Source organism: Hemitrygon akajei, unplaced genomic scaffold, assembly GCF_048418815.1.
Source record: "Hemitrygon akajei unplaced genomic scaffold, sHemAka1.3 Scf000171, whole genome shotgun sequence".
Classification (NCBI taxonomy): domain Eukaryota; kingdom Metazoa; phylum Chordata; class Chondrichthyes; order Myliobatiformes; family Dasyatidae; genus Hemitrygon; species Hemitrygon akajei.
The window spans coordinates 613,057-685,145 of record NW_027332057.1 but is presented as its reverse complement, the minus strand read 5'-3'; the positions used below and the strand labels follow the sequence as shown (position 1 = coordinate 685,145).

The following is a 72,089-nucleotide window of genomic DNA, read 5'->3' as shown; positions in this document are numbered from 1 at the left end:
ATTGCTAAGGAGCTGAAATTTACTGACGTAAAACGGTCCATGAAAAAGGTACACATTCAGAGGATAATTGCTGAGCACTACATACACAAGGAGGGAGATGTTTTAGAGAGGTTTCCTGAAAGTTAACTTGAGACCCTGTTACCACTGGATCAAATGAAGTTAGATAGATTTGAAATAGAGGCGGTGGAAAGAGAAAGAGACAAGCAAAGGCAGTTTGAGATAGAGAGAGAGAGGGTTAGTCTCGGGAGGCAAACTCCTGGCTCTAGGGAGATAGTTATACAGTTTGTGGCTAGTCAGAAAGTTAAACTTGTTCCTCCATTTGATGGAGGCTGAGGTTGATAAGTCCTTTCAGCACTTTGAGAAGGTGGCTAAGGCTCTACAGTGGCCGGACGAATGCTGGACACTCCGTTTACAGAGTGTAATGAAGGGTGAGGCTCAGCAGGCTTATTCGGCCCTATCAATTGAAGAGGCAGCTAATTATGAGACAGCGAAACAGGTTTTTCTTAAAACCCATGAACTGGTTCCAGAAGCTCATAGACAAAGAGTCAGAAAGATGAACTAAACTGTGAATCAGAATTCTGTGGAATTTGCTTATGAAAAGTGTGCATGTTTCGAGCGATGGTGTACATCTAAAAGTCTGAATGTTAATTTTAACAACTTGAAAGCGTTGGTTCTAATTGAAATATTTGGAAGGTGCGTCCCTAATGACATAAAGAGATATCTGGATGAGAAGGACGCTGCCACGTTGCATGAGTCTGCTAACTTAACGGTGAGTTTGCCTTAACGCACAAATTTAAGTTTACCTCGAGTAAGACCTTTCAAAAGAACAGCATGGACAGTCAGGGTAAACCAAAAAATACGTTTAGGTCTGATGACAAAAGTAAGGATGAAGAAAAGCAATTGAAGGAGAAATATTCTGGTCTTACTTGTCACTATTGTAGTAGAGCTGGTCATGTTATGGCTAAATGTTTCCTTTTGAAGAAAAAGAAGGAAAATGAGGCAGTTCGAGATGTTTATGTTAACGTGTTGAAAAACCCAGACACTCATGGGGTTCTGAACATTTTGAAGAAACAATATCGGGGAGTAAGAGGTCTGACAGAGCTATGAAGGGATTCAATCATTTTATGTCAGATATGTTTGTGTCAGTGAATGAAGTGACAACCCCAGTACCAGTGAAAATTATTCGGAACACTGGGTTTTCTCAGTCATTTATATTAGTCAGTGTTCTAAAGTTTAGTGATGAGGCTGCCACTGGTGAGGGAAACCTGATTAAAGTCATCGGGGTCGGCGTTGTTCCTGCACCCCCGCACAAAGTAATTCTGCTGTCAGTGTTAGTTAAAGGACCTGTTAAAAATAAGACTACGACTCAGCTTACCGGTGGATGGTGTTTCTTTGTTGTTAGGGAACGACCTAGCAGATGGTGAAGTTTTTCTTGCAGTGCAGCTGACAGCTAAGCCAATCATTGATGATTCGAAGATGGATTCTGACATTTATCCCTCCTGCGCATTAACTCGAGGTATGACTAAGATGTCGGTCAGTGCAGACAGATCAGTGCAGCATGGCTCTGCTACCCCTGATAGCCAAAATCTGGACTCAGGTTTTGATGACTTGTCAGGGACTTTTCTGCCTTCATTGTGTCACCAGGATCCAGGTATTAAATCTGATGTTAAAGATTTGTCTCTGTCTAGGAAGGAGTGTATATCAGAACAGAAGAGAGATCCTGAGATTGAAGCTCTAAAAGAAAAAAAACTCTCTCAAATGATGATATTAGGAAGATGCGAGAAGGATAATATTTCAAGGCTGAAGTGTTAATGAGGAAGTGGAGATCACCTGCCATTTCTGCAGGTGGTAAGTGGACAATTATTCACTAAGTTGTAGTTCCCAATATCTATAGGAATGAGGTTTTAAATTTAGCCCGTAGCGGGCCCTTGGGTGCCCATCTAGGTGTGAATAAAACTGTGAACAGTTTCGAAACAATTCTTCTGGCCCAGTTTGCGGAAAGATGTCGCAATATTTTGCAGGAATTACCACACTGGTCAGGTTGTGGGTAAACCTAATCAGGTCCCCACAGTCGCCCCATTGCAACCTTTTCCGGTAATTGGTGAACCCTTTTCTAAGATTATTGTGGATTGTGTTTGCACCTTGCCAAAGACTAAAGCTTCTCATCAATATTTGCGAACCATCATGTGTAGAGTATCCAGATTTCCGAGGCAATACCTCTCAGAAATATAAAAGCCAAAACTGTGTCGAAATTTCTTATAAAGTTGTTGTTTTACTTTATTTAGTTTGCTTAAAGAACTTCAGTCCGATCAATGAAGCAATTTGACGTCCGGATTATTCCAGCAGGTAGTTTATGAACTGGGAGCTAAGCAGATTATGTCGCCTGCGTACCATCCGGAATCACAACGGGCTTTGGAAAGATTCCATTCTACCCTCAAAACAATGATTATGCCATACTGTGTTCAAAATGAAAAGGATTGGGATGGGAGAGGTCATTTACTTTTATTCGCAGTGACAGAATCAGTACAGGAATCACTAGGCTTTAGTCAATTTGAGCCCGTATTTGGTCTTAGGGTTCGAGGACATTTGACCCTGTTAAAAGAATCATAACAATTTGCTGGACTATGTTTTGAAATTCAAAGATAGATTACACAAAGCCTGTAGCCTCGCGAACGAAAACCTAAAAGTCTCTCAGAACAGGATGAAAACATACTTTGATAAACAAGCCAGGATGAGATCATTCCAAAAGTGTGACAAAGTATTAATATTTTTACCGACTTTAACGAACCCACTGCAGGCTTGATACTGCAGGCCCTTATGAAGTTTCGGCTGGGATCAATGATGTTAATTGTTCAGTCAAAGCGCAAGACCGACGGAAGCCAACACAGCTGGTAAACGTAAACATGGTAAAACCATATTTTGATCAACAATGCGCAGCTGTAACCAGGGTGGAATATAACAATGAGTCTGGCAACCCGGGAAACGAATTGATTGACTCATCTGAGGCTAATCATAAACCGAACATTGTTTCAGCTAAATTAACGAACTCGAGTACTTTGAATTCGATTGACGAGAAATTGGCCTATTTACAGGGCAGCAGTCACTGGAGATGAAACAGTTAATTATGACATTTAAGAATTTATTTCCCAATGTCCCGAAACGAACGACAATAGCTTGCCTTGACGTCGATGTCGGTCTTGCTAAACAGATTAAACGTCATCCTTATCGCATGACATGGAAAAATGTAAACTTGTTGAACAAGAAATTGAGTATATGCTGGAAAGTGGTATCATTAGGCCTTCTAACTCAGACTGGAGTTCGCCTTATGTTATTGTGCCTAAACCAGATACTGTGGAAGGAAGCCGGTAGCTTCAGCTTGTCGCAGCTGAGGTTCGGACCTCTCCTATGCCACAAGGGTGGGTTGATCATCTTTACATAACGGAAAAGTGACTGTCACTTCCCAGAATCCATAAGAGAGAAATTTTGGATATCCTGTGGGACGACTTGTGTGTTGACCCTTGGCTGGGTATGTAGTGTGTTAACCCCTCGAAGACGATATTCCTGTGACATGACTTTGACTCGACAGACATGATCTTTGGTGTCTGCTATCTCGTTTAACCAGCGTGGAACCTGTGGAATTCGACGTGAATCGATCTCTCACTACATTCCAGTGAATTACAAAATCTCTCTCAAATCATCAGTTATTCTGTGGATTACTGAACCTTACTAATTTACCGTTTGAATCTTAAGACTTTAAAAACTGTTCTTAAGCTTGATAGTTACACACTAATACACGTAACACTGTTAACTTCTGTTTATCTCGTTAAGCTACTATATTATGAGTAGATACTAATAAATATAGTAGTTTTGACATTGAAACCTGACTGAGTGTATAATCGATAGCTGCTGATTCGTTTCTAAACCCTTAGGATTCGAAACAGTAACTACATTGCCCTGTGCAGCACTGAGAGAGTTTGTGAGTAGGAATTCGAGGGTAGCTCAACTCTGACGTTTGGGATCATCTAAAGGTCCACATTGCAGCAGGCGGTTGACTGATGAACTCTGGGAAATTGCTGTCACTGCTGCGTCACTGCACAGCCAGGAACGTCCCGCTCGTCAGGGACATGGCCGGCGGGAGAGCTTGTTCCGGTGTTGAAAAACACCGTGTCCTATATTACATCCGTTAGTACAGAAGAACAAGATGAACTGAGGTGAATGGACAGCAGATGGTGAATGGATTGATATTACAATGTGAACACATCACCTGGACATGTTGGGATCATGGAACAGCAGATAACATGAACAAGCCCTGTGACTCACTGCTCCTGCGCTGAAAAAGATAGATAGATAGATAGATAGATAGATAGATAGATAGATAGATAGATAGATAGATAGATAGATAGATAGATAGATAGATAAATAGATAGATAGATAGATAGATAGATAGATAGATAGATAGATAGATAGATGGATAGATAGATAGATAGATAGATAGATAGATAGATAGATAGATAGATAGATAGATAGATAGATAGATAGATAGATAGATAGATAGATAGATAGATACGTTATTCATCCCCATGGGGAAATACAACATTTTTTTCCAATGTCCCATACACTTGTTGTAGCAAAACTAATACTTAACTCAGTAAAAATATGATATGCATCTAAATCACTCTCTCAAAAAGCATTAATAATAGCTTTTAAAAAGTTCTTAAGTCCTGGCGGTTGAATTGTAAAGCCTAATGGCATTGGGGAGTATTGACCTCTTCATCCTGTCTGAGGAGCATTGCATCGATAGTAACCTGTCGCTGAAACTGCTTCTCTGTCTCTGGATGGTGCTATGTAGAGGATGTTCAGATACCGAATGAGACTAACCTCTGTTGTCAGTACATGACCCATCTCCCTTCATTCACTGGATGCTCATGTGCTTTGACTGAATATTTACCGTTATGGGAATCTGGAGGTTATATCCCAATAGAAGGCAAACCTTTATCATCAACTCCCTTGATGAAGTAAATATTTGAGAAGGCAAGAGAAAACACTGATGGATTAAAAAGGTGGAGGCTCACTTAAAGATATCCCCAGAAAGGAGCAGGAAGGCTGATGAGTTATTCACAGCTGGAATCAGGTTGGGTGCTGAAAGGGAATCCAGATATAGACGTAGGGATGACAGAGAAACCAGCAAACTGTACCAATATAGACTTAGTCATCACAAAGCAACAAGACCAGGAGTTAGCAAAGGTACAAACAGGAGAGGACTCTGAAGATTATTGGAAATATCGTTGGATACAGGCACGGATTTGAATTACACTTGATAGTGGTAAATTTGAGGTGCGGCATTGTGAAAGAAACCAGCTGATGTACTTGCACCGTGACATTTGTGGGCATGAAGGAGCAGATAGAACTATGGAACAGTTGAAGAAGCTGCGTTGGTGGCCGAACCTGCGAGGAGATGTACATTATTGTAAGAATTGATTGATTTGTAAACAGTAATAACTCAGATAAATCGGTATTAGAAGCACTCTTAAGACTCGTCCCGTAGAAGGATCATGTGTTAACTTGTAGAATTATTCTGTTGGATCTTCACTTCCATGCCCTGGAGGACTCAACTATATCCTCAAGATGGTGGATACGTTCACCAAGTGGATAGAGGCTTTCCCAACTAGAAAAAAAAACGCTCACGTCGCAGCCAGGATTTTGTTTGGAGAGAGTTTTTACCCGCTGGGCATTGCCAAAGACTCTGGAATCAGATCATGGACCCCGCTGCACCGCACAGGTGATACAAAATATGATGAAACTGTTTGGGGTAAAGCACAGGTTAGTATCCCTTATCAACCACAACAGAGTACAATTGCTGAACGGATCAACGGGACTTTAATGCCAATGGTCGCGAAAATAAAATGGTTTGAATCCTTGTTTGGGCTGGATTTACCGTCAACCGAGTTTGGTGGCATTTGGAAAGGACAAATGCAAGCAGCAATTAATTGACTCTATTAAGTAGGTCTATTACGTCGTCGCCCATAAGAGGAAACGGAAGAAACAGCAGAGCAAAGCTTATTTCAAGGTGCGAACAGAACCGCGGGAGTTGGAAATCGGACAGAAGGTTATAATGTCTTTCCATCAGCCGAGCCCCTTTACAGCTTCGCGATTTGTAGGGACAAGTGATATCGCTGACAGAACCGATCCGTCAGTATATTGAATTCAGACTGTTCCAAACAAGTTGGACTCGTATCATATTAACCAATTCAAACCCCTTGGAGATAGTCAATGTCATCTAGTAGCTCAGTTCTAGACAGCATCTTGTCAAAGGGATGCTCTGGACCGAGATGAGATCATACTCTTAGATTCACGTTTCAGGCAATGAATGGTAATGCGGATGAAGAGCAGTTGTCCATTCAGAGAGTTGGGCAGCCACTTCCGGTTTGTACCCGGAGGAGAAGGATAGTTCACATGTTTGCACTCGGCCGAGTCAAAGCGGGGAAAATGGAAGAGAGAAACAGATGGGAGAACGTGTTTATTACGTGGTCTTCTGCAAATAAAGTGGGAGTTAATGGATGTGGTGTAAATGCATTTTAATAACCCTAACCCTAACCCTAACCCTGACCCTAACCCTAGCCATGGTAGGACCATTCATGATGTCAGAAGGTTTGGTATCCACGGAACGTTGGCTGGTATATTCAGAAATGACGCCCGCGGAAGCAGAGGATAGTTGTGGATGGAGATTAAGGGAGCTTGGGCTTTACTCTCTGGAGAGAAGGAGGATGAGCGGGGACATGAAAGAGGTATACAAGATATTAAGAGGAATAGCTAGAGTGGGCATCCAGCGCTTCTTCCCCAGGGCACCTCTGCTCAATACAAGAGGACATGGCTTTCAGGTAAGGGGTGGGAAGTTCAAGGGAGATATTAGAGGAATTTTGTTTTTACTCAGAGAGTGGTTGATGCGCGTACTGCACTGTCTGAGTCAGTGGTGGAGGCAGATACACTCGTGAAATTTAATAGACTACCAGGCAGGTATGTGGAGGGATTTAAGGAGAGATGTCATATGTGAGGCAGGGTTTAAGGGTCGACACAATATTGTGGGCCGTAGAGTCTGCACTGTGCAGTACTATTCTATGTTCTATGTTCCTGCTATGGGGTTAAATACCATCACAATGGAATAATAATTAGCAGGTACATTCATATTCACGAGAACAATTGCTGTGCCTGCTGCGCTGCCGAATCAGTGTTTGTGACACCCGGTCTAGGGCTCCACAGCACTCTGTGCTAGAGCATTACGCAGGTTCATTACTCTCTGGATAAAACAAGAAATAAACTCTTTACTCTGCTCTAAAACGTTGCCCTCCAATTTTGAGGCTGCGCACATCCCCCTTACACGGTCTTCTCAGCATCCAGTAGGTTTCTGTGAGATCCCCCCGCTTTCTTCTAAATCGCAGTGAGAACAGGCTCAAAGCTGCCAAATGCTCCTCATATGCTAACCCATTAATTCCCGGAATCATCATCGCCAACTTCCATTGGACTCACTCCAATGACAAAACATCCTTTCAGAGATATGGTGTCTAAAATTTTTGACATTATTCCAAGTTCAGCCTCGCCAATGTCTTATAAAACCTCGGCATTATGTCCTTGTTTTTAAATTCTATTCCCCTTGAAATAAATGGAAACATTGCATTTGCCTTCTTTCCTACAGACTTAACCTGCAAATTAACCTACCAGGACTCCTTCACGAGGATTCAAGTCTCTTTGCACCTCTGATGTGTAAATTGTCTTCCCATTTATATAATAGAATGTACTTTTGTTCCCTTTACCAGAATGTATGCCGATACATTTTCCGTCACTGTATTCCATCTGCCATTCGCATGCCCATTCTTCCAGTGTTTCTGACCTTCTTGCACTTTTTCCCTTTGTAATAACAATGGCACCCATTCCTGCTTCCTGACAGTCACGGGCGTCTGGCACACTGCTAGGATATTCCACAGTGAAGACTGATACAAATGACCCATTAATTTATAAGTCATTTCGTTGTTCCCAATTAGTATTTCAGCTGCATCATTTTTCAGAGGCCGAATATCAACTCTCATGTCCCTTTTATTTTAAAAAAAACTTTCAACCACCCGCTTTAAATTATTGGCGAGTTTAACCTCATATTTCATGTTTTCCCATCTTATGGCTTTTAGTTGTCGATTTGTTGAATTTTAAAAACTTCCCCATCATCCAACTTCCCACTCACTTCTGCTAAGTTATATGTTCTTTCCTTTTTTTATGTCCTACTTAACTTCCGTTAGCCTCGGTTGCCCACACCTGCCATTTGAGAACAACTTCTGCAGTGGAGCATATTTATTCTCGGTATTGTGAGATTTTTCTAGAAACGTCAGCCATATCTGCTCTGGCGTAATGCCAGCCTGTATCCCCAGACCCCTCCATTCTACACTGGCACCTCATCTTTCATGCTTGTGTAATTCTCCTGTCGAATTGACGAAAAAGCTTTTCTTTGATCTCTAACCGGGTAAAGGCATTGATTTTAATCGACGTTTCGCTGACAAACTCTGTCATCTACGTTAATAATTATGTCTGGACAGGCCTCCTCCGGTGGTATTCATATCCCCGGCGTCCGTCCTTGTGTATTTGTGTGTGTGTGTGTACATGTACCTTGGAGGAAGGATTACAGAAAGATGCACAGAAATATAGAGAGCCACATAGATGGATAGATGCAAGAGAGAGAGGGAGATGCCAATGGACAGAAAGTATTCATAATCAAGTACATACTCCCATTGTCTTATAACCTTTCTTTTCAGTATGATAATACAGAGCACCCTAACAGAACCTGTCACCTCGATAGGTAGCGCAGAAATATCTGATATATGTCTTTTTCAGGATTGAAAAATGCTGAGGGTTTCATCTTGAATGATTGGAAAATTATAAGAGACAAACGATAGTCTGAATGTTTCCCAGTCGTAGGGGCATAACAGGAATAAATGTATTGCTGTAATTTGAGAGAGAATTAAACAGTCCTACGTGGAAACCTGTTTATTCAGGGACTGTTTGATATTTGGAACAGTGGATGATGAGATCAGATATAATCAGGGACAGATTGATGTTGGAACAGGGTGTGAGAGAGAAACGCCAGGCGATAGGTAAAACGGAGGGAAAGGATGAAGCAAAGAGCTAAGAAGTTGGTTGGTGAAAGAGACAGAAGGCCATGGAAGAAAGGGGAGGGTGAAGCACCAGAGGAATAACACCTGGAAATTTTGCTTGCAACATTTCCTGATTGAATTCCATTCTCTTGGAGATCCACGTTGTAGACTGCAATATATTTAGAGCAATAAGCTTCAACGTCCCTGGGAGCATACGATCATCAAGGACAGGGCCCACTATACCATAAGGTATTCTTACATTTGAAGAAAAGGTTTTAGCAGGTTATTGCAGCGACTTGGAGAATCACGTTCTGGAAATGTGAACGCTTCAAAAACATGAACTGATTTGCTCATTCGGAATTGTAACTCTGAGAAACTGACAGCACATTTTACACCACTACGACCATATATACTAGTGGACATTTTGGTATCAGATTCCAAATAAGATGATGTTTTCCTGAAAAAAAAAATAGATTTTGTGCCTAACTTGTTACATGGGTTTTGAAAGAAAGCTTGAACTCTGAAAATTGAAAGGTGAGTGGAGTGACGGAAGAAAGTAGAGAACTTGATCCGGGTAGATAACTTTATTCCGTGAATCCAAAATACATTTATTATGGATTGGAAAGCTTGGATTGAACTGGGTTTTATCTCCTTGGTGGATGAGAGCTGACGATAGAATTGGACAAGATGGTAAGAGGCACACAGTGTCCGTGCAGTTGGCATTTGTATCCTCTCAGGTTTCCTCCAGGCACTCCAGGTCTACAAAACTGCGAGCATCAGCCGCTGCAAATAAGCAGTAGATCTCTACTGTGCTGGGAGATAGTGGCTCGGGGTTAAAATGGAAGCAATCAACTCCCGAGAGATGGTGGGCCTGGACTAAGAGAGGCCAGGAGCCAGTTTCGGTGTGATATCTCCTTGTGACTTTAATCCCGCCTACTCTCTCCTCTGAATTGGTTTAAACAGATCAGCGGCCAGTGTTCGTGCATCTGAGTTGTGTACACTTCGGCCCGTCTTCGGACTGCGCGGTTTTTTAATGTTTATTAATATATTGAATAAGTGAGTTCAACGGATATTTCGCTGCCTTCATTAACTGCTGTCTGAACTTGGACTGAGTCACGCCGTAAATAAATGTGTTTGTGCAACAACTTAAAGAGGTCATCATGATTCCGAAGTGTGCAAACAGATACTGGTAATCGTTATAGTTACTGGGATTCACTCCGCTAATTGTGTAATAAAGGAAATTGGCCACATTCACTGACCACAGGAGTACGAAATTGCCTGATATGGTGAAGAGTAAGATAGCGGACCTTCTCCTGCTCTCCATCTCGGGGTCACTGCTGTTCTCCGCCCTGCTCTGACCCCTCAGACCCTTACGAACACGACTGGTTACTAAAATGTGTCTGACTGTTATGGCGTTCAGCAACAGTATTAATACAAACGGGAGCAATGGCGTCAGAATTGTATCCAGCCAATCAAATGCCACCCACCCTGGATCCGTTACCAGGTCCGCCTTCCGAAAACAGCCCCAGGGCACGTTGCCGATCACTGCTCCGGGTTGCAATATAAAGTAGATGGGGACATTCATTGAAACGAACAGAAATCCTGTTGCCGTGAGAACCACAGCCGCAGTTCTCCCAGTGCAGTATTTTGCTTTCAGTTTCTGGCAGCAGATGGCGACAAACCTATCAAAGGTGAAAGCGATGGTAAACCAGACAGAACTGTCTATGGCTGCAGATACCAAGGCAGAGATGACACTGCACACAGGGGTGATATCCAAGAACGTCCCAGGGAAATAATAGTAACTGATTCGCCAGAGTATACCGTCAGTGATGATGTAAAGTAGATCCGCCGTTGCCATGGCCACCAGGTAGCGAGTGGTGCAGGTGGAGAGGCCGCACTTTCCCCGGGACAGGATCAGCATCGCCACTAAGTTCACTGGGGAAGAAAAGTACAAATGTCTGAAGTTACTGGCTACTCACTCAGTACCTCTAAAACAGAGAGTCTCAGACTGAATCCGACAACAATCAGACTTTGATCCTGAGTTCATTCCGGACAAAAACGATTTTAAACGGCTGTGTTTCTCGGCTTTCTCCTGTAATGTTCGGAATGAAAGCACGTACCGGGTATTAAGCGGAAAGGTGATAAAGGGAGTTGTTACGTTATGAGTTGATTACAGAGAGAGCTTTGCTAGTACCAGTCCATATCAAGCTCATGTTACCTACTGTTCGGTTACGATGAACCCGGACGTTACTTCACCTGACTCGCTGGAATCTAAAGTCGTCAGTCGTTTCCACTCATAGAGTATGTACCCGCGCGCTAAGTAAAATAACCGACTTTCATTTCCCCGCGCTCCCTTCCAACTCAAATGTATCCACTTACAATGCTCCTTTCAACATCACAGGCGGCTTGATTCCCTCACTGAATTAAACGTACCGGAATGAACGTAAAGAGATATATGCTAATGCGTAATTCCATGAAATATAAACGAAACAGAGTTAGATTACTGAGACAGAATCATTCTGTTTTCTGTAATTTCTGATCATCACCCTCCCCAAACACCGAAGCGCGGTGAAATATCTGCCTTTATTACATGGCGGGTATGATATATCTTTCAGCTCGGCTTCTTATGCACGATGAGAGAAACTCCCACCGCTGGTGAGAGTCTTGAGAATGAAGTGATGACGCTGTACTGAAAGAATTGATAGAGCTATGGTAATTTCATTCGGACTATTCCGAAAAACAAATGAAACGGTACTTGTCTTCATAAACAGTGGGGGTATCCACAACGATTTGCGCAATGGAACCCCAGTTTTCCAGCTTCGCTCCACCTGCAAGGCCTCGGTACTCGCGCCCAGCACGCATTCCGTGGGGCCGTCGCTCCAGTGGATCCACCTTGTCCTTTTGCCCGGACTTCTTCAAACACATCTCGCTCTGCTTCTCGCGCCTCCTTTATACTCACGCTAATAATTGGAACCAGACTTTATTTCATTACGAAATATTTTGAAACTAATTCAAATCATTTTTGAAGCATTAATATCTGAGGTCAAACATTTTAAATAGCCTGTTAGTTCCTCGCCACCAGCGCCGGGAAAGTGCCGGACAAATGATGATTTACCCTCGGGTGAATTTTGAGCCGTGGCTTAGGTTTAGCTTTCATCAATACTATGGATCGTATTCTGCCAAGTCCAGCAGTGTTTTACAATCGGATTAGCAGCTTTCATTCAGCGCAGTCTCACAGTGAAAGATAGCATGTATCAAACTTCACTAACAAATGGTTAGCTGAACCGTGGAGCGGATGCAAGGCCGAGTTCGAGGCTTCCCCTTTGATGTTTGACCACGGACACATCTACAAGTCTCATAAATGGAAGACCCAAGGGACTACAGATGGTAGAATCTGCGGCGACAGAAAACCTGCTGGGGAAACTTACCGCATCGACCCGAAGGGCGGCGAGGAATTGTCAGCGTCCCGCGGCGACTCCTGGGCCACAACTGAGAGCGCAGGGGAGAGATGACGAGCATAAAGAGGAGTGAGGACAGTGACCGGTGCCGGAGGAGATTGTTTGATTAAGGCGAGATGAACGATGTTCACACCAGGAAAGCAATGATGCATAGAGACATATAAGGAGGTAAATGGAGGGATGTGGGCGGAAGATAGTGTAAAGTTTGGCGACATCTGATGGGTGTCGATGCGAAGGAACACAGGGTGTATTTCCTGAGCTGGAATACAGAGGTCAAGTATTAAGATACGGTTCTGAAATATTTCCAGTAGTTGGTAAATCCGCCGAGCTGTTCTAATTGTATTCAGGTTTCTTCAAGTTGAAATTAACTACAAGTTATTAAATGAATTCGGTCCTTTAATAATAGTGCAAACAGGTGTTGTTTGATAATAGTGCAAACAGCTCATTGTCGAAAATGATAACCAACTACCAACACACACACACACACACACGCACACACACACACACACACACACACACACACACTCACGCACGCACACACACACACACACACACACTCACATTCACACACACAATGGTGACAGAATTCAGGTGGGGCGGAGTCCCTTGGCAACATCAATGGACATGAAGAAACAGTCGACATTTCGGTCATCCGGATGGAAAGTCTCGGTCTGAAATGTCGACTGTTCATTCGTTTCCATAGACGCTGCCTGATCTGCTGAGTTGCTCGAGCGTTTCCTGCCGGATATCCAGTATCAGCATCGTGTGCTCACTGCGTATTGCCTGATGCATTACATTCCACACAGCAGAGACCACCTTCAGTTCCAATGTCAGACCTATCACAGACCCGCAGCCGGGAACTGCACTTTCATATATTGTTTAAGTTCTGGGCTGATTACACGTGGTAATAAAATTTGGTGCAGCAAAACGCCGATAATCTATCATCTGAAAATTCATATAGCCCGGCGTTTGAGCATCGAGCCAACAAGTGATTTTCTTTCCCCCCCGATTCTCACAGATCCTACCTTGCACTGGGGGTCACCGGCAGGTTTCCCAGAAGACATCGGGCGTAAAGTGTTAAAGAAAAAGATTTATCCTCTGCACAAGCGACCGGCCCGGCAGTGTTCAGCCACTCTGCACTTCCTCTGTCGCTGCCGCACTTAACTTGGCATTGAAATTGATAAACATTGCTGGACCACAATACACTGTGCACTCATTTCATGTGCATTAACAGTATGCAGGACAAGCAATTCACTGCATCTTGCTACACGTGACATTAAAAAAAATACAATTCCAATTCCAGATCCATTTTAACTGACAGGAGCATCGACATGACGAAATTACCCCTGCGCACTGGTGTCCGGTAGTACTAGACCGTCTCTAACATCGTTCTCATGGCGTCTGTGTCAACAGTGGCTACACAGCAATGGAGAAATTCGGAATATTCGGAGAGCTCCCTCTTCCCGATGTCTTCTCAGGGGTGAATGATACATCTGCATCACAGTATTTCCGGGGACAGAGTGATCTTACGCACAAAATTGCAGAGGTTACTTTGGCAGTGTCCTTACCAGGAATCCCGATCACGACAATGAGAACGAAGTATATTTTTCTGACAGAGTGAAGTATCGCACGCATGATGATTGAATCAATCTGCCTTCGTTCTGCCCGCGATCTCTCTGAAGGAGATGCTCCGACGATGAATCTCCACGGCCGCTAATTTATACCCTGCTGCTTTCTCCTCCCAGTCACGGTAATGAATGTCAGTTTACCTTGGGGATTAGACAAAACAACATTACGATACTCCAAGTAAATCCCAATTGCGATGAGTAATGTGGAGTTCCGTGCCCCGATTGCAATATCCCAGAAGCAAGGGAATCGTCATCTCAGAAATCAGACAAGGTTCTTCATTTTACCTTTCGGATTCATCTTTCGATTTCGCCGCTTGTGATTTTCTGATCGATGATCATCAGAAATCTCCAGTCTTACATTGTCTTCAAAGGCTGATTGATTCTGCACTAGAATTGGTCTCAAATTGAGGGTATTCACACAGAACAACACAGCTTCGACTGCCTGCCTCTGTAAATTCCACAACTAATTCACGGACTAACTGAAAGACATCCAAGACTCAGACCATGCAAACTAAAGCAAATCTTCAAAGTATTTGTGATATAAGGATTTAGGAATCTAATAGATGCGAACAGATCTAAAACGAGACATCACCGACAGGAAAGTAACGCAAAAACTAACATTTACCCCCTCTATGTGCTAAAAATGCTTACAGTAATACAGCATATCAGGGGTCGAAATCTTCGTTGTCATCTGCCAATCATGCACGCGGGGTCTCGTTTTAGCTCTGACCATTTTCATTATGTCTGCCAATCCTACATTTCAAGTGTCTTGTTGATTCCGAGGCCTTCCGCTGGTCGGGGCCGACATGGATATTCCGTCCTCGCTCTCTGCGTGATACACAAGCCGGGACCGTACTGGAGAACCAGCAGTTGACAAAGAGCCTCCACTACCTCTTCTCCATGCAGCTGATGAACCCAGAGGAACGGCGGGGACTAATGGAGTTTGGCACACCCGTCGCAGGAACTGCTAGATAACATTAAACACAAGATATGACTGCTATATGGAATCGAGTTCCGGTTTGCACCCAGTGTCTTTCCAATGAGTGGGTTTAGCCGGAAGACGGCGGAGGTTTAAGATTAGTGTTTTCCATCTCAGAGATGAGTTGTCAGCCACGGCTGACGAGCCCCATCTGTCCGTTGCGACTAGTTTTAAGGCACAGTAACTGGACCTTGCCCGTCTTCTGTCAGTAGAAACAGTTCCGCCGAGCTTATTACCTAAGACACAGGTAATACTGTTCAGACACTGGAGTTGTTTTGTGTTTTCTGGGAAGAGGTCTCCACCTGTGAGCGACGAGCGCAGAAAGCATTTAACTATTAACACGCTGGCATTTCTTTTCCCCTTAGGCCTCGAGCCACCATCAATATTAGAGACCCCTAATCTGATCTTCAGAAATGACCAAACTACTTCCGAACTCCCTTTGCCCGAGTCATGACCTCCCTAATCACATTGCAATTGGATTAGCTTATTTGCCCAAATTTCATTCCAGCGCTTGTCTTTGTACAGACGGTGCCTGACTTCCTTAGCGCCTATGATATTCACTGTACCTGTTGTAAATTCTCAATGGCTTTCTCAGGATGCGCGGACAATCCAAATCTCTCTGTGGGCATACAACTTCCTAAATATGTGTCTGAAATTCACTTCGCAGTAAATAGCAAAATAACAATTTTCCTGATTTATTAATTTATTTGGAGACGCAGGGCCGAACGGACCGCTCCGGCAACCCTCCTATTTACCTATTTTACAGTGACCAGTAGTGTGTCAATACAACTTTGATCCGTAGCAGGACATCGGAGCACCCAGGGAAAGCCACCTGCTCTGGGGAAGGACGTACAACATTCTAACGGAGGACGCCGGAATGGAACTCCGAACCCTGACACCCCAAGCTGTAACGGAGTCGCGCTTCCCGCTAAGCTGCTGTGGCGCCTAATTATAGTCCTACCCAAGTTACAGAACTTTTATTGTAGGCTCTGTTCCAAATTCGAACAGTTTTACGTCTGAAATACAGCTGCACAGCCAATTTACAGTGGGTAAAGCATGCTTCCATCTACGCAGCCGCCGGGAAAAAAAATCTGTCTGTTTCTGAAGCGCTCGTTTACGTCCCCGTGCTGTACCTTAAAGAATCTTTCCTATCATCGGCGGACACGATTTGCTACAATTGATTCCCAGCTATCTGAGAGTTCTGAAATATCATTCTATACACACAATTACAAACAAGAGCAAAGCTGCCGATGCTGTTGCTATGCAGACAATTCACTTCTTTACTTGTGTAACCCTCAGGCTTGCCCATCTCGTGTTCGTCTAGGGAAGCAGCCTTCGGCCCCGTCAAACTGGGAAATCACGTTTGTGTGGCTGCTGTGTAATGTACCCCCAGTTACAAACCCACAACGCAAAATATCAGACAGTCCACCATATGCAATTAAATGATTGAACTTTATGAATCTTAATACGAATATAGGGTTAACAATGAAAATTAAAAAGGGGCCCAAGTCAAGTCAGAGTCACGTTGGAGCTCACTCAGTAGTCCTTCTTCCACCAACGGTCTCCTCTGAGCGTCCCCGACATTCGGACCCTCAGATCTCAGACCACAAGTACCAAGTGGGAGATCTGTGGGGACGGACGTGTGGACCAGGCCGTCACCACAACAGGGTCTCTGTTCCCCTTGTCCTCACCTACCACCTAATCAGCCTCCGGATCCAGCAAGTTATCCTTTGCAACTTCCGCCACCTTCACCAGGACGCCACCACTAAGCACATCTTTCCCTCTCTACCCCTCTCTGCTTTTCGCAGGGATCGTTCCCTCTGCGACTGCCTGGTCCACAAGTCCCTCCCCACAGATCTCCTACCTGGTACTTATCCCTGCAAGCGTAAGTGCTAAACCTGACCCTACGCCTCCTCTCTTACCACCATTCAGGGCTCCAAACAGTCCTTCCAGGTGAGGCAACACTTCACATGTGAGTCTGTTGGGGTCATCGATGGCATCCGGTGCTCGCAGTGTGGCCTCCTCTACATCGGCGAGACCTGACGCAGACTGCGGGAGCGCTTCGTCGAGCACCTCCGCTCCGTCCGCCACAACAGATAGGATCTCCCGGTTACCTCCCGCTTCAGCTCTGCTTCACATTCCCATTTGGATATGTCCATACATGGCCTCCTCTACTGCCATGATGAGGCTAAACTCAGGTTGGACGAGCAACACCTCATATACCGTCTGGGTAGCCTCCAGCCCCTTGGTATGAACATCGAATTCTCCAACTTCCGGTAATTCCCTCCCTCTCCCTTCCCCCATCCCACTTTCACTCTGCTGTCTATCAGCTCTCTCATGATTATGCCTTCTTCTACTACCCATAGTGCTTTTCCCTTACATTACTTCTTCAACTCCACTGCCTATCCCCTCCCTGCTTCCCCTCCCCCACCTCTTGATTTTTCCTCTGATTGGTTTTCCACCCTCCCCCCCACCTTCTTTATAGGACCCCTGCCCCCCCCTTCTTCAATCCTGACGAAGGGTCTCGGCCCGAAACGTTGACTGCTCGTTTCAGCGGATGATGCCCGACCTGCTGAGTTTATCCAGCGTGTTTGTACGGGCTCAAAGATAATACCTGTCCCTGAACCAGGAGGTATGGGGATGAAGGCTCCTGTGGCTCCTTCCTGAGGGTGGGAGTCCTGGGTAAAGGTAGCTGCTTTCTCGTGGCGGCACTTTTTCCAGAAGTGTTCAAAAGTGAGGATAGCTTTTCTCCGAGGAACTCTGTTTTATTCACCAGTTTTTATGAACTTTCCGTTTCCTGAGTCTGGTGTTTCCATTCCAGGCTACGGTACAATCAGACAGAATACTCTGCACTCTGCATCTATAGAAGTTGATCAAAAGTTTTAGATGCCATGTTGAATCTTTGACAAATTTTAATAATTTGGAGGCTCGGCCTTTCCTTCTCTAAGATGAATTTATCTATCGGTCCCAACACAAAGGAATTTGAAGTTACTCACGGCTGCCAAACCAATAATGAGCCGTGGGATATTACCCCCGATCTCTTCCTCCTGCAGCCAATAATTAGCTCTCTGATTTTGCTGACGTTCAGTGAGTATTGTTATAGTGGCACCATTCAACTAAATTTTTAATTCCCTTCTTATATACCGATTCATCACTACCGATTCGGCCAACAGCAATGATGTCATCAGCAAACTTAAATATTTCACTGAAACTGTACTTAGCCTCACAGTCACTGGCAGAAATGAGGTTGAGCAGGAGGATAAGCACATAGCCTTGTGGTGCACTTGTGTTGATAGTGATTATGCAGGTCATTTTCCCAAACATCAGAGAAAATGAAAATATCCGTTAAAATGAAAATATGAAAGTAAATTTATTATCGAAGTACCTATATAACCCTAAGATTTGTTTCTTATCGGAATACACGGAAATCCAGAAGCACAATAGAATCATTGAAAGGCCACATCTAAAAGGACAAACCAACAACAAATGTACAAAAGACAACAAACTGTGCAAATACAGAAAATTAATAATAATTATTATAATAAATAGTTCAGAAATGTATATCGAGAATTTGAGCGTGTCCATAGTTTGAGGAAACATTTCAATTATGGAGCAAGTGAAGTTGAGTGATGTTATCCTCTTTGGTTCAAGAGCCTGATGTTTCAGAGTACTGACTGTTCCTGAACCTGGGGTGCGTCCTGCTGTTGCTCTCCCTTCTTCCTGATGGTAGCAGCAAGAAGTGAGCATGACCTGGATGATAAGATCCATGATGATGGAGACTGCTTTCCTGCGAAAACGTTTTGTGTAGACGTATTCAATTGTGGAGAGGGCCTTACCCATGATGAGCTGGACCATATTAACCATATTACGTGTGCATTTCGGTGCAAGGGCATTGGTCCATCCGTACCAGGATCTGACGCAGCCAGTCAATGCACTCTCCACTACACATCTGTAGAAGCTTCTCAACATTTCAGATGTCTTGCTCAATTTTTGCAAACTCCGAAGGAAGTAGAGGTGCTGCCTTGCTTTCTTTGGAATTGCACTTACTTGCTAGGCCCAGAACAGGTTCTCCAAAATGTTAACACCGAGGAGTTTAAAGTTGCTGACTGTTTCTACCTCTGTTCCGCCAATGTAACTGGTTTATGAGCCTCTGGATTCCTCCTCCTGAAGTCAATAATCATCTTCTCAGCATTCCTGAAATGGAGTAAGAGATTGTTATTTTGGCATCACAATCAGATTTTCAATCTACTTCCCATATGCTGATTCGTCACCATCTCTGATTAGGGCAATGAAAGAGATGTCATCTTCAAATGTGAATATGCCATTGCAACTCAGCTTAGTCACTTAGGGATAATTGCAAAGTGAGTGGCTGAGGAAGGTGAACACACATCATAGTGGTGCACCTGTGCCGATGGAGATTGTGGTTATGTTGTTGACAACAAATTGGCCTCTGCAAAAGGGGATATAGCGGATCGAATTGTATAAGGAGAGATTGAGGCCAGGGTCTTCATGCTTATTGAGGGGATGTTAGTATTCTATATTTACTAGAATGTTAACTGGGTTTCAGCACCTAAGTTACAGAGAAAGGTTGAACAAGTTAGGTCTTTATTCTTTGGAGCGTAGAAGGTTGAGGGGGACTTGATAGAGGTATTTAAAATTACGAGGGGGATAGACAGAGTTGAGATTGATAGGCTTTTTCCACTGAGAGTAGGGGAGATTCAAACAAGGGGACATGATTTGAGAGTTAGGGGGCAAACGTTTAAGGGTAACACGAGGGGGAACTTCTTTACTCAGAGAGTGGTAGCTGTGTGGAACGAGCTTCCAGTAGAAGTGGTGGTGGCAGGTTCGATTTTGTCATTGAAAGAAAAATTGGATAGGTATATGGGCAGCAAAGGAATGGAGGGTTGTGGGCTGAGTGCAGGTCGGTGGGACTAGGCTGTGGACCTGTTGCTCCGGTAGGCAAATTTGAGTGGATCCAAGTTGCTTTTCAGGTAGGAGTTGATATGTTTCATTTCTGACCTTTCAGAACACCTGGTCACTGTGGATGTAACTGCTACTAGATAACGATTGAGATAGGTTACCACACTTTTCTAAGGCACTAGTATAAGTAAAGTTGACTTGTACCATCTGAGTACCTCAGACTGATGAAGTGGGAGGTCAAAGACCTCCGTTATCACCCCAGTCAACTGATCAGTATAGATCTTCAGTACTTGGCTAGTTACACCAACTGGTCTAGAAGTTTATTTTCATGGGCCCACCCTCCTGAAGGATGCTTGCATTGGAGACTCAAAGACTGAGAATTCACAATTATCGGGGCACATGCAGATCTTCTGAAATAATAACTTTGAGGAATTTTAAGTTGCTGCCCTTCATCTTCATTCTTTCTCTCATCTCTAGGCTGAGGGATGACGGTTTTACAGATTCTTGCATCGCGGATCTTGTCTCTGCTCTCATGACTAATCTCTCTTTCAACGATCTGGACCTGGGTTCGAATTCCTTCACAGACAGATCTGTCCCCGTTCTTAAGAGATTAATACTTAAGCACCCAAGTTTGCAGCAGTTCGGGTGAGGGTTTATACAACATGATCCATGGGCTTTACTTATTATGGTTTCGTACGTGTTATTAATACTTTAACCCCAGATGTCTGTTACAGACATTTTTTTTAAGATGTCAGTTATTTAATCTTTATTCCTTCATCTTCTTCAGGCTGAGGGACAATCCATTCAGTTCAGATGGAAAGAATGAGTTGCAATCACTGCAGGGGAGCAGACCCGGACTGCATCTGGAGCTACAAACACATCAGTGTGTGAAATGATGGAATATTCTGTCCAATTTCCCACCTTCCGTTTTAAACAGATGATGTAGAAAGATATGGTTAGGACATCTGCTGCTTGCAAGATGTGTTAATAATTTTGAAGAAGAATGCTGGTTTTCTAATTAGTATATTTGCAGATAGCACGGAGTAAGTCAAGTTTCGGAAAATGTGGTAGATTCTCAAAGGCCAAAGCAGGATGTACATTATTTGGAAATTTGAGGGGGGGAGGAACTGTATAGATGTCAACTTTAGTGACACTCGGGGGCAGACCCCAGCGTACACTCAGATTGTGTTGGTCACTGATGCTAGTCACTGAAGATTTGCACATGACTTATACAGCAAATGCATAACAATAAAATGTGTGGTTTTGCACTTTGTCCCTACTTCACTTTAACCACTTTCTTTCGCAGTATCCATTCCTCTCAGTTTCTCAGCTTGCTCATTCTCAACATGTCCTTAGTCATTTCTATGTTGTAAAGTGGAAATATGCAACACATAAATGTTGTTGTTGTTGTTGGTGTGTGTGTGTGTGTGTGGGGGGGGGAGAGAGAGAGAGAGAGAGAGAGAGAGAGAGAGAGAGAGAGAGAGAGAGAGAGAGAGAGAGAGAGAGAGAGAGAAAGAGTGCCTGTATCCGTTACGCACGCCACACTGCCACACAGATAAACGCAGCAGCCAGACATTCACAGATGCTACAGCATTCACGTCACATGACAGGCATTCGTGTGCACACATTCACACATGCACACGCACCCGTCACCACCGACTGAAACGTTTGCCTGGAATGCCAGAACAGAGCAATATTGCCTGTTCCTGACTCCCTATTGCTTTTGCTTCTGCATGTCTCCCCTTTCTCACTGTCACAGCGACAGTGACCAAAGTGGTGAGGAAGTTCCTTCCTTCAGCGGAAGATGCATAGGAGACAGGCGGAAAATTTTATCTTCAAATTGTCCAAATGTGAGCATCACAGACCATGGTCTCTGCTACGGTATGCTTGTTTCATCCTCGTCAATGGACTGCTGTTTGACAATCCATTGTGCGTCACCATCAAAGTTGCTCTTGGCTCTCCTTCACACATCTCCTCTGCTCTGCTCTCATCCAGCTGCAGATTGCCTTGTTTACCAGGGCTGTGAATTTCCTGCTGTCAAACCGTGATCCCAGGCAAGATACAGTTACAGTCCTAATTGAAGGGTCTCGGCCCGAAACGTTGGCTACTCTTTTCTCATGGATGCTGCCTGCCCTGCTGAGTTCTGCCAGCGTTGTGCACGTATTCTACAGTCCAAATTGAGTGCTTATGTAACTTCAGGTTCAGACCTGTTTACCAAGCTATATCCCACCCATCTGCCGTGTGATGTCCCAGTTTCACATTCTAATATCCCTCCTCATACAGTTTCTTAGCTACCGCATACACACATTGCTAACCATGTCCCATAATGGATCCCACACTCGTACACCATCTAATCTGTGATAACTTTGACAATATTTTTGTCAGAATAGACAAAAGGAAAACATTGTAGAGGGAATGACCTCAATGTTTATTTTTCCCTCACCTGTTTCCGGTTGTCTGTATTTATTTCTCAAACACGGCATGGTGTCTCCTTCTCCTTCTGAGTCCTTTCTTTCCAATTGTTCAATGTTCTCTACAGTTCCTTGGTTCCCTGTGTTTCTCCTGTCTTTTCTCCCACTCCTCCTCGTCTTTATTCTGTCTCCTCCTTTTCGCCAAATCTATTGATCCTTTCAGACACTTTCAGGAGGTTTATAAACATTCCCGGCATCAATCCGTTATGCAGCATCTTGTGCGGCCTCTAGCACGGGCTGATCCCTGACAGACGCAAAGGGATGTTTAAGCAGTTAGATAGAACACTAGGTAAAGAAACTCGCCTACTCTCTGCCACAGTGATATCTGGGACTGTGATGCTCACATTTGGACAATTTGAAGTCCAGTTGTTTCGCCTGTCTTCTAAGCCACGGCTCGCATCCTCTGATGTCCAAGGTCTCGGCTCTGGTATCCCTGTTTCATCCTAGTCAATGGACTATTGCATGACAATCCATTGTGTGCCAGCATCAAAGCTGATACTTTCCTTATACACATGTGTTATCCAGGGTTCCAGAGAAATGGGTTATGAGCGGTTTCAATAATGCACACAAACTCGGTCAATTGCAATTCCTCGTGTATCGACCTGACCCAGAGGGCGACAGATTTTGTTGTGTCATCAAAGAGGAAGATGAGTCACTACATGGGTAACACAGAAATGCACTGGATCCTCATTCCCGATGCAGGGTTTCGATTCGAAACGCCGTCAATTCCTTTACCCTCTACAGATGCTGCTCGACCGATTCTTATGTGAGACTGTGTGGTGCTGTGGAAATCTTGACTGTGGCCTGGTTATTATTGCGTCCAATATCGGGCCGAGAACTTTGGGAAGTACAAGTAAAGTAACAAACGGTAACCTTTGTGGATACTTGAGAAACGGAGTTTACCCTTAGTGCAGAGACAGTTCGTGATAGATTATACAAACAAGACAAGAAACAGTTGAACTCAGTAAACGAGACGATAAACTGGTGGGGAGCTGGTGGTCGGCGAAGTAGAGATTGATGTTGAATGGAACGGTACGATGTACCTTCTCAAACAATAACTTTATGATTTGGATGGCGCTGCTTGATACTATGATGCAGGATGGTTCCGCCGGAGGCTTTAAAGGCAACTGCAAATACAGCTGACGGTTGATTTATTTGTAGATATCAAAACGAGACCTGGAGCACAGTTATGAAGACCGCTTGTTGAATTGTCAGCACAAAAATGGTTGGATCAGGGATCTCCTTCTACATCGTTCACTGGGTGAATTCAATAGACAATAGACAATAGGTGCAGGAGTAGACCATTCGGCCCTTCGAGCCTGCACCGCCATTCTGAGATCATGGCTGATCATCTACGATCAAAACCCGGTTCCTGCCTTGTCTACATATCCCTTGATTCCCCTATCCATAAGAGACCTATCTAGCTCCTTCTTGAAAGCATCCAGAGAATTGGCCTCCACTGCCTTCTGAGGCAGTGCATTCCACACCTCGACAACTCTCTGGGAGAAGAAGTTTTTCCTCTACTCTGTCCTAAATGACCTACCCTTATTCTTAAACCATGCCCTCTGGTACTGGACTCTCCCAGCATCTGGAACATATTTCCTGCCTCTATCTTGTCCAATCCCTTAATAATCTAATATGTTGCAATCAGATCCCCTCTCAATCTCCTTAATTACAGCGTGTACAAGCCCAGTCTCTCTAACCTCTCGGCGGAAGACAGTCCGGACATCCCAGGAATTAAACTTGTGAATCTACGCTGCACTTCCTCGACAGCCAGGATGTCCTTTCTTAACACTGGAGACCAAAACTGTACACAATACTCCAGGTGTGGTCTCACCAGGGCACTGTACAAATGCAAAAGGATTTCCTTGCTCTTATACTCAATTCCCTTTGTAATAAAGGCCAACATTCCATCAGCCTTCTTCACTGCCTGCTGCACTTGCTCATTCACCTTCAGTGACTGATGAACAAGGACTCCTAGATCTCTTTGTATTTCTCCCTTACCTAACTCTACACCGTTCAGATAATAATCTGACTTCCTGTTCTTGCTCCCAAAGTGGATAACCTCACACTTATTCACATTAAATGTCATCTGCCAAGTATCTGCCCACTCAGCCAGCCTATCCAAGTCTCCCTGCATTCTCCTAACATCATCAGCACATGTCACACTGCCACTCAGCTTAGTATCATCAGAAAACTTGCTGATGTTATTCTCAATGCCTTCATCTAAATCGTTGATGTAAATCGTAAACAGCTGTCGTGCCAATACCGAGCCCTGTGGCACCCCACTAGTCACCACCTGCCATTCCGAGAAACACCCATTCACCGCTACCCTTTGCTTTCTATCCGCCAACCAGTTTTCTATCCATGTCAATATCTTCCCCCCAATGCCACGAACTCTGATTTTACCCACCAATCTCCTATGTGGGACCTTAGCAAATGCCTTCTGAAAATCGAGGTACACTACATCCACCGGATCTCCCTTGCCTAACTTCCTGATTACGGCCTCGAAGAATTCAGTGGCGGTCAGTGATACTCAACTCCCAAAAAATGACTCTCACACTTGTCCCCGTTCTGAAGCAGATGATTGTACATTTCACCGCCTTTGTAACCCCGGCTTCGGCTCCTCCAACTTTTACTGCCGATGGGAAACTTGCAGAGTGTCGTGCGAAGCAGCATCAGCTCAAAAAGACCGAAAGGCCTACTCCCAAAGATTCACAGACATCCGATCCGGAGGCTGCAATGTTAGATGAGTGAATGTTGCTGTTGGGATTCTGTGGTTGTTGAGTTGTGCACGTCTACTGAGTGCGAAGAGTAAGGTCGTGGCGGGAGAACGCATGATGTGGATTCATGGGGCATAGGATCGTTAGAAACTGGGTCTAGTGTCGCTGGCAAGACCAGTGAGGGGTCGGAGATACAGGTATGGTGTTGGTGGGGAAACATGTGACCCGTTTCAGGGTGTGGACTGAATGGATGTTGGATCAGAATCAGAGGACTGGCCGTGTGTGGTTCGCTGGGGCGGTTATGTCGCAGTGTGAGCTGATGGGGACGAATGGAGTAAGGGAGAATATGGAACGTGAGGTCGTTGGAGTCGTTGGGAAGTGGTGGTCAGAGGAAATTAATGGAGGGGAGAGTGACCATTGTGGCAATGTAGGCGGTTTATGGTCAGTGGGAGCAGCTGGAGAGTTGTGTGGTCACGGGGGACGTGGAAATGTTTGACGTCAGTGGGAACTGGGAGACGAGTTGTGGTATTAGTTGTAACGTGGAGGAAATACTGCGTCAATGGGAGCTAGCGGAAGTGTCGAGGTCTTCTGGGCATGGACAGTAGGAACTGCTTGGGATGTGTGGAGACACTGGGGATGCAGACAATGTGGAGTAATTGGGAGATTATAGAGGAGTTGTGGTATTAATTGGAACATGGCTGAAGTGCAATGGCAGTGGGAAATGTTGGGGCTTTTGGGTCGTTGGGGACGTGGAGAGATAAGAGTTCATTGGGAACTGCTGGCGAGATGAGGGTTCATTGGGACTTGGACTTTTGTGCGGCCAGGGAAGTGGGGAAAAGGGAAGCGATGTGGCATTCTTTGGAAGCCGGACGAACTATGTTGTCAGAGAGAAGCTAAGGGGCGGTGTATGACCAGTCGAGGTGCGTGGAGTGGTGTGGGGTCATTGTCAACAGTCGGTATGAGTGTGTTTAGTGATCCATCTGGTGCAGCGGTAGGGCTGTTGCAAGTGTATTGGGTCAGAGAAAGCTGGTGGGGAGGTGCAGTCTGGTGTGAACGTGAGGCCAGTGGGATTCGGTTGCCGCGGGTTAGGGTTAGTGGGAAATGTATCGGTATAAGACACAGAGTATGCAGGAGGAACTCAGCAAGTCAGGGAGCATCCGTGGAAAAAGCACAGCCGATGTTTCGGACTGAAATGCTTCGACTGCTCTGGAGAGGAATAAAGCTGAGGAATAGATGTGAAAGGTAAGGGGAGGTCAGAGAGATACCCAAGACGATAGATGAAACTTAGAAGGGGACGCATGAAGCAAAGAGTTAGGAAGTTGATAGGTGAAAGAGACAGAAGGCCATGGAATAAAAAGAAAAGAGATGGGCGGACAAGGAGATAAGATGAGAGAGGGAAACGCGAAGGGAAGTGGTGAAAGGTGGGTGGGGTGCAATTACAGACCCAACCTATGTGTCGCCTTATCACGAAGTGGAAGATGCCACGTTTGGACATATCGAAATGCGAATGTGAAGTGGAATCAAACTGGAAGATCCCGCCTGTTCGAAGCGGTTTCTCTATCTACGTCGAGTCTCACCGATATACAGGAGGTCGCAACAGGAGCACCGAACACAGTATATGACCCCAACAGACTCAGAAGTGATGTGCGTCTCACCTGGAATTAGTGTTTAGAGGCAGGTGGAGCCCTTGTTACTCTCAGAAGGATAAGTGCCACGAGGAAGATCAGTGGGGTGGGACGAATGGACAAGGGAGGCACGTAGAGAATGATCCCTTCCATAAGCAGAAAGAGGGATAGATGGAGGGGGGTAGTCGTGTTTGGTAGTAGGGTCCAGTTGGAGGTGGTGGAAATTTCAGAAAATTGTTTGCGGGATGCGAAGGCCGATGGGGCGGTATGTGAGGACAAAATGACCTCTATCCCCGGTGGGAAGGCAAGAGGATGGGGTGAGAGCAGATGTGCGTGAAATGGGAGATGTGTTTGAGGGCAGAGTTGATGGTGGAGGAAGGAAAGCCCGTTTCTTTGCAAAAGGACGACATCTCCTTCGTTCTGGACTGAAAAGTCTCATCCTGAGGGAAGATATGGTGGAGACGGAGGATTTGAGAGAAGGGGGATGGCGTTTTTACTAGCAGAAACGTGGGACGAGGTATATTCCAGGTAGCTGTGAGAGTCCGTTGGTTTATAATACACATTGGTGGATAAGCTGTCTCCGGAGATGGAGCCAAGGAAGGGAAATATCAGAAATGGACTAGTTGAATTTGTGCGCAGTTTCGAAGTTGCAGGCAAAGTGGATGAAATTGACGAATTCAGCACAGGTGCAAGAAGCAGCACCAATACAGTCGTCAATGTTGAGGAGGAAAAGTGCGGGACGGTAATCGGGATGTGTGTGAGCGGTTAGCGATGATGTCGCTGAGAGAATTGGTCCATGTAGGGGCTGCTGAGGGTTAGCGGAGTCGGGGATTAATAGGGCAGCGGGCTACAGCGGTGCTTCCTGCTGGGATCTGATGAGATCACTGGAAAAAGTTCGTGGGAAGGATTAAAGCCATTGCCATATATCGATCGGGAAGAGGCAGGTGCAGAAGGAGGGATCAATGACTCCATGTGAGGTCTTTGGGTGTCTGTAAAACATCACGGGTGTCCATGATTTCAATGCGAAACCACTGTGGTGATGGGATGGACAGTGGGTTTTGGTGTGGGAGGTTTTGGGCTCAGTAGGAGGCGCTGTTGGGGAGACATGTGCCACGTTCGCGTTATTTCTGTAGAATAGCAGTTCCTGTTATTCCACGATATTAAATCTTGTGGGGAACCCAGGGCTTTTAGAAGTCTGTAACCGTCCCATTTCATTTGCTTGCTTATCGTCTGCTTCACTGAAGGATTCTACCGTGTTAGGAAGAACCATTTTGGATTTAACAAACCTGTGCAACGGTTTTTCTACCAATCCAACAATTGTCCAAGTGAATGCACATGTCATCCATTCTCTGCATTTCTATTCGCTGTATAGAATGTGCTTTCAACCTTTGTTAGAACTTTCGAGGCACATTCATTCAATTCTTCCGGTTCCGGCGGTCCACAATGAGATCAGAATCGCTTCATCTCCTTTACTTCTGCCCTTAAAACTTGTATATCACCGCGGCAGATTCCGTCACTTTCCCCATATTCCAAGGATAATCGATCCCTCCCTCCAAACCATCCACAGAACTGAAAGTCAATAGTTCTTAGCATTCACATTAGAAGTTTCTTGTTTAATTGGCTAGAAAAGTAAACTTAACATAAATAATAATGCTTAATACTGTGATTTATCTTTCTGAAGCAAAATTGACAGGCAGACGTTAGTTCTGACAAAGATAATGTAAAATACAAAAAAAGACATCGTCGTAGCAATAACTGACGCATCACTGCCGGAGTCTGGAATAGTTAGAGGCAGGCTTTTTCCATTCGTCCAATGAGACCACAGGTGATAGGCACATCTTACCTAGAAAGATAGAAACATCGAAAAGCTATAGCACAATATAAGCCCTTCGGACCATAAAGCTGTGCTGAACATGTCCCTGCCTTGGAGTTACCTATAGCCATAGCCCACAATTTTTCTGAGCACTATGTAGCCATCCAGGAGTCTCTTGAAAGACCCTGTCGCTTCCGTCTCCACCACTGCCGCCGGCAGCCCATTCCACGCACTTAATGTAAAAAAAGTACCCCCGACATCTCCTCTGTACCTACTTCCAAGCACGTAAAAACTACGCCTTATCATGACTTTTCTTATTCACTTAATTTAATATCCCTCAACAGATTGGAACACCTCCGATTATGGAAGAAGTGGATCAGCTGCACGTACTGCCTTCTGAAACTTTCACACTGCGGAATATAAACATCCATGAATCGACATTGACCGTTGAAATCACAAAATAATGTGGAAATGCCTTTCCATCATGAAGTTAACATTGAGCATTGGGAATGTGTTCATAACCTCGCAACGTTGCTGGAAATTTGAATTCAATTTGAATAAATCAATAGACTAAAATCCCTCCTACTTTGTCTGGGAATTTGGTTCCACAGAGACATGTGGTTGTATGTTTCTGTTGTTTCACTCGGGATGTTCAGGTGTGTAAATCTACCGTCCGGTCTGTTCCAGACCAACAACGACGTGACTTACAGCAAGTTATATCTGTGTTTGCACAGCTGTGTACAGTCTATCGTTCCTGATGTTACTGTTCTATAGATTTGCAAAGTATACCCACACACAAAAAAGATCTCTCTGTTATGTGTGGTGACAATTAGGCAGTCTGATAATAGATTTTACTTGGAAATTTGAACTGGAATGTCGAGGCTTTGAAGAGGGTGCAAAAGACTTTTATCAGGGCATCGGCTATAACAAGAGTCTGGATAAACTTGGGCAATTTTCTCCGGAGGGGAGGAGAAGGAAGGTACAGATTATAAGTTTATGAGAAGCATGGATATGGTAAACAGACAGGATATTTTTCCCAGAGTTGAAATGTCAAACAATAGAGGGCATACATTTAAAGTGAGACGCGGCAATTGCAACAGAGATCTGGGGATAGGTCTCTATTTTAACACAGACTGTGGATCGTGCCTGGAATACGTTGCCTGGGTTGGTGGTAGAAGCAGATACATTAGGGATTTTGAAGAGATATTAATATAGGCACAAATGTTTACATTACATGCAGGAAGATTTAGGGAAAGTTTTTAAAAAAAATTTTCCACAGTAAGGAGGCACAGACAGAAATGCCCTGCCGAAGGTAGTTATGGAGGCAAATGCATGCAGAAAAATTTAGAGACTCTCAGATAAGCACAGGGACGACAGAAGTATGGAAATTTATAGGCTGTGAGTGGGGAGAGGTTCGAGGTAGTTCGGGCGCAAGGGAAGGATTTGGGTGACTGGCGCAGGGAGAGTGCGGGTGTCAACTCGGAGAGATCGGCCAGAGAGCCGAGTGAGGACAGCGTGCAGAGTGCGGGTTGGTGGTGGGAAGCGAGGAGAGTGCAGAGTCGGCGGTGGTGGGGGGGCGAGATCCTGGGCATTGTGCTCGTGAGTCAGATACATTCCAGAGTTTTAAGAGATTTGCATAGGCAAGGGGATGATGCGACAATGGAGGGTAATGGGCTGTGCAGTACGCAGGGGTTTGACACTGTTCAGCAGCGAGAGAGCGAGGATATGGTAGGCGCAAGATGTTCGCGGAATGCGATATGAAGGACAGTAGGCCGGTGGTAGGTGCAAAGGGTGACCCCAGGCGGATAGGTATGCAAGTTGAGCACGCGGATGGGAGCGGTAGGGCGTGGGGACGGGAGCGAGGAGATCGCGGGTTAGGGAGCGAGAAGATAACGGGAGAGGTATCGAGCGAGGAGAGCGCGGGAGGCAATCAGTTTCTGTGAGACTGTCCTTCATTTGGCTGGAAATGAGATGCTGCTCTGCTGTGAGGGGATATGGACTGTTGTCACAGTGCACTGGGTGCGCGGTGCAGCAGTAATCTTAGGTCTGTGTTCGTTCGTCCAGTAAGACTCATTTGATACAACGACTGAATAATCAGTCCCGTTTTTCACCGTCACTCTGCATCGTGGAACGGATGATTATAAAATCACACCAGGGCAGTGTCCGATATCGCTGAGAACCCAGGGTTACCACCAAGGTATTTGTTAAAAGCGGCAAGACTGCCGAGTATACCGTCCTCAGCCCAAAGTGACAAGGCGATCCCCTTCCCGGATAATCCCACCCGGGACAGTGGTGTTCCAGAGTGATAATGGCCCGCTATGTAATTCCTGTCTGTGTAATTCCCCGGTTTCTCTGGGAGAAACCTGCACCAGGACATCCGGCGGAAGCAGGGCCGCGGCACTGCAGACGGAAATGCTCAGCTACGGGACATTCTCTTACGTCAGGGCACGCTCGGCTGGAGTCGGAGTATATTGGAAATAATTCTGGAGCGCGGACGTTAAAGGCGACCGTTAAAGGTAAAACCGGGAAATCTGCCTCAGTGTCCCCATCCCGCGGGCGAAAATGTTCACATATTCCGACGGTCAAATATCACTCTCAGTCCAGGTCTGGGTTCCTGGAGAGATCTTAGTTCCTTCTCCCCGGTTTGACTGAACCGATTCTCCGCCAGCCTGAAACAGATGGGAGAATAAAGATGAAATAAACAGATTACACAACAGTGTCAGTAACAGGGGAATGGGGTTAATGTTTCAACAACACTCACAGACAAATATCACCAGAAAACCCGCGGATCCGCAGGTTTTTTTAATCATATTGAACCTTGACACTTACACGATCCGCTCCAGACTCGGGAGTGCTAATATAAGGCGACGAAGAGCGGGGATAGATCGGTCTGTGAGCCAGTTTGATTCCAGGTTCAGCCGCGTTAGCAATCGGTTTGAAATGATAGCTGAGACGAGATCCTCGACACCAGAATCTGATAGACAGACACCCCCCAGCCTGGAGATGAGAGAGAGTGAGGGTGAAGGACACAGAGAGACAGGAGACGGCACAAATCCCCAGTGTTTATCAGTGACACAATTACTGATCACATTAATGTTCGTTGTCAGACACCCAGTGACTGTAAACACAATCTCCCACAGTCTGGTACTTACCACAGTTTCTGTATTTTACACTCCGGGTTCCTCAGAGCCGCAGACACCAGTTTCACTCCTGGATCTCCCAGGTTATTAGCACTCAGGTCCAGATCCGTGAGTGATCGATTTTTAATGAGATCGCTGGCGAGATCCTCGGCACCAGAAACTGTGAGACCGACATCACTCAGCCTGGAGATGAGAAAGAGTGAGGGTGAAGGACACAGAGAGACTGGAGATGGTACAAATCCCCAGTGTTTATCAGTAACACAATTACTGATCACATTAATGTTCACTGTCAGGCACCCAGTGACTGTAAGCACAATCTCCCACAGTCTGGTACTTACCGCAATTTCTGTATTTTACACTCCGGGTTCTCCAGAGCCGCAGACACCAGTTTCCCTACTGAATCTCCCAGTTTATTACCACTCAGGTTCAGACCAGTCAATGATGGGTTTGTACTGAGAGCGGTGATGAGATCCTCGGCACCAGAATCTGTGAGACCGACATTCCCCAACCTGGAGATGAGAGAGAGTGAGGGTGAAGGACACAGAGAGACAGGAGACGGTACAAATCCCCAATGTTAATCAGTAACACAATTACTGATCACGTTAATGTTCAGTGTCAGACACCCAGTGACTGTAAACACAATCTCCCACAGTCTGGTACTTACCACAATGTCTGTATTTTACACTCCGGGTTCCTCAGAGCCACAGACACCAGTTTCACTCCTGAATCTCCCAGTTCATTCTCCCCAAGTCTAAACACAAACAAACAAATTGATGAACAAAGTGATTCAAACGGTGGGTCTGAGGGTATTTCTCTCACTCGGATATTTCAGGAAACATTAAACCCTTCAGTAAATCACTGATCGGAGTTCCCTTCACTGTCAATGTCCCTCATTGACCAGCTCCAGGGTATTCACCGAATGTCAATAATTTAGTCTGTCGAAGTGACCCAGTAAATTCCACATGTTCTGTCCCATTCCCTGACGGTTAGAATAGTGTTCCTGACGTGAGAGGGGCGGGAGGGGCAGGGTTGAAGGATGGGAGGAAGTCCCACTGTGAGGAAGGTTTGTGAATGACTAAGGTGTCGATGTGAGATCCCACCTGAGGCAAAGGAATGTGAAGACTGAAGGGGAATGGGTAGAGTGATCCCACAGAAGGAAGAACACGTCCTACAGAAGGAAGAAGGATGGGGAAGAGATCCCAGAGGAGGATGCCGAAGGGAAAAGATAATCCTACAAAACGTGTGGATTCAGAGGTGTGGGTCTGAACTGAGGTTCACAATCGGTAGAGGAGGTGCCCGAATGGGATCTGGGTATCTGATAGTGAGCAGTAACAAGGGTAGACTGATGGTGAGAGTTACACAAAGGAAAATGTGGGGGGAGGACAATCCCACAATGGTATTTCTTTCCTCCTCATCGGGGCACTCTGCTGACGGTCTCTTGTTCCTGACAGGGAAGGGGGTGTGAAGCTCTGTTCCATTCCTGTGATTTACCACCATTAAACTAATGGCAGTTTTTCGCTGAAGTCACCAACATCCCACAAAACCTTCATATCCCTGCGTAATTTTTCACCTGTCCTGTCCTGTATTTGTCACATTATCTGATTTACTACAATTTTGCCAACTTTGAAACAACACAATGGAATAGTTTCACAGTTCAGAGTGAGAGATAAATCAAGTTACCTCAACTCCTGGCACTTGTGCAGCCCGGGTCCCAGCCGCTGGATTCCTTCACACTGAATGTGGCATTTCTCCAGGTCGAGGTGTTTTATTGTATCACAGTGTCCGATGACATGAGACAGGACCGCGCAGTCAATCGGGGTCAGTGTCATTCCACTGAATGAAAGTGTTTCCACAGATCCCAGTGCGGCCTGAGCCAGTCCACGATTCTGAGACTCAAACAGGTAGTGCAATGTGTTCAGGAGGCTCCTTTTACCAGCTTCACTCTCTGTGTTTCCACTCTGACGTTTAACCTCCTCCTTCACCCAGTCAATCACCCGGCAGGTTGTTTCACGAGGAAATGGACCCAGAAACTCCTCCAGGCCCCGAACTGTCATTGGGGAGGAGAGACCAGCAACAAAACGGAGAAATACATCAAATTGCCCACCTGCCGTTTTGTGAGCTTTAGTGAGGGATTTCAGGATATCCTCGGGATGTGGATTCAGGAATTGTGCGACTGCAGCTACAAACTCTTGGATGGTGAGGTGCGGGAATGTGTACACCACGCTCCGGGCAGAATCCTCTCTCTCCAAAAGCTCCATCAGGAACCCGGACAGGAACTGGGAAGGCTGCAGATTGTACTTGATCAAATCTCCATTTGTAAACACAATCTTCATCTCGGACACTCCTCTGAAGGCCATCTGACCAACCCTGAGTAACACATCACGGGGGTTCTCAATCTCACGGCCGTGGTTTTTCAGGATGTTGTAAATATAGTAGGAGTACAGTTGTGTGATGGTCTTGGGAACTCGCTGCGGGTCCCTGACTCTTTGTGTGAAGAAGGGGCCCAGTGCCAGAGCGAGGATCCAGCAGTAGGAGGGATTGTAGCTCATGGTGTACAGGATCTTGTTCTCCTCCACGTGTTTGAAAACAGCTTCTGCCACCGTCTGATCTTCAAAATACCTGATGAAATAATCCTTACGTTCCTCACCAACAAATCCCAGGATTTCAGCCCAGACACTGATCTCAGCCTTTTCCAATAAATGTAACGCAGTGGGGCGGGTGGTCACCAGCACTGAACACCCTGGGAGCAGCTTGCCCTGGATTAAACTGTACACAATGTCAGACACTTCACACCACCACTCGGGATCTGGGCACTGGTGCTTGGGTTCTGTATCTCTCCGACTGTCAGCAAAATCGATTCTGTGCTTGAATTCATCCAAACCATCGAATACAAACAGCAATTCCTCTGGGTTCTTCCAGACCTTTCTCAGTAAATTCCCAAAGTAAGGATACTGATCTAGAATTAGTTCCCTCAGGTTTATTCTGCAGTTAATGGAGTTTAAATCTCGGAATTTGAAACAGAAGACAAAGTGGAATTGTTGGTATATTTTCCCCGTGGCCCAGTCATAAACAATCTTTTGTACCATTGTAGTTTTCCCGATCCCCGGGACTCCGGCCACTGCTGCCGAACTCCCAGAATTTGATCTTGTGAAGAATCCTTTCATTTTGCCCCGAAAACTATGTGAGTAACTATTCTGAAATAGATGAGCAATGTGAATTTTCTCCAGCTCTTTGCGTAGATGTTTCTGTGTCCATTCCTCGTGGTCTCTGCCTCTTGTCAATAGCTCATGTTCCACCAGTCTCCGATCTCGAACAGTAGAAATGACCGTGAGCTCAGCGTATCGATCAACCAGCTGGAAAACCTTCACCTTCTCCCTCATCAGGATCGTGTTCACTCTCAGAGTCTCAGTTTGTGCCCGCAGAGTCTCCATGTGTTTCCTTCGAACATCTTATGACGGACAGAAATAGGTTGTCAATGCCTGATCTGATGAACATGGAACACCCACTTATTTCCCCTAATTAAAAAAAACTTGTTAAAGCCATTGTTTGGGTGGAATCAGGAGATCAGAGGTAAGAGTGTCTGAAAATGAACGATGGCCCGGAAACATTTCTGATCTGATTCAGATTCGCTGTTAAAGGCTCCACTCTCCCCTCTGTTGGTAGTTTGCAGATTCCCCGGTGTTCCAGCGAGCACCAAATGCACACGTGATTCTGGAGAGGAGTGTGTTGTGTGAAGCGGGTGGTTTCACTGCTCAGCTTCTGATGAACTGTGCAACACCGCAGAGGGTAACAGTGGGGGGAAGGGGGGCATTTACTTGCTGTACTAACTTTTACTTTTCCCACAATGGACCCCATGTTCTTGACACTCCTTTAGGATTAAGCTGTCAGTACTGAGCCACAGAAAATGAACAAAATTTCTGTTTCCTTTTCCAGGCTGAGACAGTCACGATGTAACACACCCCGCACTGGTCTACAGTCTCTTATTCTCCAAGGAGCCGGTACATGAACTCAGGCAATAGGCCCCCACCACACCTCTACCGTCTCCTCCGCTCTAGTGAACTTGTACATGAATTCAGGGTTGATGTTGCCCAGAAGAGCAGGAAACTGAAAAGGATGTCAGCAGTATCAGGGGACTCTATAGTCAGGGAGACAGGTAGGCGGTTCTATGGACACAAAAAGGAGACACCGATGATACTTGGCCTCCGAGGTGCCATTGTCCGAAATGATTCTGGACACGACCACAATATCTTGAAAAGGAAAGGTGAGCAGCCAGAAGTGTAGCACATATTGGAACCAATGGCATAGGAAGAAGAAAAGGGAGGATGCCTGGAAAACAGAAGCTGAGAAGCTGAAACTCAAATCTCCGTGTTACTGTCTGTGCCACACGACAGTGAAGATAGGAATTGAACGAGGTGGCAGATAAATGCATGGCTGGAGAATTGCAGCGGGTGTCGGGATTCAGGTTTTTGGATAATTGGGACAGGCGTGACCTGTACAAAATGGACGTGTTGCACGAATACGAGGGGGTCAAATATTCCTACGGGCAGATTTACTGGAGCTGTTGGGAGTATTTTACACTAACATGGCAGGGGGATTAGGAACCAGGATGATAGGGCCGAGGATGCGCCAGCAGGTTGACAAGTAGATGATGGGTGTGACATGAATATTAGGAAGGACAAGCTCATGACTGTGTTCCAATGCAGACAGAGCGAAGTGTTGAATTGCATCACAGAGACAAAATTCAAAAGGGCGCGGATGCAAAACTGAAGGTGTTGTATTTAATTGTACGTGGCATTCGGAACAAGGTGACGAGCTCTTGGTGCAATTATATTTAGAACAGTATGATGTTGTGGGCGTCACTGAGTCGTGGCTGAATGAAGGCCATAGTTGGGAACTTAACATCAAAGGATATAATTTGTATCCAAAGGACGAGCAGGACCAAATAGGTGTTGTGTTTCTATTGGTTCGATATGGAATTACATGTTTAGAAAGAGGTGACGTAGGATCAGAGAATGTTGTATCTTTATGGGTGCAGATAAGAAATTGCAAGGGTAAAAAAAGCATAATGAGAATCATATATAGGCCTCCAAATAGTAGCCAAGAGGAGTGGTTGATATTTAAAAGGAAGCTGGAAAAGGCATATAATAAGGGTAATGCCACAATTGTAATGAGGGCTTCAATATGCAAGGGAAATAGGAAAAACAAGCATACATAATGTGTCGGATCGCATGAGAGGCAATTGAATGCCTACGACATAGCTTTGTAGAGCAGCTTGAGCTTGAGACTACGCGGGGAGAGGCTGTCTTAGACTGGGTGTTGTGCAATAACCCAGATCTTAATAGGGAGCTAAATGCAAAAGGACCTTAGGAGGCAGTGATCATGAAATGATGGAATTCAAACTGCAATTTGAGAGGGAGAAGCATAACTTACATGTGCCAGTATCACAATGGAATAAAGGTAATTACAGAGCCATGAAAGAGGAACTTTACCAGGTGGATAAGAGAGGATTCTAGTGGGAATAACGGCAGAAAATAGATGCCTGAAGTTTCTGGGAATAGTTCACGAGGTGCAGGATAGATGTGTCCCACAAACTAAGTTGTTCTCAAACGGCAGGGGTAGGCAACAGTGACTGGCAAAGGAATTTAAGGACTGCATAAAAGCCAAGGAAAGGGCATATACGGTAGCAAAAGTGGGTATAAAGTTGGATGAATGGAAAGGTTTTTAAATCCAACACAAGGCAACTAAAAAAGCTATAAGAAGGGAAAAGATGAGATATGGGGGCAGTCAAGCCAATAATATAAAGCATGATAATAAACACTTTTTTCAGTTATATAAAGAGCAAAGGGAGGTGAGAGTTGATATTGGAGCACTGAAAAATGATGGTAGTGAGATAGTAATGGGAAACAAAGAAATGGCAGATAAACGCAATTGGTACTTTGCATATATCTTCACTGTGGAAGACGCTAGCAGTGTGCAGTGCTCCGTAAGTGACAGGCAGTAGAAGTGAGTGCCATTTTTATAAAAGAAAACGTGTTCGTCATACTGAAAGTTCTTAAGTTGGATATGTCACCAGGCCAAATGGACTACATCACAGAGACCTGAGAGAGGTTTGCTGGAGAGATAATGGATGCATTGGTCATGATCCTTCAAAAATCATTTGATTCTGGCATGGTCCCGGAGTACTGGAGGATTGCAAATATCACTCTACTCTTTAAGAAAGGAGGAAGGTGAAAGAGGGGAGGTTATAGGCCGGTAGCCAAACCTCAGTGGTTAGGAAAGTGTTGGAGTCTCTTATTAAAGTTGAGGTTTGGAGGTACTTGGAGACTAATTACAAAATAAGTCAAAGTCAGCATGATTTCTGTAAAGGGAAATCATGCCTGACCAATCTGTTCTCCGAGGAAGTAAGACGCAGGGTCAAGAAAGGAGATGCAGTGGATGTGATTTACTTGGATTTTCAGAAGGCATTTGATTAGGTGCCACGTATGAGACTGCTGAACAAGATAAAATTATTTGGCGTTACAGGAAAGATATTGGCATGGGTAGCGGAATGGCAGGAGGCAGCGAGTGGGAAGGAAAGGAGCCTTTTCTGGTTGGCTGCCTGTGACTAGTGGTGCTCCGCAGGGGACGGTATTGGAACTGCTGCATTTGACGTTTTTTGGCAATGATTTGGATCATGGAGCTGATGCCTCTGTGGCAAAGTTTGCGGATGATACACAGATAGGTGGAGGAATGGTATCAGAATGAGGACAAATTGGAAGAATGGGTTAAAAAAAAGTGGCAGATGGGAAATGTATGATAATGTAGGAAAAATAGTGCAGACCATTATCTAAATGGTTCAAACATCACAGGTACAGAGGGACCTAGGAGTCATCCCACAAGATTCCCAGAAGGTTACAGAGTCTGTAGTAAAGTAGGCAAATGCAATGTTGGCATTCATTTCAAGGGGAATCGAATATAAAAGCGAGGAGATAATGCTGAGCCTTTATAAGTATGTAGTTAGGCCGCACGTGGAGTTTTACCAACAGTTTTGGAGATATACCTCGGAAAAGATGTGTTGTCATTGGAGAGGGTCCAGAGAGATTTACCAGAATGATCCTGGGAATGAATGGTTTAACATATGAGGAGCGTTTTGGCAACTTTGGGCCTGTACTCAGTAGAATTTAGAAGAATGCCGGGGGGGGGGGGTGTCTCTTTGAAACCTACCAAATGCTGAAAGGACCAGATAGGGTGGATGTGGAGAGGATGTTTTCTATGGTGGGAGTATCCAACACTCAAAGGTAGAGCCTCAAATTTGAGGGGCGATCCATTATAACAGGTCAGGAGGATTTTTTGAGCCAGAGTAGTGAATCTCTGGAAGGCTCGGTCACAGACTGCAGGGGAGGCCGTGTCCGTGGGTATATTTAAAGTAGAAGGTCCTGATTGGTGAGAATAAGGTGAGAAGGCAGGTGTATGGGATTGCGTGGACCCGGGATCAGCCATGATGGAATGGCGGAGTGGACTCGATGGGCTGAATGGCCTAATCCTGCTCCCATGTCTTGTGGTCTGATGGAGGAATAACAGCAAATCCCGGCTGCACTTTGGATCTGAGCTGTGAGACTTTCCATGCTGGTGCTGGATGTTCCTATTGGAGAGGGTTGGCTACATTTTTGACAGATCTCAGGATATTTGGCGCTAAGGAAAGGGGAATGCCGAGGCTTCTTCGGCAGTTTAAATGGGGGGACGACTGAGCCAGCGCGTGAAGGATGGCCTGTGAAAACAGCAAGAGAGTTTAAAAAGCGAGAACATTAATGGAGTGGGCGGCGGAGTAGTGAGACACAGAATAGGAAAGCATTGGCTCGAGAGGCTTCGGCGAGCAGAGGCTGAGGACGAACTTGCTCCCAGTGAGGGAAGGCCGGGTAAACTCCTTTAATTAATCTAATTAGCTTAGAAGCAGGTAATGGAGGCAACAGTTAGGGCAGTCGGGTGCTCCGTTTACAGTATGTAGGAAGTCAGGGAGAGCACAGTTGTCCCTGATGACTACACCTGTCAAAGGTGCATCCAGCTGCAGCTCCTCACAAACCGAGTTAGGGAACTGGGGCTGGACCTGGATGAACTTCTGATCATTTGCGAGGCAGAGACAGAAATAGACAGGAGTTTCAGAGATATAGTCACCCCTAAAAGTCAGGAGGCAGGTAGCTGGATGACTCAGGACAGGGAAGGGGAATAGACAAAAAGAGCAGATCACTCCTGTGGCCGTTCCCATCAACAATAAGTATACCGTTTTGGATACTGTTGGTGGAGCCGACCTACCAGGGACAAGTTGTAGTGGCCGCGGTTCTTGCACCGAGACTAGACACTCAGCTCAGACGGGAAGGAGGGAAAAGAGGAGATGAGTAGTGGTAGGGGACTGGATAGTTAGGGGACAGATAAGATGTTCTGTGAGAGAGATCGAAAATCCTGGTTGGTCTTTTGCCTCTCTGGTGCCAGGGTCTGCGGTGTCTCGGATCGAGTTCTCAGTATTCTCAAGAGGGAGGGTGAGTAGTCAGATATCGTTGTCCAAGTAGGGACCAATGACGTGGATAGGAAAAAAAAGAGGTCGTCCTGCAAAGAGACTTTAGGGATTTAGGTGCAAAGTTAAAGGACAGGACTTCCAGGTTTGCAATCTCAGGTTTGCTACCCGTGCCACTTGCTAGTGAGGCTAGAAATAGGAAGACAATGGAGCTAAATACGTGGCCAAGGAGTTGGTGGACGAGGGAGGGGTTCATGTGTCTGGAAAATTGGGCCTTGTTCCAGGGAAGGTGGGACCTGTTCCGACGGGAGGGGTTGCACCTGAACTGGAGGGGGACTAACATCCTTCCGGCAAGGTTTTCTAGTGCTGCTCCGGGGGGTTTAAACTAGATTTTCAGGGAGAGGGGAACCCGAGTGCGAGAGGAGATGGTGAAGTGGAGGAGGATAATCGTCATGCGAGAACTGCAAGTATAGTGCATGGAGGCTTTGAGGAAAGAGAAGCAGAATAAAGGGTGTAAAGGTAGTAAGGTAGAAGGGCTAAAGTGTGTGTACTTCAATGCAAGAAGCATCAGGAGCAAAGGTGATGAACTGGGAGCTTGGATACATACGTGGAGTTATGATGTAGAGGCCATTACAGAGACTTTGTTGGCACGAGGGTAAGGTTGGATTCTCAATATTCCTGGATTTCAGTGCTTTAAAAGGGATAGAGAGGGGGTAAAAGTGACGGAGGGGTGGCATTACTGGTCAGGGTTACAATTACAGCTACAGAAAGGGTGGGCAATGTAGCAGGTTCCTCTTTTGAGTCAGTATGGGTGGAAGTCAGGAACAGGAAGGGAGCAGTTACTCTATTGGGAGTATTCTATATGACCCCTGGTAGCAGCAGAGATACCGAGGAGCAGATTGGGGAGAGAGTTTGGAAAGGTGCAAAATAACAGAATTGTTATCATGGGTGACTTTAACTTCCCTAATATTGATTGACACCTGATTTGTTCCAAGGGTTTAGACGGGTTTGTTAAGTTTGTCCAAGACGGAGTCCTGTCACAGTATGTTGACAGGCCAACTAAGGGGTATGCCATACTAGATCTAGTATTAGGTAACGAACCGAGTCAGGTCACAGATCTCTCAGTGGGTGAGCATCTGGAGCACAGTGATCACCACTCTCTGGCCTTTAACATTATCATGGAAAAGGATAGAATCAGAGAGGACAGGAAAAATTTTAATTGGCGAAGGGCAAGTTATGAGGCTATAAGGCTAGAACTTATGGGTGCAAATTGGGATGATGGTTTTGCAGGGAAATGTACTATGGACATGTGGTCAGTGTTTCGGGATCTTTTGCAGGATGTTAGGGATAAATTTGGTCCGGTGAGGAAGACAAATAATGGTAGGGTGAAGGAACCATGTGTAGTAAGTAAGGTGGAAAGTCTAGTCAGGTGCAAGAAGTTAGCATACATGAGGTTTAGGAAGCAAGGATCAGATGGGTCTATTGAGGAATGTAGGGTAACAAGAAAGGAGCTTAAGAAGGGGCTGAGGAGAGCAAGAAGGAGGCATGAGAAGGCATGGCGAGTAGGGTAAAGTAAAACCCCAAGGCATTCTTCAATTATGTGAAGAACAAAAGGATGACAGGAGTGAAGGAAGGACCAATTAAAGATAAAGGTGAGAGGATTTTCCTGAAGTCTGTGGAAGTGAGCGAGGTCCTCGATGAATACTTCTCTTCGGTATTCACCAATGAGAGGGACCTTGATGACAGTGAGGACAATATGAGTGAGGTTGATGTTCTGGAGCATGTCGATATTACGGGAGAGGAGGTGTTGGAGTTGTTAAAATACATCAGGACGGATAAGTCCTCGGGGCCTGACGGAATATTCTCCAGGCTGCTCGATGAGGCGAGGGAAGAGTTTGCTGAGCCTCCGGCTAGGATCTTTATGTCCTCGTTGACCACGGGAATGGTACCGGAGGATTGGAGGGAGGTGAATGTTATCCACTTGTCAACAAAATGTAGTAGGCATAGTTTGGGTACTTCTAGACCAGTAGTAGGAATAGTCCAGGTAATTATAGACCAGTGAGCCTTACGTCTCTGATGGGAAAGCTGTTGGAAAAGATTCTCAGAGATAGGATCTATGGGCATTTAGAGAATCATGGTCTGATCAGGGACAGTCAGCATGGCTTTGTGAAGGGCAGATCGTGCCTATCAAGCCTGATAGAGTTCTTTGTGGAGGTAACCAGGCATATAAATGAGGGTAGTGCAGTGGATGTGATCTACATGGATTTTAGTAAGGCATTTGACAAGGTTCCACATGGTAGGCTTATTCAGAAAGTCAGAAGGCATGGGATTCAGGGGAGTTTGGTCAGGTGGATTCAGAATTGGCTTACCTGCAGAAGGCAGAGGGTCGTGGTGGAGGAGTACATTCCAATTGGAGGGTTGTGACTAGTGGTGTCCCACAAGGATCGGTTCTGGGACCTCTACTTCTCGTCATTTTTATTAACGACCTGGATGTCGGGATAGAAGGGTGGGTTGGCAAGTTTGCAGACGACACAAATGTTGGTGGTGTTGTGGATAGTGTAGAAGATTGTCGAAGGTTGCAAAGAAAAAATTGATAGGATGCAGAAGTGGGCTGAGAAGTGGCAGATGGAGTCCAACCCGGAGAAGTGTGAGGTGGCACACTTTGGAAGGACAATCTCCAAGGCTGAGTAGAAAGTAAATGGCAGGATACGTGGTAGTGTGGAGGAGCAGAGGGATCTGGGGGTACGTCCGCAGATCCCTGAAAGTTGCCTCACAGGTAAATAGGGTAGTTAAGAAAGCTTATGGGGTGTTAGCTTTCATAAGTCGAGGGATAGAGTTTAAGAGTCACAGGGTAATGATGCAGCTCTATAAAACTCTAGTTAGGCCACACTTGGAGTACTGTGTCCAGTTCTGGTCACCTCACTATAGGAAGGATGTGGAAGCATTGGAAAGGGTACAGAGGAGATTTAGCAGGATGCTGCCTGGTTTACAGATTATGGATTATGATCAGAGATTAAGGGAGCTAGGGCTTTACTCTTTGGAGAGAAGGAGAATGAGTGGAGACATGATGGAGGTGTACAAGATATTAAGAGGAATAGACAGAGTGGACAGCCAGCGCCTCTTCCCCAGGGCACCACTGCTCAGTACAAGAGGACAAGGCTTTAAGGTAAGGGGAGGGAAGTTCAAAGGGGATATTAGAGGAAGGTTTTTCACTCAGAGAGTGGTTGGTGCGTGGAATGCACTGCCTGAGTCAATGGTGGAAGCAGATACACTAGTGAAATTTAAGGGACGGCTAGACAGGAGGAATTTAAGGTGAGGGGTTATATGGAAGGCAGGGTTTAAGGGTTGGCACCACATTGTGGGCCGAACGGCCTGACTGTGGTATACTATGCTATGTTCTATGCTTCCTCTCTGACCGACGGGAATGTGTGTTTAGCACCCTCATAGATTTCTCCAGGTGCACAGCCGAAGACCGGACGGTAAAAGGTGTTCTGAAAAATGCAGCTGGTTACCCGCCCACCTACCACAGCAACAGAGTGTCTCCTAAACTCTACGAGTCTCAAAACAGGCCTCTAAAGACAGGTATTTAGACTCTCAGAGTGAAATAAAGGCTTTGAGCTTTCCAGTCCATCACTTACCTTTCAGATGTCTGGGCACTTCAGATAATCCCCGCTCAGTGTCCATGTAGGCGAACTGGCCGTCACCTGTTCAAACAGATTAACCAGCATGAAGTCTGTTCTGTGTAATACTGTAAATTGATCAGCATTTACATCTGTAACACACAGTGTATTGTTCACCGTACCACGTTCCCGTATTTCCTCCAATATTCTGCTCAGCTTCGGTAAATGGTGATGTAGTTTCACAAAGGATTCCCACATCACCCTCCGGGCCCCGGAGCCCTTCTCCATCACCAGATCCAGGAGGAGTTTGGAAGCGCCCGTTCGGTTTCCCTTCTCCGCGAGCTCAGTCACGCTCTGTAATGAACAATGGGGAATATATTGAGGAGCTGAGGGATGGCTCCAAATCTACCCTGAATATGGACTGACACAGCACATTCTGCTCCCCACAGATCACTAACAGCCATTGAAGTGTTCATAGCGGGAGAAAGATTTTAAAAGAAGCGAGCAGGGGTCAGTCAGGAATTCCTGCACGCCACAGAAGGTGGGGTAATTATCCACTTGACGAGTTTTAAGCGGAGCACACATAGCGTGAGTCAGCCAGTATTGAGTGGGGAGTAGAGGCTTTGTGTCAGAGAGGGTCCAGTGAGGAGCGGCGGAGGCTTTAGGTAGCTTTTGGGTAACATTTTACCTTTATGATTAGAACAGTGGGAATGCCAGCCTGTATAGTGAAATGCTCTTCCTGCAGGGTGCAGAAAGGAGGCAGACAGGGAGGCCCCGATAACTGCTCCTTCAGGAAGTGCATCCAGCTGCAGCTTCTTACAGACTGTGCTCAAGAATTGGAACTGGAGCTGGATGAACCCGGGATCACTCGGGAGGCTGAGAGGTTGACTGACAGGCTGTACAGGGAGGGAGCTAAGCCAAAGGCGCAGGACACAGGGAACTGGGTGACGTCAGGAGGGGGAAGGGAACAGGACACAGGGAACTGGGTGACGTCAGGAGGGAGAAGGGAACAGGACACTGGGAACTGGGTGACGTCAGGAGGGGGAAGGGAACAGGACACAGGGAACTGGGTGACGTCAGGAGGGAGAAGGGAACAGGCAGCCACTGCAGGAAACTCCTCTGTAACAGGTATACAGCTTTCTGTTTCAGCGCATGGCCTAGCAGAGGAAAGACACGGCGATTATGCCTTTGGCTCTGAGTTTGGCCTTGTGACTGAGAAGGGATGAGAAGTGGTGAGCTGCACTGACAGGGGGACTTCAATAGTTAGGAAAAAAGATTGGCGATTCTACTTACGAGAACAAGGCTTTTGGATGCTGTCTTGCCACAGATTGCAGAGTTCTTATCCATTTGGCAAGGTTTAAAAGGAGCAGACATAGTGTGAGTGAGCCAGAGATAGAGTAGGTTATTGAGGCTTTGTGTCAGAGAGGGTTCAGTGAGGAGAGGCGGAGGATTTAGGTAGATCTTGGGTAATATTTCCCTTCTCTGTTTCACTGTTAGAACAGTGGGAATGCCAGGCAGCATAGTGGGATGCTCTTCCTACAGGGTGCGGCAAGTCAGGGAGACCTCCAGTGTCCCTGACAACTGCACCTTCAGGAACTGCATCCAGCTGCAGCTTCTTACAGACTGTGCTGAGGAATTGGAGGTGGAGCTGGATGAACCCAGGATCACTCCGGAGCCTGAGAGGTTGACTGACAGGCTATATAGGTAGGGAATTGTGCCCAAGGCGCAGGACACAGGGAACTGAGTGACGTCAGCGGGTGGGGGGACAGGACACAGAAAACTGGGTGACGTCAGGAGGGGGAAGGGAACAGGCAGCCACTGCAGGAAACTACTCTGTAACAGCTATACGGCTTTCTGTTTCTGGGTATGGCCTAGCAGAGGAAGGCCACGGTGATTATGCCTCTGGCTCTGAGTTTGTCTTTGTGACTCAGAAGTGATGAGAAGTGCTGAGCTGCACTGACAGGGGGAATGCAATGGTCAGGAGAACAGACTGGAGATTCTATTTACGATAACAAGATTTTTGGTTGGTGTGCTCCCAAGGTCAGTGATATCTTGTATCGACTCTGAAAAATTCTTAAGGGCAGGATGAGCTGCCAGAGCTCGTGGTCCACCTAGGCACCAGTGACAAGAGTAGGAAGTGTGATGAGGTCCTGCAAAGTTATCTCATGGAGTTAGATGCTAAGCTAAAGGTCAGGACCTCCAGGGCTGTGTTGTCAGGATTGCTACCCGAAACACGTGCGAGTGAGGCCTGAAATAGGACGATAATACTGTCTAACGTGTGGCTGATGAGATGGTGCATTATGGAGGGCTTCAGATATTTGGATGATTGGGCTCACTTCCAAGGAAGATGGGACATGGAGATACGTGATCGTTTTGTATCTAAACTAGTGGGGGACTGATAACCTTACGGGAAGGATTGTTACCGCGGCATAGGGATGGGGGAGGTGTTAAACTAGTTGCAGGGGGATAAAGAACCAGAGTGGATAATGGAGTGACTGTGTGGAAAATACGCTGTTAAGCTGACTTGCAAAGTCAGGACACTAAATGATGAACATGGTGAACTAATGTTCCGAGTTGCGTATTATTTCAATGCAAGGAGTATTGTAGAAAAGGCAGATGCGCTTAGAGCATGGATCAGCACATTGAATTACAGCAATGTAACCGTTAATGTGATTTGGTAGGAAGAGGGACAGGACTGTCTGTTCGGCATTCCAGCATTCCGTTGCGTTTGACGTGATTCAATGGAGCGGGAGGAATTAAAGAAGGAGAGGTAGCACAACTAGTCATATATATGTCCCTGCATTGCTCAGACAAGATAACTGGAGGGCTCGTCAACTGACTGCATGAGTGAAACTGAACAATAAGAAAAGGATGGGGTTGTATTTTCGAGCACCCAATAGTCAATGGTCTTTAGAGGATCAATTTTGTAGAGAGATCACGGACAGTCACAATAAACACATGATGGTAGATCATTATAACTTTCCATTTATTGACTGGGACACCCATATTGTAAAGGGCTGTATGCGATACTGCTGGTCAAATTAGTTGAAGGAATTTTCTGTAATCAATGTATTGAGGTCATAACTATAGACAGTGCATACTGGAATTCTATTAGGGAACAAGACAGGGCAGGTGTGCGCAGGTAGATACTTTGGATCTGGTGCCATTAGTTTAAACATCATTATGGAACAGGGTAGGTCTGGTCTTCGGGTTAAGAATGTAAATTGGAGAAAGGCCAATTATTTTGATATCGGAAGGGATCTGACGAAAGTGGATTGGGACTGGTTGGTTACTGGTACAGACGTGCTTGGTAAGTGTGAGACCTTCAAAACTGAAAATTTGAGAATACAGAGTTCGAATGAATGAATAACCACAAATACAGAGTCTGACTGTTCCTGCCAGAATAAAAGGCAAGGGTAACATATTTAGGGAACCTTGGCTTTTGTGAGATATTCAGGCCCTGAGCACATCACAAGCATAGGCTTGAAGGATCAAATGAGGTACACTATGAATACAAGAAATGCAATAGTTACTAAAGGAGGAAATCAAGAGAGTTAAGGTACAGCATGAGTTTGCTCTAACAGAAAATGAAAAGAGAATCCCAAACTCTTCATCAAATATATTCAGAACAAAAGTATACCGACGGACAAAATTGGTCCTCTTGAAGTTCAGAGTGGGATTTAATGTATGATGCTGAAAGGGGAGGGGAAGATGTAAATAGATTTATTATTTTGCATTTACAGAGCGGCATGCAAAGTTTGGACACCCCGATCACAATTTCTGTTACTGTGAATAAGTGAGTGGAAGATAAAGTGATCTCCAAAAGTCATAAAATTTAAAGATGAAACATTTTTTTCAACATTGTAAGCAAGATTAGTGTATTATTTTTCTTTTGTACAATCTCAGAGTGAGAAAAAAAGGAAAGAAGCACCATGCAAAAGTTTGGGAACTCTTTGGAAAGAAGTTAAAATATAACTTTTTGCTGTATGTTTGGAGAAAAAAAACAAGGGTGCAGAATTTCATTAAAAGTACACCTCCCCAACTATTAAGCAAGGGGTGGATCGATAATGGGCTTATGTTGCAGCCAGGAACATTTCACTGGTAGAGGGAAGAGAGAAAAAAATGAATACCAGCAAACTCTAGAAGCAAACTCCACAAAGTCTGTAAAAAAGCTGAAGCTGAAAAGAGGATAGCTTCCACAACAGGATAATGATCCTAAACGCACCTCACGATTAGAAATGGACTACCTCAAGAGGAGCAAGCTGGAGGTTTAGCCATGGCCCTCACAATCCCCCGACCTAAACATCATCGGAAGTCTGTGGATGGACCTCAAAAGAGCAGTGCATGTAAGACAGCCCAAGATTCTCACAGAATTTTTCAAGGAAGAATGGGTAAAAAATCCCCCAAATAAAAATCGAAGGAATCTTAGCTGGCTGCAGAAAGCGTTTACATGCTGTGATGCTTGCCAAAACGGGTGTTAGTAAGCAATGACCGTGCAGGGTGCCGAAACTTTTGTTCGGGCCTTTTTACTTTGTTGTTACTTTGAAACTGTAAAAGACGGAAATAAACAAAAAGAAATCTTGCTTAAAATATTACAATGTATCATTTTTAACGTTATCCCTTTTGGAAATCAGGTTTTACTCGCTTTGCTATTCACAGTAACCGATATTTTGTCCAGAGGTGCCCAAACTATTGCACGACACTGTATTTACCCAGGAAATATACAAAGTATTTAGAGTGAGGCAAAATTGCAGTGAAAGCATGGACTCTATACGGACTACAGATGAGGTGATACTTACTGTCTTGAGGGAGATTAGGGTGGATAAGGTCCTTTGTACCTTGTTTGAGGCTAGTGCAGAGATTGCAGGAGCTCGAGCAAAGATATTTAAAACGTCAGATGTTGAAGTATTGGAGGGTAGCCAATGTGTAGCTAATGCTGTTTGAAAAGTCTGTAAGAATAAACCAGGGAATTACATGTTGCTGATCCTAACACCAGTGATGGTAAAGTTATTGGCAGGTATTGTAAGAGACTGGATATGAGTATTTGGATGAACAAGGAGTGAATACGGATTATCATCAATGATTTTTGCCTGGTAGATCCTGTCTAACCAACCTTATAGATTCCCGTGGAAGTTACCTAACCAGTAATGAAAGCAAGTCAGTGGATGTTGTCTACAAGAACTTCAGCAAGGCCTTTGACAAGGTCCATCATAGGAACTTGATCAGTAAGATTAAATCGCTTGGCATTCATGACATGGTAGTAAGTTAGTTTAGATATTGGATTCGTGAGAGAAGCTAAGAGATATAGTTTGCTTCTATGACTGGGGTCTTATGAGTAGTGGTGTGCTTCAGGGATCTGTGCTGTGTCTGATGTTGTCTGTCATATATATCATATATCAACACTCTGGATGGTAATGTGGTAAAGAGGGTCAGCAAATCTGTGGATGACACCAAAGTAGGGACAGCGAGGAAGATTATCAAATCTTCCAGCGGGACTTGGAACAGTTGGAATAGGGTTGATTAAAATTGTCAGATAAAATTTCATCAGGACAAGTTTGAGGTGTTGCACTTTTTGAGGAGAAACCACGATAACACTAAGACCTTTATTGGCAGGGCATTGAACAGTGCGAAAAAACCAAGACATCAGGGAATAGAGATCCAAAATTTCTTGAAAGTTCTGTTAAAGGTAGATAGCGTTGTAAAGCTTTCAGGACATCGGTCTTCATAAATCAAAGTTTTGAATACAGAAATTGGGATAGAGGCAGATTTAATTCAGCTGTTAGGGAGGGTTTAAACTAATTTGGCGGGGGGGGGGTGTTCGGAACCAGTGTTAGGGTTGAGAATGGGGAAAACAGTGATGATAGAAAGGACAGGCAGGAGATAAGGACAATCAGAGCCAGTGGCATGAGTTACAGGGTAATAGACGCGTTGTGCAGTTAAAACAGAGAGCAGCAAATGCTCGACTGAAAGTGTGACACTTGAATGCACACCACATACGAAATAAAATGGACTATCTTGAAATTCAGCTGCAGATTTGCAAGTATGACATTGTGGCCATCTCTGAAACATGACTGCAGTTGGGAGCTGAAAGTCCAAGGATATGTGGTATATCGGAACGATTGGATAGTAGGTAGCGGGGGTTGAGTGGCCCTGTATATATGAAATGTTATTAAATCATTAAGAAGGTTTGAGATAGGATCCGACAGTGTAGAGACTCTACGGGTTGAGTTAAGAAATAGCAAGGGTAAAAGGACCCTAATGACAGTTGTATACTGACCTCGAAACAGCAGCCGGAATGTGGATTACAAATTACAGCAGGCGATAGAAAAGGCGTGTCAGAAGGGCAATGTCACGATAAACGCTGGAGATTTTAAATGGCAGTGGATTGGAAACACCAGGCCACTACTGAAAATCAAAAGAGAGAATTTGTAGATTGTCTAAGGGATGGCATTTTAGAACTGCTTGCTGTTGAGTCCACTTGGGGATCGGCTGTGCTGGATTGGGTATTGTGCAATGATCGGGATGTGAAAAGAGAGCTTAAGGTTAAGGAACCCTTAGCGTTCGGTGGTCAGAATGTGTGCGAGTTCACTTTGAAATTTGAGAAGTAGAATTTAAATTCCATTCTGTCGGTATTTCAGTGGACTAAAGGAAATTGCAATGGCATGAAAGGAGAACTGGGTAAAATTGACTGGAAAGACACAGTAGCAGGAAGGACAGCAGAGCTGCCGTGGCTGGGGTTTCCGAGAAAAATGAGGGAAGGGCAAGACAGATATATTCCAAACTAGAAGATTTCTATCAAAGGGAGGAAGGACTCTACCGTGGCTGACAAGTGACGTCAGAGCCAAAGTAAAAGCAAAAGAAAGGACATACAAGGAAGCCAGAGCACGTGGGAAGATAGAGGGCTCGGAAGTTTTTAAAAACTTGCAGAAGAAAACTAAGAAGGTCATTTGGCAGGAAAAGATGAATTATGAAAGGAAGCTGGCGACTAATGTCAAGGAAGATACTAAAAGTTTTTTTTTAAGTATATAACGTTTAAAGAGAGCTGAGGGTAGATATGGGACCAATAGAAAATGACGTTGGAAATACTGTAATGAGAGACGCTGAGATGTCAGAGGAACTGAATGCATTTTTTGCATCAGTCTTCACAGTGGAAGACATCTGCAGTATACTGGAAATTCAAGAGTGTGAGGGAAGTGAAGAATGTGCCGGGAAAATTACGACTGCTCAGCTGCGCAGGAAACTTAATGGTCTGAGGGTGGATAAATCCCTTGGACCTGATGGAATGCACCCTCGTGTTCTCACGGAAGTAGCTGCAGACATTGCGGAGGCATTAATAGTGATCTTTCAATAGTTGATGGAGTCTGACATTGACCCGATGACTGGAAAATTGCAAATGTTACTCCGCTATTTAAGAAGAGTGGGAGACAGCAGAAAGGAAACTATAGACATATTAGCCTGAGATCAGTGGTTGGGAAGTTTTTGGAATCGATTGTTAGGGATGAGATAACGGAGTAGCTGCAGGCAAAAGGAAAAGTTAAGTCAGTGAGACTAGATGGGCCAAAGAGCTTGTTGCTGTACTGTAGAGTTCAATGATTATAACTAGTTCGAAGTATGAGAGGGTCACTGTTGATTCTACCTGGGGTAATCCCTGGTGCTATGCAGCGGGTTAACACTTCACTGGCAGGCTCCGTGAGGTTTCAATGTCCGCCTACAGCTGGGAACTGGCAGTGAGGAGCAGATAGCAAATTCTGGAATTCTGTGCATGTGTGGTAATGTTCATAAAGAAGTTTGGATTGAAATTGTCGGTTGTCTCATGTGGAATGTCGGGTTCGGTACGGTCTGGGTGGCAATAGGTGAATGCTCTCCAGTAGCACAAGGACCACTGGAAAGCTGTTTCTTTGTAATTTTGTGCTGGATGCAGATGCTTGTAATATTTCCAGTGATACTGATTTTGCACTTTTCAATGTTAATAGCATATGTGCTGGTAGTTACATACTCATAGTGGAACAGTCACAAGGATCAGAAGGTAACAGAACCATGAGGCATGTTGGGATATTAACCAACAAAACGGTTCAGCAGTTTACCAGAGACGATATTCAATACTGCCTGGTCAATTGATGACGGGGTTAGGTAGACTCGAGAAATGAGCTGAGAAATTAATCACTATTTATTTGATTTGTGGGAAACCCACTGGTCATCAAGAGAATACAGACGAATGAATGGCCCTTAAAGTCGAGTATTGGGAACATGATGTGATATCAGACGGAGTGGTGTAAATTGGTTCTCTGTCCACTTGCAATGTCCGTCAAGTGTCACACACTAAAGTCACCTGTCAATCATTGTCTGTATCCTAACCTGTCCAAAACTGAATGTGTTCAGAAAACTGGTCAGAGGCTTGTAGTGGTGAATAAAGGCTCAGTGTATCCGCAAACGAAAACTCTTTTCTTGATGTTCACCACAAGCATTGCAGGATTTTTATTTCCAATGGGTAGGGGTGCCGTTACACCGGTTCTGTCGGTCTATGATAAATTCAATAGAATCTACACTCAGTCTATGTCCCTTCCACTTACGTGATACTCTGGCCCGGTGAAGTGATCCTCGCCCATTAACATGAAGCCGACTCCCTCCACACCCTCCTCAATCGCCTGCTCCAGTCGCTCCTTGTAGAATCTCGTCAACCGGAACAGTTGGTGATCCTCACAATTTGACAGGAAGGCGGAGATTGCGGAGTTCAGATCTGTAGTCAGTCATAGAACATAAAATAGTAGAGTGTACCATGTGTATGCGGACACGATGCCAATTTAAACCAATTCCACCTTCAGGAACACGGTCAATATCCCTCCGTTCCCGGCTTACTCATGAGTTCAAATGCCTCTCAGACGCTGCTGAGTATCTGTTTCCAGTCCCTCCCTCGGCAGCTCATTCCAGACACCGATCACTCTCTGTGGAAAATACGCATCCCTGATCCCTTTTCAACTTCCCCTTCCCACCTTAAAACCTGTCTGTCTGTATTTACATCATACACGACGCCCGTTGAAACAGTGATGCTTACGGCACAACTGGTAGCAGACCTTCACCCAGAAGAACGCTCCTCCAGTCCTGACTCGTTTTTATGTGACCAAAACAACATTGAAATCAACGTACAAAGTCTCAGCTTAATATTCCTCAACCGGAAATGTCGATTTCCCTCTATAGGCGCTGCCTGACCTGCTGAGCACCTCCACCATTGTGTGCGTTGCCCTCTCTACTTATCCACTTGTTTTACTTTAATCTTATTCGCCAAGGACTTTCATTGCCTCGGTAGCCCCCTCAGATTCCCTGTTTAAAATTTCTCCTGTTCATTCTCTCCCACACCCAGCCCGTTCTCCCACAATATATCGTTCCTTAACAAGGCCACAGAAAACAGATACCGGGAAACTCCCCTCACCTCCATTGTGCAACAACCCGAAAATCCAGGGAGAATTCACCACAGGGCTTCCAAAAGAGAAAACAACATCTGTTTCTCTCACTGGCTGTCGGAGGCATTTCCCACATCAAGGCATACCAAATACTGACGGAAATTCAGTCTGTTCTCTGGACTGTTACATTGCCCGTTGTTGCATTCCCCTCTGAGTTTCACCCACACCCACTGTACTTTCAGGAGCTCCTTCTCCTTTCACTCAGGTGAAGATTTGCACGGTGGGCGGAGTGTTCGACTATTCCCGTTGTTAGGTCCCTGCGCTGGACCTGGTGAATGTTCCACTGCTCAAGGCCGCTTTACCAGTAGGATCAATGACCCCGTTTGTTGACACTTTTCTGTGCCCCTTTAGCGCCCGAGTTTATTCCTCTGAACCATTGATGATTTGACTACACGTGTACCGTGATGACAGCGTTTTAATGAGAAAGAGCCCAGTGAACATACCTGTGTCCATTCTGACTCTGACTGACGTTGTTTGACAGTCGTCTGCTTGTCTGCCTTCCGAGTGGAAGAAAGCACCACCTGCTGGCGATGATCTGAATTACACAAATAAAACGGAGTGTGTCAGTTACTCTGCCCTTCATAATTTAAAACACTTCTGTAAGGTCGTTACTCAGTTTCCTACATTCCAGGGAGTAAAGACATAGAGTGGCATCCTCTCCCCAGCACTGAGGCCTTCTGGCCCGGACCACATACTCGCAAATCTTCTCTGCACCATTTCCACTTTAACCAAACCTTTTCAAACATAGTGGCTAGAACTATACTTTGTACTGCAAGCACAGTCTCACCAACGACTTATACAACGGCCCTATAGTGGTTAACATAACTATTTTCAGTTGGAACGACCCGATTTCAATCTTTGAAAGTTTTTGAGAGTTTGTAAGTTCTCACCGTGATCGCATGGGTGATCCGGTTTCAACCTAGTTTTAATACGCGCAGGTGGGCAGCTTGTAAATTGTCCTGTGCCAAGACTAGGATTAATTCGGGGAACTTAATGGGCAGCGCGACTCGAGGTATCTCAAAAAATAGTGTCCCAACTTCTGCACTCATACCCTAATTGTTGAAGGACGGCATGATAAACACCTCTTCACAGCCACATGTCGCCCCACAGTCTTAAGACGTACCGTCAGGCTCGTTAGTTGGTCATTGTAAATTGTCCTATAATAAGACTAGGATCAAGTTGGGGGAGTTAATGGGCAGCGTGGCTCGCTGTTTCTCAATAAAAATTAAATTTAATAATGTTACAACTCCAGCAGTCAGTACCCTGACTGTTGAAGGACGGAGTAATAAACAACTATTCACCATCCCGTGTCGCCGCATTGAGCGAACTTTGCACTTAAACTCCTCGGTCCCTCTGGTCTCTGACAATCTCAGCTGCTTGTTTCAGAATGAAACTGAAGAGCACCAGGAAAATCAACGTGCCGGGAAAGGTTGATGTTGAGAGCATCCCTCAATAATATGCCGCGGAGGTGAAGAACAGATTGATGGAGAAAGCCAGAAGAGCTATGGATAGCAGTAAGGAGAATTATACAAGAGGTGCCAACATGAAGTATTGCAAACAAAAAGGAGGCCAGGAAAGCAAAAGGGCTGAGCTCTGCGGAGGCTGAACAGTGAAGAGAAGAGTAGGGCAAAGGAGATTGCAACAAATACCTCCAACTGAACACTGAGTTCAAGAAGATAGCAAGGAAAGATACGGAAACTTACTTAAAGGAGCGATGCAAAGAAGCTGAAGAAGCCAACATTAGAAAAAAAAAACCCAAGAGATCTATTCAAGAAGATTACAGAAATCAAAGGAACATTTCATGCAAAAATAAGTATAGTAAAAGACAAAGAAGGGGAGGCTCTTACAGAAGCAGAAGACATCAAAAAGCGATGGCAGGAATACACAGAAGAATTGTACAGGAAATATCCCAACAGCGAAGACAGCTGCAATAACTCTCTCATCGATCTAGAGCTGGACATTCCGGAAAGTGAGTGAATGGGCGACAGAAAACATTGCCAATAATAAGGCTGCAGAATGTGACAGGAGTTCAGTTGAATTGTTTAAAACTTTAAAAGGTGATGATGTAAAAGTGTTGCATGCAATTTGACAGCGGATCTGGTAAACCGAAAAATGGCCTTTAGACTGGAAAAGACAAAACAGTTTATATCCCAATTTTCATGGAAATGAAAAGTAATGTTCAAATTACCGAACAATTTCAATAATTTCACATGCAGCAAGGTAATGTTAAAGATCATGCAAGCAAGCCTCCAGCAATATATGGAACGAGAAATGCTGGGTGTACAAGCTGGTTTTAGAAGAGGTAGAGGCAGTTGCGCTGTGCCCCAAATTGCTAACTTACACTGGATAACAGAGAAATCGAGAGACTTCCAGAAAAAATGTATGTATTTTTGTTTTATTGACTATTTTAAAGCCTTCAACAGTGTGGACCACAATAAACTGTGGCAAATTGTTAAAGAAATGGGGATACCTGGGCATCCGATCTGCCTTATGAGAAACTTGTACAAAGATTAAAAAGCAACAGTTAGACCACGGAATAATAAACTGGTTCAAGATTGGGAAATGAGTGAGATAAGGTTGCATACGGTCACCTTACTCATTTAATCTATGTGCTGAACACATCATGATGAATGTTGATCTCAAGGACTCAAAGTGTTGAAATCACAATTGCCGGATGAACAATTAACAACCTCAGATATGCTAGTGATACTACTCTAATGGCTGAACGTGAGTAGGATGTGAGGAAGTTTCTAATGAAGGCGAAAGAATCATAGAAAATAGGTGCAGGGGTAGGCCATTCGGTCCTTCGAGACTGCACCGCCATTCAGTATCATCATGGCTGATCATCCAACTCAGAACACTGTACCAGCTTTCTCTCCATACCCCCAATCCCTTTAGCCACAAGGGCCATATCTAACTCCCTCTTAAATATAGCCAATGAACCGGCCTCAACTGTTTCCTGTGGCAGAGAATTCCACAGATTCACCACTCTCTGTGTGAAGAGGATTTCCTCATATCCGTCCTAAAGGGCTTCCCCTTTATCTTTAAACTGTGACCCCCCCCCCCCCGTTCTGGACTCCCCCAACATCGGAAACAATCTTCCTGCATCTAGCCTGCCTAATCCATTTAGAATTTTATACGTTTCAATATGATCCCCCCTCAATCTTCTAAATTCCACCGGTATAAGCCTAGTCGATCCAGTTTTTCTTCATATGAATGTCCAGCCATCCCAGGAATCAATCTGGTGAACCTTCTTTGTACACCCTCTATGGCAGGAATGTCTTTCCTCAGATTCGGGGACCAGAACTGCACACAATAGTCCAGCTGTGGTCTCACCAAGGCCTTCTACAACTGCAGTAGAACCTCCCTGCTCCTGTACTCGAATCCTCTTGCTATGAATGCCAACATACCATTTGCCTTTTTCACCCCCGCCGTACCTGCATGCCCACTTTCAATGACTGGTGTACAATGACACCCAGGTCTCGTTGCACCTCACCTTTTCCTAATCGGCCACTATTCAGATAATAATCTGTTTTCGTGTTCTTGCCACCAAAGTGGATAACCTCACATTTATCCACATTATTTGCATCTGCCATGAATTTGCCCACTCACCTAACCTATCCAAGTCACACTGCATCCTCTTAGTATCCTCCTCACAGCTAACACTGCCGCCTAGCTTCGTGTCATTCGCAAACTTGGAGATGCTGCATTTAATTCCCTCGTCTAAATCATTAATATATATTGTAAACAACTGCGGTCCCAGCACTGAGCCTTGCGGTACCCCACTATTCACTGCCTGCCATTCTGAAAAGGTCCCGTTTATTCCCACTCTTTGCTTCCTGTTTGCCAACCAGTTCTCTATCCACATCAATACCATACTCCCAATACCATATGCTTTAAGTTTGCACACTAATCTCCTGTGTGGAACCTTGTCAAAAGCCTTTTGAAAATCCAAATATACCACATCCACTGGTTCTCTCCTATCCACTCTACTAGTTACGTCTTCAGAAAATTCTATAAGATTCGTCAAACATAAAGTGGAAAAGTTGACTTGTTGCTTAATATTAAGAATACCGGCCAACCCTATCAACTTCGTGGTAATCAATGGAAAGGAAGTGGAAACAGTAACAGATTTTGTCGGTTCAAAGTTTTACATGGATGATAAATGCAGCCACAAAATTAAATAGCTCTTACTTCTAGGGAGGGTAGCAATGGGATTTTAGACAAAATACTGAAGAACAGAGACATAACATTGTCTACGAAGGTCCGTTTTGTCAAGTCTATGGTATTTCCAGTTGTGGTGTATGTCTGTGAGAGCTGGACTATCAGTGAGGCTGAATACAAAAGAATCAACATATTTGAACTCGGATGCTGGAAGAAAGTTTTAAGAGTGCATTAGCCAGCAAGAAGACCCAATAAGTCAATACTTGAAGAAGTACAGCCAGACAGCTGGTGAGGAGGCTTGAAAAGCTCAAATACGTTGGTCTCATATAGTGCGCGCGTGGGTAGTGGGCGGGGCGGTGAGCTGGTGCGTGCGGTAGATGAGCAGACTGTGGAGTCAGGGACAAGGAATAAGAAGCGCGTCCTTCGGTCCCGTACCGTGCTGGCCAGTTCACCGAATGAGTCAAAAGTTCGACAGCCTAATGCAGCTGGGGCACACATGTAACGCACAAAGCTGAATGCAAATCATTAAATCAAGCAAACTGCTTGTGCTCAGTTCAACTATATAAATAAAAACATATATCCCTTCACATACTAGTAAGCTTATATTAATTAAATTGTCAGAGTTTTTCCAGTCAACACAACAACATGCATAATTGGACTACCCGGCCCCTCGAAACTGCTGCTGCAGATACCGAGATCACGGCTGAAATGATCTAAAATGTAATTCTGTATTTCCCCATGTCCATCCCTGTAACACTTCAAACCTGCTGTTTATCAAAAATCTCGGCATTAAACAGAATAGGCCATTGCTTCCACTGGCTATTGAGCGGCAGAGTTCAAAACACCCTCAATCGGCACAGGAACAGTTGATGCATTCGTCTGAAATAGGAAATTCTGGAAACGGAACAGGTCTTTGCTCTACGGATCTCGCACCCTTGCTTTGAAACTGGTGGCCGCTGTCGTTAATCTTTACCTAACCTGTGGACACTGTCAATAGTGCAAAAAGGAAACAGTTGGAACACAACAGGCACCAGAGCCAGAAGTGGCTTAAAAAAAAACAAATATCTCCTTGATCGCTTATCCAATGCACAGACAACCGGGTGTTTTTGGAAATAAAGATCAGAAATAAATATCAGAAACATTATTATTCTCGCATTAATTCCCCTGGAATATTCTGACAATGTGGATATTGTGTGTCATTTCTTTCAAATAACCCCGTCCACCGCCCCACAAGGATCTCTCGTATCCATGGAAACACACAGGGTGCTGGAGGAACTCAGCAGGTCAGGCAGCATCTATGGATGGGTGTAAACAGTCGACGTTACGGATCGAGACCCTACATCAGGACTGGACTGGAAAGGGGAGGAGGGCAGATGATTGACTGATTTCGAAGGTGCGGCTTGTTGTTCTGTGAAACCCGGTGCTCAGGGTCTGCGAGCAAGCAGCTGCCTGTCCGTCACATTCCTCAGAACAGGGAGCGGCCGTTCCGCTGAAATCAAATCCAAACCGGTTCGACAAGACACTGTTGTTCAAATGTGAAGACAGTTTAATATTGTATTTAACCCCTTTTGCTACATGGCGCGATGTAAAGAACATTACCTGTAACCTCCAATGTAACTGTACTTTTTTCCATAGATGCTGTCTGGCCTGCAGAGTTCCTCCAGCATTTTGTGTGTGTTGCTCGGATTTCCAGCATTTGCTCTTTTCTCTTGTTTGAGAGAAATCGATGACGGGTCACTGCCCCGTGGGATATTTCTCATGTCACTACCGGGGTGAAAGATGTTTTTGCTCGCACTCAGTAGAAACCACCCTGGAGAGTATTTGTGGTTGACGGCAAAGTCCTCCTTTCTCTTAATCCATTTGGACGGTGACTGACTCGTTAATATGGACATGTCAGGACTCCCCTCTCCCACTAAATTCACTCCCGATCCCGACCAAAGCCGAGCCTCGCTGTAAACGCTGAATAGTTGTGCAGTATCATAGACAACACTTACCTCTGATGTTGTAACCGGACGGCGTTCAGTGTGGTCCCGGGAAATCACAGTCTGACTACCCGGGTGATCGACAAAGTTCCTCCACCGGTGTGCTCACCCTGTACGGAGAGTTGAGTCTGAGCTGCTGCGTTAACCTTTCTGTCCGGATTTCCGTGTGGATCTCTCATTTTTCTTTCACCGCTGCAGTGGGGCGGAGTTTCTCTGTTTAACTCAGCGAGACCCAGGCTGCGGATTTGATCCAGCCCGGGTTCTGGGAGGGTCTGAGCTCCGCCCCGTGTTTAAACAGGACTGCCCGGCGAAGGTACAGTTTCAGCTCAAACGTCTCTCACCTGTTTCGGTGTTTAGGTACAAGGAGACACCTTTCTGCTGAAATTAAACGAAAGAGTGTAATATATATATATATACAACTGGAATAAATCTGTTCAAAGATTTCTCAGCTCTTCTCGAATCAGGGTAATTTACCAAAAATCATTAATTAACACTATCATTGAGAAATTATTGCATTTCCACCCGGATTACTATTGTCACAAGAATCCCCCTCGCCCACAGTTAACGGGGGGATCATTTCACAAGCAGTGGTTGTTGATCCACACCCCGCCGGAAATACTTGTGGAATTTGTTTCTCTTAAAAAGTCATATGTTCTAAATGGCCAGAAGTTTTACTGAGAGGGGTGGGGAGGGATGGGCTGATTGAAAATGGGTGTTACTGAGGGAGTGATGCAAAAACTTAAGTAAAACAGTTGTCGGAATGGCCGCCTGGGAGGGAGTGACGTACTATTTGAAAATCAGCGCCAGAGAGGGAATAGTGTGCTGGTTTGAAATGGGAGCCTCACTCCCCACTATCCCTTGATCTACTCCTCACTCTCCCTATCCCTCTAACCTATCTACCACATCTATACCCCTCATGATTTTGTAGACCTCCGTCAATTTTCTCCCCAAATCTTCTGTGTTTCAATGAACAAGTCGTAAACTATTCAACCTTCCCCTGTAACTCAGGTCCTCTAATCGCAGCAACATCCTTGTCAATTTTCCCTCTACTCTGTCAACCTTATTTAAATCTTTCCTGTTGGTACGTGACGCAAACTGCACTCAACACTCCATACTAGGCCTCATAAACCTCTAATGCAACTTTCACATAGCATGCAATCTCCTGTACTGAATAATTTATGAAGGCCAATGTGCCAGAAGATTTCGTTACTACCGTATCAAGGTGTGCCGCCACTTTCAATGAATTATGGACCTGTATTCCAGACGTCTTTGCCCTACCGCACTCCTCAGTGCCCTACCTTTCACTGTGTATGACCTATCCTGGTTGATTCTACACAAACGAAACAACTCAGACTTGTCTGCATTAAATTCTATCTGCCGTTTTCAGCTCAGCTTTCCAGCTGGTCCAGATCCCAATGCAAACCGATAGTCTTCCTCGGTGTTAACTGCACCCCCAATCTTCGTGTAATCCGCAAAAGTGATGATTCAATTAACCACATTGTCATCCACATCATTGACATACATGACAAACAGCAACGGACCAGCAGCGATATCTTCGGTTTTCCACTAGTCACAGGTCTACACAGGAGAGGCAAACATCCATTACCGCTCTCTGCCTTCTCCCATAATGCTAATATCTATTCTAATTTATTAACTCACTCTGAATGTCAGGCAAATTACTTTTCTCGGTCAGCCACCCACGTGGGAACTTTTCAAATGCAAAGTAGACAGCATCGACTGCCTCGCATTGTGGATGTAACAGGTATAATTTATCGGATCGTTTGAGTGTGTATATTTTAATATTAGGAGCATTATTGGGAAAGGTGATTAACTTAGAGCATGGATCAGAACATGAAACTATGATGTTGTAGCCATGACTGAGACTTGGCTGAGAGAGGGGAAGGAATGAGTGATTAATGTACCAGATTTTCGAAGTTGTAGAAAAGATACAGGAGGCGTTGAAAGTGGCGGGAGGGAGTTGCACGACTAATCAGGGACAATATCACAGCTGCACTCAGGGGAGATATAATGGAGGGGTCAGACAGAGTCCATTTGGGGGAATTGAGGGAGAGGGAGAGTGTAATCAATCTGATGTTATTGTACTACAGACGCCCTAATAGCCACCGGGACATTGAGGCACAGATATGTAATCAGTTTAAGGAAATGTGTAAAACATAGGGTTGTTGTCATGGTGGATTTCAACGTCCCTAATATAAACAGGGCCTTTTTTAGTGTCGGGGTTTAGTTTGAGGCAGAATTTCTTAAGTGCATACAGGAAGGTTTCTTAAAGTAATATGTGGACGGTCCAACGAGAGGATGGGCCATACTGGATCTGGTTTTGGATAACGAGTTTCACCTTTCAGTGGGTGAACAGTCAGGGAACATTGAAAATAAATCCTTAACTTTCGGGATAGTGATGGGTACGGAGAGGCATAGTTCCAGTGGGAGTGTAGGACGAACTTCCAGTGTATTGGACAGGAACTAAGAAGCGTTAATTGGGAACATATTGTCTGGAAAGCAAACATCAGATATGTACTGGGTGTTTAAAGGTTAATTGATGAGAAAAGGAAAGGAAAGGTTAAAAAGAAAGGACGGGGATGGAAAGACAAGAGAAGGTCAGATGAACAGCGAAGTGATAAATTTAGTTAAGAAGGAAAAGAAAACCTATTTTAAGTTTCAGAATTTAGAATCAAACAAAACACACGATGAGGTGTTGGGCTTCTTATGAGTATTAAGACTATAAGACCATAAGACGTAGGAGTAGAATTAGGCCATTTGACCCATCGTCCGCTTCGCCATTTAATCGTGTCTGATCTTTATTTTTACCCCTCAGACCTGCTCGCTGGACTTTTCCCCATAACGTTTGATAGGTAGATAGGTTCCCAGAGCCTTATAGAGTTTACTCCATTTCATTGAAGGAGTCAAGAGATGAGATTGCTGGACCCTTGCCCAGTATCTTTCTGTCCTCTCTAGACACCGGCGAGGTCCCGGAGAACAGGCAATCCGATAATTTTGCAACTCTCTTTATGAAAGGAGTAAATAAAAATCCTGTGAACTATAGACCGGTGGGTCTCACGTCAGGTGGAGTGAAGTTGCTGAAGGAAATTATTCGGGATAGGAATTTTGAGTACTGGGAAACAATGTCCTAATTACGGAGAGCCATTTTGGCTATGTGTTTGTTGGGTCGAGTCTTACCAAATTGAGCGTTTTGACAAGACGATGACAGAGGTTGATGAGGGTGGGGTACTGGATGTTGTCTACATGGATTTTAGTAAGCCATTTGACAGTCCTTTGTGGGAGGCTAATCCAGAAGAGGAGGATGCACGCGTCCCGCTACGAATTCGCTGTTTGAATTCGGAACTGGTTTGTGCATAGACGACAGGCGGTAGCGGCTGAAGAGACTAATTCGAGCTGGTGGTCTGAAATTAGCGGAGCTCCGCAGGCATCTGCATCGGGAGCTCTGCTGTCTGTGCTGTATATAAATGATCCGCATGAAAATGCAGAGGAGTCGGTTAGTACATTTGTGGATCATACTAAGACTGGTGGAATTGTCGATCGTGTAGAAGACTGGCAATAAATACAACGTGATGTAGAACAGTCACAGATGTGGCTGAGAAATAGCAGACGGGGTTTAACCCAGATAAATATGAGGTGTTGCACGTCGGTAGGGGAAAATGCAAGGAGACAGTATACTGTTAGGAACAAGATCCTTAACAGTTTTGCTGAGCAGAGAGATCTGTGATCCAAATTCATAACTCAATGAAAGTGGCTACACAGGTGGATAAGGTGGTTAAGGAGTCTTATGGAATGGTTGCCTATATTAGTCGGAGCATTGAGCTGAAAAGTTAGGAGACTGTATCGCAACTTTATAAAACTCTAGTGAGGCCAAATCTGGAGAACTGGTACATTTCTGGTCACTCCACAATAGAATGGATGTCGAGGCTTTGGAGAGGGTGCAGAACAGGCTTACAAGGATGCTGCCCTGTACAGAGGATATGAGTTATCATGAGAAGCTGGATAAATGGGTTGTTCACTGGAGCAACAAAGCTGAGCAGAGTTCTGATAGAGTTTTAAAACATTATAAGAGGCTTAAATGGAGTGGACAGGGGTTATCTGTTTCCCGGGGTTGCAATGTCTGATACCAGAGGGCATGTATTGAGGGCAGGAGGGGGGTGCCTTCAAGGGGGATGAGAGGGGTAGTCTTCTTCATTCAGAGTCGTGTTCAGAGAATGTTCTGCCTGGTATGAAGGGAGAGGCAGAGATATTAGAGGTTTTTAAGAGACGTTTGGATAGGAACAAACGTTTGGAAGACTGGGGATATGGACGTGGTGTCGGCAGGAGGGATTAGAGTCTGTGTGCTTTGATTTGCTTCTTAGGTGCTTCGACGCTACATTGTGGGCCACGTGGTCTGTTCCTGTGATGAGCTGTTCTGTGTTCTCTGTGGACGAGTTATCCAGTCTGTCCTGACTGAGCAATGACAGGACATTTTCCCTGACTAGTAACGCCGCAACCCCCCTTTAATCCCGCCCGGATTCTTGCGTCTAAAACACCGGAACGCCGAAATTCTGAGCTGCCAGGCCTGCCGTCCTGTAAACAAGTCTAATGACTACAGTAGCTCATCTGCCTGTCCTTCAGTGATTATTACACTGAAATATCAGTCATATCACCATCAGGACATTATAATATCGTACTTAACCTTTAGATTCCTCACTCTCCCCACTCCTTACTCCCTCCCCTCTCCCCGTTTTAGTCCACCAATCTCTCTCTATCCCACTCACACACTCTCTACCCCTCTTACTCACCCTCTCACTATCCTCCAGACCCTTGCTCTCACAATCTCCTCCTCTAACTCACCCTCTATCCCCTCGCTGTCTCCGCTCTCTCTCTCTCCTCACCTCTCACTCTCTCCTCTCTCTCCATCTCTCTCCCTAGCTCGCTCTCTCGCTCCCCTTCTCCCTCCCTCTACCTGCCCCAAATAGTGAAACACATCTTCAGCTTTCCCCTCTCCAACTTCCACCCCCACACCCTACCCTTCCCCTGCCCTGCTCACCCCCTGACCATGCACATCACAGAGCCCCTTCCCCTCACTCTCACCCGTAAATCAGCCCCATTTAAAAGTTTACTGGTAACTGTGACTGGGTATGAACCAGTTTCCAGATACTTGATACAGTTGTTTACATTGTGGAACGTCGAGGTTGGGAATGCCAAAGGTTGAATTATTTAAAGGCATCATGAAAAATAGCTTCTAAAACATCAGCAGATTATGTCAGTCTCAGCTGAACATAAAGTGCAGTAAACTCCAGTAAACGGGGCAGCAACTGTAACTGGTAACGTGGGGGGTTCACGACCCCCGCAATTTACTATAAATCATGTTTCAGCTTTTAATCGCATTATCCTGCAGCAGAAATGGTTAAATGCATTATTGAAGTGACTTTGTTTCACACCCGCATGAGGGTGAATTGTCAAACTGGTCCGATTTGATTTCAGCAGAGAGCCTCTCCCTGTTCTGAGGAATGTGCACGGACAATGATCTGGCCTCTTCCTCATTCCGAAACATCGATTGATGATTCACTTCCACAGATGCTGCCAGACCTGCTGAGTTCCTGCAGCATTTTCTGTGTTACTATGGTTACGAAAGATCGGCGAGTGGAAGCCTGTGGGGCAGTGGACAAGGCAGTGTGAAACTACTTCAAAACACATCCATGCTGTTGGATTTTATTTGGGCGGCGAGATAAAGTGTGAATAATTCAATTTCTGATATTTATTTTGGACAATCATTTAATCAGCCCCTTGTCTGTATTATGGATCGGAGATCAAGGAGTAATGGAGACATGGAAAAGTACAGCACAGGAACAGGTCTTTCGGCCGAGGAATTTAAACCGCCTAATCTCATCGGCCTGCGCCGGGGCCATAGTCCACCATACACCTACCATCCAAATTATTAATCCCACCGACCTGCGCCGGGGCCATAGTCCACCATACACCTACCATCCAAATTATTAATCCCACCGACCTGCGCCGGGGCCATAGTATACCATACACCTACCATCCAAATTATTAATCCCACCGACCTGCACTGGGGCCATAGTCCACCATACACCTACCATCCAAATTATTAATCCCACCGACCTGCGCTGGGGCCATAGTCCACCATACACCTACCATCCAAATTATTAATCCCACCGACCTGCGCCGGGGCCATAGTCCACCATACCCCTACCATCCAAATTATTAATCCCACCGACCTGCGCCGGGGCCATAGTCCACCACACCCCTACCATCCAAATTATTAATCCCACCGACCTGAGAAGGGGCCATAGTCCACCATACCCCTACCATCCAAATTATTCATCCCACCGACCTGCGAAGGGGCCATAGTCCACCGTACACCTACCATCGAAATTATTAATCCCACCGACCTGCGCCGGGGCCATAGTCCACCATACCCCTACCATCCAAATTATTAATCCCACCGACCTGCGCCAGGGCCATAGTCCACCATACACCTACCATCCAAATTATTAATCCCACCGACCTGCGCCGGGGCCATAGTCCACCATACCCCTACCATCCAAATTATTAATCCCACCGACCTGCGCCGGGGCCATAGTCCACCATACCCCTACCATCCAAATTATTAATCCCACCGACCTGCGCCGGGGCCATAGTCCACCATACTCCTACCATCCAAATTATTAATCCCACCGACCTGCGCCGGGGCCATAGTCCACCATACACCTACCATCCAAATTATTAATCCCACCGACCTGCGCCGGGGCCATAGTCCACCATACCCCTACCATCCAAATTATTAATCCCACCGACCTGCGCTGGGACCACAGCCCACCATACCCCTACCGTCCAAATGATTAATCCCACCGACCTGCGCCGGGGCCATAGTCCACAATACACCTACCATCCAAATTATTAATCCCACCGACCTGCGCTGGGGCCATAGTCCACAATACCCCTACCATCCAAATGATTAATCCCATCGACCTGCGCCGGGACCATAGTCCACCATACACCTACCATCCAAATTATTAATCCCACCGACCTGCGCTGGGGCCATAACCCACCATACACCTACCATCCAATCGATCAGTTAAACAGTGACACGGTGTTCTCATGCACTACATTTGCTGGCCGCTCATTCCACGACCCACTGAGTGAAGAAGTTTCCACTCATGTTCCTCTTAAACTTTTCATCTTTCACTCTTCACCCATGACCTTTGGTTGCAGTCCCACTCACCATCAGTGGAAAACGATTGTTTAAACTTGCCCTATATGCCTCATAATTTTGTATACCTCGATCAAATCCCCTCTCAATTTTCTAACCTATTAAATCTGTCCTTATACCTCAGGTCATCCAGAGCCGGCAACATTCTTGTAAATTGTTTTAGTATTCTACAACCTTATTCACATCTTTACTGCAGGTCGGTGACTAATCCTTCACACTGTACTCCAAAGTCTAATAAAAGTTCAACATAACATCCCATCTCCTGTACTCAATACATAGATTTATGAAGGCGAATGTTTGAAAATGTTTTCTTTACGACCCTATCGAACTGTCACGCTACATTCAATGAATTATGGACCTGTAACCGCAGACCCCTTCGTTCTTCTACACTCCTCAGTACGCTATCGTTCACTGCTTCAGTCCTACCCTGGCTGGTCTTGCTGAAGTGCAAAACCTCGCACTGCGTTAGATTACTTTTGGGTTTTTTAGCCCATTTTTGCAGCTGGTCCAATTCCCGCTGCAAGTCATGATAACCTTCCTCACTATCCACTGCACCCCTAATCTTGTCGCTCTCTGCAACTTTGCTGATCCAGTTAACGACATTATCATGTAGATTGTTGCTTTCGATGACAAAGAGCAACCGAGCCGGCGCTGATCTCTGCAGCTTTTCACTAGTCTCAGGCCTCCAGTCAGAGTGGTAACTATCTACTTTCTAGTTTCTACCACCAGGGCAATGTCTTATCCAGTTTATTGAATGCCGAGTGTCTGAACCTTCTTGACTATCCTCCCATGCCAGACCTTGGCAATTCTCTTCTAAAGTCCATAAAGACTATATCCACTGCCTTGTCTTCATCAACTTTCGTGGTAACACCGTCACAAATATCTATAAGATTGCTGAGATGGGACCAACCACGTACGACGCCATGCTGACTATCCATAATCAGTCAATGTCGATCAAATAATTCATATATCCTATCGCTTAGAATAGCTCCCAAAATCTTTCCCACTACTGATATCAGACTCTCCTGCCTATAACATTATGAGAATGTTATAGAGTTTTAGACTTTTTTTCTGAAACAGAGGATCCTCTCTAATCCACAGAGGATCCAGGATCTCGGTACTTATACAGACTCTGTATCCATCTCCTGCGGAATTACAGATGCAGAATATCCATCGCTTCCATCTCGTCATTTCCGCATCTCCTTTGGCTCCATGTATGGTTTACTGTTCTGATCTTCCAGGGGACCAATGATATTCCTTGCAATCCTTTTGTTCTAATCTGCATAATCCGTTAGTACTAACCTTCACCCAAAGCATTCATTTAGTAAACTTGATTTTTTTTTAAGTTCTACCTTGCATTTCATATACTCAGTAAGTACCAGCCACCCTTAAACTACGAAGGAACTCCTTTTATGTAACCAGAGCCTCAACATCTCTCAAAAATAAAACAAGGTTCCCTCAACCAGTTATCCTTGCCTTTTATTCTGATAGGCACATTAACAACTTTATACTCGCAAAATGTCTCCCTTGAAGGTCCCCCGCTTATTAGAATGCCTTTGCCAGAAAACAGCCTGATCCATTCCACAGTGGCCAGGTCATTTCTGATACCATCAACAGTCCTTTCCAAATTTTAATCGCAACCCGTGCAGATACGCTTTTCCATATTTTCTTTGAATGCGGTGCCATTGTGATCACAAGATGCAAAGAGTACCCCTCCACACCCCTCTCTCCGTGGCGCCCACCTCACTCATTCCTCTCCTGTATGCTTCCCGGTCACTTACCCTTCTTGCTCACTGCACTTCCCTCTCAGCCCTCCCACGCCTCCTCGTGCACACCCCTTCCTCTCCCTCACCTAACCCTCCTCGCACCCCTCTCCATCATCGTCTCTCACATTCTGCTGAACCCTCTCCCGTCACTCTCTCCCTTCTCCCCTTTTCCCACCCTTCTCTCTCTGATCCTATTCCCCTCCTTACCCGTGACTCACCCTCTTTCCAACTCTTTATCATCTCTCCCAGACGCGCTCGATACCCCTCTCAGTTACCCTCTCCCGATGCCTCATACCCTTTCTCTCAAACTCTCCCTCTCTCTCCGCCCTCTATCTGCCCCTTCCTTTCTCTCCCCTTTCCCTCCATCTGTTTCACTGTCCCCTCTTCCTCTGTCTCTCCCTTCTCTCTCACCCTCTCCATGTCTCCCATCTCTTTAACTCTCTCCCACTCTTCCTGCTCCTGACGCAACTTCATCTTCCCCCTTTCCAACTTACACACACTCATCATGCCCCTCCTCCGCCTGCTCACCCCTTCAACCCGCACTCTCCTCCTTTCCATCCGCCTCTCCCTCCCCCCCTCCCCTCACCCTCGCGGTTACAGGAAACATTTAAAAATTGCTGGCAGCCGTAACTGGGAACACAGCCAAGTTAATGTTGCGGTTAGGAATTATTTGAAGGAATCCTGAAAATACTTGTAGAATAATTGCAGCTGATGCGAGTCCGAGGGGAACATAAAATGCTGGAAACTCGCAGCACTGTAACGGGTATTGTTGCTGGTTCGAGACCCCAGGTAAATTTCTTAAAGACACATTAATGTTTCTATCGGTCTTCCCCGCAGCAGAAATTGTTAAATACATTATAAAAGTGAGTTATTTCACACCTGAATGACAGTGAATTGTCGAACCGGTCGGATTTGATTCCAGCAGAAAGGCCGTTCCCTGTTCCGAGGAATGTGGAGTCCAGCCGATGCTTCCACACAGACCCTGAGCTCCGAGTTTCACAGAACAACAACCCGCATCCATGGTCTGCCTTCTTTACCCTTCCTTTCCAGCTCCACTGAAGTGTCTGGGCCCGAAAGCTCGACTTATTTCTCCGTTCCATTGATGCTGCCGGTCCTGCTGGGTTCCTCCAGCATTTTGTGTGTTACCATGATTACGAAAGATCAGCGCGTGGGGCAGAGAGAAGGAGCAGCTTGAAAAGTCTTCATAACATATCCTCCTTGTTAGAATATTCTTGGGGAATTAAGCTGTGAAAAATTAAAATTCTGATAATTATTTCTGATCCCTGTTTAGTTAACCCGTTGTCTCTGTTATGCATCAGAGATCAAGGTGAAACAGAAACATACAACACAAAAACAGGCCTTTCGGCTGAGTCATTTAAACTGCCTAATCCCTTCGAGCTGTACCGGGGCCAAAGCCCTCCACACCCCTCCACACCCCTCCCACCCAGACTATCTCTTAATGGGTGAAATCGAACTGGCTTGTAACATGTGTAGCCAGCAGCAGGTTCCGCACTCTCTGGACCTTCTGAGTGAAGATGTTTCCCCTCATGATCCTCTGAAACTTTTCATTTTCAACCCTTCACCCATGACCTCTGGCTGTAGCTCCACACAACCTCAGTGGAAAACGACTGATTGCGTTTACCCTCTCAATCCCCCTCATAATTTTCTCTACCTCTGTTATATCTCCTCTCGATTCTCTTCGTTCAAAGGAATAAAGTTCGAACCTATTTGATCTTTCCTCACAACTCAATTTTTCTAAAATTTGCTTTTTTTATATTTAAAAATATTTTAAAATAATGCAGATGACGCAAGTCAGGAGTGAAAATAAAATGCAGGAAACTCGCTGCGAACGGGGTAGAGTAACTGGTAAAGTTGGGAGTTGAAGACCCCAGGTAGTTTTCTTTGAATCACGTTAATGATCCTATCACTCTTCCCTGCAGCAGAAATGGTTAAACACAATATTAAAGTGGCATTGTTCACACCTGAGTGAGAGTGAGTCGTCGAACCGGTAGGATTTGATTTCAGCAGACAGGCCGCTCCCTGTCCTGAGGAATGTGGGCGGACAGGCCGCTGCTGTCACACAGACCTGAGCTCCGAGTCTCTCAGAACAACAACCCGAACCTTCCGAATCAATCGCGAGACTGGCGAGAGGGAGCGTTTGGTGCAGTGGCCAGGGCAGTTTCAAAGACTTCAAAACGGATCCAAGAACATACTTGGGGAATTTAGGAGTGGATAATACAACTTCTGATATTTACTTCGGATCTTTGTGTAATCAACCCATGGACTTTTGTGAATCAACGACCAAGGATTTATTCCTTGCTGGGGATTTATTCCCCCCGCTCCCACCAAGTTCAGGGGCAAACCGACTATTCTGTACAATTCCCAGCTTCCCTGCCGCGCGCCGATGCTTTACGTACTCAGTCGGCGAACCTGATTGGGCGACGTCTTCGGATTCAGCGGACACTGCGGATTCAGATTGGACGCTGCTCAAAAGCGGTACAAATCCCCAGTGTTCATCAGTAAAACAATTACTGATCACATTGATGTTCAGTGTCAGACACTCAGTGACTGTAAGCACAATCTCCCACAGTCTGGTACTTACCGCAGTTTCTGTATTTTACACTCCGGATTCCTCAGAGCCGCAGACTCGGGTTCCACTCTGAATCAATCTCGTCATTCCAGCCAAGTCTAAACAAACATAAACAAAGCGATTCAAACCCTGGGTCCGGAGGAGTTTCTCTGCCATGGGTAATTTAGGATCTGTACTGTAGTGTAGCAGTGAGCATTCTGCTGTCAAAGCACCAACGACCGGGTTCCATTCCCGAGACTGTCTGTTTTTCCATTCTGCCCGTGACTGTGTGTGTTTTCCCCGGGTGCTCCAGTTTCCTCCCACTTCCCATAGGTGTACGGTTCCGTAGGTTAATTGGTCATATTGGTGTAATTGGATAGGAAGAAATTGTTGGGTCCGTAGGTCCTGTTCCTCTTCCTTATCTTTACAATAAAATAAAGTAAAATTCACGAAGCATCAAACCTTCCGGAAGTGTCAGGCTGTCAATGCCCCTCACACCCCAGCTCCAGTGTGCTCGGTAAACTGACTCGCCGACGGAGGGAAATATTTCTGACATGAGAGTGTCAGAGGGGACTAGGGGGATGGATGCGAGGAAGTCCTATAGAAGGTGGAGTATGGGTGGGATATAATCCAAAGGAGTTAGTGGGATAATTCACACAGGAGAGGGATGGACTACAGGCATTCCGCAGGAGGGTTTGATGGGGAAGAGAGATCCCCACAGGAGGGAGAAGATTGAGAAAAAGAGATCTCACCAGTGGAGGGGGTTGCGGAAGTGAATCGCAGAGGGAGGGGTGGTTTGAAATGAGGCCGACAGTGGAGAGAGACAAGAAATCCGGATGGCTGGCGTGGCGGGAATGACAAGAGTCTTGCAGGAGAGAGTGATGATAGTAACTCACGGTGGCAGGAAGGGG

The 72,089-nt window shown here is 45.3% G+C and overlaps 1 protein-coding gene across 4 annotated transcripts; it reads right to left on the bottom strand.

Annotated features, from left to right (window-relative positions):
• Positions 1-28,555: 28,555 nt before the first annotated feature.
• LOC140724187 (NACHT, LRR and PYD domains-containing protein 3-like) lies at positions 28,556-59,755 on the bottom strand. 4 transcript variants are annotated; one of them, XR_012098056.1, is made up of 12 exons: positions 59,616-59,755; positions 53,901-53,992; positions 52,570-52,736; positions 44,182-44,353; positions 44,018-44,083; positions 33,572-35,339; positions 32,556-32,642; positions 32,230-32,400; positions 31,904-32,074; positions 31,581-31,748; positions 31,191-31,420; positions 28,556-28,781 (listed from the first exon to the last, which is right to left on the bottom strand). XR_012098056.1 is itself a non-coding variant. In XM_073038672.1 (11 exons), exons 2-11 carry the CDS (start codon positions 53,908-53,910, stop codon positions 31,318-31,320), a joined length of 2,883 nt encoding a protein of 960 aa, XP_072894773.1. In that variant the 5' UTR covers positions 53,911-53,992; positions 59,616-59,755; the 3' UTR covers positions 28,556-31,317. The 4 variants fall into 4 exon arrangements, 3 of the variants coding, with proteins under 3 accessions (XP_072894773.1, XP_072894774.1, XP_072894775.1); XM_073038672.1 differs by having other exon boundaries at positions 28,556-31,420; XM_073038673.1 differs by having other exon boundaries at positions 28,556-31,420; positions 52,645-52,736.
• Between the last annotated feature and the right edge of the window lie 12,334 nt (positions 59,756-72,089).

Excerpts from the sequence above, each read along its gene's own strand:
- LOC140724187 (XM_073038672.1), bottom strand. Across the intron at positions 44,084-44,181 it reads GGAGGAAATACGGGAACGTG|GTGACGGCCAGTTCGCCTAC; the intron begins GTACGGTGAACA and ends CTGTTTGAACAG. Across the intron at positions 31,749-31,903 it reads TGTAAAATACAGAAACTGTG|GCTGGGGGGTGTCTGTCTAT; the intron begins GTAAGTACCAGA and ends TCTCATCTCCAG.